Source organism: Prionailurus bengalensis, chromosome X, assembly GCF_016509475.1.
Source record: "Prionailurus bengalensis isolate Pbe53 chromosome X, Fcat_Pben_1.1_paternal_pri, whole genome shotgun sequence".
In the NCBI taxonomy this organism is placed as follows: Eukaryota; Metazoa; Chordata; class Mammalia; order Carnivora; family Felidae; genus Prionailurus; species Prionailurus bengalensis.
In genome coordinates this window covers 23,061,506-23,133,594 of record NC_057361.1, presented here as the reverse complement: position 1 = coordinate 23,133,594, position 72,089 = coordinate 23,061,506, and the positions used below count along the sequence as shown (strand labels likewise).

The 72,089-nt window shown below is 36.1% G+C and overlaps 1 non-coding gene and 1 pseudogene across 1 annotated transcript; one reads left to right on the top strand and one right to left on the bottom strand.

Annotated features, from left to right (window-relative positions):
• Positions 1–37,811: 37,811 nt before the first annotated feature.
• LOC122477031 lies at positions 37,812–38,298 on the bottom strand (annotated as a pseudogene).
• Positions 38,299–52,479: 14,181 nt separating this feature from the next.
• On the top strand, positions 52,480–52,552 carry TRNAQ-CUG. Its single transcript has one exon. It is a non-coding gene; the product is annotated as a tRNA-Gln (tRNA).
• The last annotated feature ends 19,537 nt before the right edge of the window (positions 52,553–72,089 follow it).

The window sequence follows — 72,089 nt, the reverse complement described above, 5'->3', positions numbered from 1 at the left end:
ATATAAGAAAAGGTTGCAGGGCAAATACAATTGAGTAGCAGTTAACAGATCTGCTGTGGAAAAAATATAAAGAAGAAAATATACAATATTGTGCATACTTACATACATTTATTCAGTGATAAGCCCCTTGCCTTATATTTGCTGCTTATTTAATGTTCACCACAGTCTATGCATTATGTAATATGAGCCAGGACAGTGCTAATGAGCTGTAAAGCTGGGTTTTCTTTGTAGTGCTCTCTTATTACATGAGTTGCTCAAGAAGTTCTGAAGGTTGAGAAGAAGACAAAGTGATTACTAAATACAGAGATAGTTGTGCTAGCAAGGGTGGATAATGTAAGTACAAAATATAGAAAAAGGTGAAGAGACAGATGACACAGAAACAATAACCAATTGATCAATGTTATAATTGATGAAAAGCTTCTTGAACAACAGAAGCAACAAAAAAAATCGGTCTGAGAATGAAGATCAAAAGACAGGAAACACTTGCAAAATCAATGTAAGGAAAACTACATCTAAACACTTTGTCAAATCGATACATTACAAAAGAGGAGTGCAAAAGTCTGTAAAAATCCAGAATGAGAGAAATAAAAGGTGACCTAGAAAAGAATGAAAACAAGAATACCTTTAGACTTTTTTTTTTTAATATGAAGTAGCCAAAGACAATGAATTCATACTTGTACATTTCCTAGGGGGTAAATGTGGTGACCTTAGAATTATATAGTTCATTCATGGAGACCAAAGATTTAATCCTTGAAGAGTTAAGAATTTTAGATAACATACATTCATGTAATCCTTCTTCAAAATACCGCTTTTAGACTTTTCCAAAAATTAATTAATACTAAATTCCGGAGTGGTTGAATTATGGCATAAATTGACTTTCTTAACAGGCTGAATGCCCTGAATGCAATTTACCTCTGGGTGATTTATTGCCTGATGGACTGTGCAGCTCAAGTGAATGTTTCTCAGTGCTTGCTGAAGTTATCTTCGATCATTACAGGATGGGTCTAGTACTAGAAGGTTTTGTTTCTTGTTTCTTTTGTTTTTCTTTGTTTTATTTTGCTTAATTGGTTCATTTTGTCATGTATCTCCCATCTCACACTTTATGGGAAAATCTTGTCAATTTTGAGGATGTCCTAAACTAATTACTCTTGCTGTCCTAAAAAAAGTAATTGATAATAATGCCTAATCTGCTTTGGAGACTTTCCTGGATGAAATTGCATGTAGAATGAGTTTTCTCTCTATCCACAAAAGCATACTTGAATAGAAGAGTGTTACTGCCTCACTCTTACTAGAGACATGTAATGATTTTCTACAACTTTAAATATTATATTGGATGAGTTGAAACCATTTTCATTGTTTTATTTTTGTCCCTGCCATTTAAAAATCTTGCGTATTCCAAGGTTGACCTTTTTCAAAGTCCAGTAGATTCTGATTGATGTAAACTATGTAAACATATGCAATAATAAGGATAATAAAGAAATGCACTAAAATGATGAATTACTGTATTTCAGTGATGGGATTTTGTGTGATGATTTTCCAACAATTATAACTTTCCCAATCAATTATAACTTCCCATATTTGTCATAATTTTAGAAATAACTTTTATAATAGAAATAAGAATTATATATGCAATTTATCACAAATGGTATTCATTAAAATTACAGGGAAAAATATAGCAAGTTACAAATAGTTTGTCACTGGTAAAATTACTGATATTTTTTCTTTCATCCGATTTTCTGTATTTTCTATTCACACCTGAAGAATCAGCTCTATCCTTCCTGTACCAGACATAGTGAATGAGTGCCTTTCTCTATCATATATGGGGAAAAAATCTCAAATTGTCTCCCAGGCAATGTGGTTTTATTCCCTCGCACACCCCAATAATTCCCTACTATGAGGTACTTTTTCCTGCTGTAAAAGTCAGTGAGAGACTAAGCATGAGGAATGCCATGGCTGTGTTTACTGGTCTTTCTGCATCTCTAACACACAAAGCTGTCCTCCTTCCTTCTGATGATTAAGATAATTGCTCCTGTCACTGTGATGACTCTTTTCCCAGCCTGCCAGAAGTGACCAGGCATCAGCCATAGCTTAGTGTTAAATGGGTTTCTTAGGAAAGGGATTCCAAAATAATGGCGGGGGGGGGGGGGGGTGTCTCTTTTCACAAGAGCTCTTCTACCCCCTGCTTCCTCCCCTGTCTTGGTGGTGAACAAGAAAACTATATTCTCTGGTAAAGAGTAGATATAATAATCATCATCATCACCATGATAATGATACCCTTAGGGACATTTAAATCGTCATTGACTAAAAAGTAATATATAGGAACAACTAACATCCAACCACTCCTTGCTTTCAGCTTATTTTGGTCCTCCTTTAAAAGTTACTGAGGAGGATTAGTGAAGTTGAGATCATGGAAAACTCTAGACTGAGCTTATTTGCATACTATAAGTTTTAGTTTAGTCTAGTCTTCTTTCCTTTGATTAAACTAGTTTGCTTAGGCTAGCTTATGCGTGTTTCTTGGGAATTATTCTTCAATGCTACTGTTTTGTATGTGTCAGAGATTTCCACTTGTATGTGTGTTCAATCTGTATCAATACTTTTCTTCTGATTTCTTTATTTTTTTGTTGGTGTTCATTTTCTGCCATTTTTAAATGAAGACATTAATTTGTTTTGTAGGTTTTTTTATTATCATTGGAAGGGTTTAGTGGTTTAACTTTCTTCTCTACATAAAACAATATCCTGTCAGATATTAATATGAATGTCCATATTCTTCAATGGAAGTTATGACATTGTGGTTAATTTCTTCTTTTATGCTTGTTGAGCTTTTTATTTCGTTGTGGTCGCAAAGGTTTATTTGCATCAGATTTACATTTTTTAATTCATTGCAGCTGTCTTTGCGCATATCATACTGTAATGGAACCCAGGTTCATCTACCTGATGCAGAGCAAAGCCAGTCACTGAAACATCAGTGTTGCATCAAGGAAAGGGTTTATTCCAGGAGAGGCAGCCAAATGAGGAGACAAGAGGACAAGCCTCAAATCTGCCTTCATGAAGGGGAGAGAACGAGTTTTTTTATAATCACAGGAGTTGACATTACATAAATATTGAAAAGGGCAGGGAAACGTATGACTCTTTATGAGGAAAAAATGGAGCATATGCCTTGAACAAACATGTATGTAGCATATATCCCATGTTCACTTTGAGGTTGAGACTTAACATCAGAATGAGGCAAAATTGAGTCCCTGATGTCAGGAGGTTATTTTAGGACAAGGAGAAGGGGCTATGGTCATGCTCTAAGAGCTAGCATAAACTGGATGGGATCTTGGGCTTATTAATTTGGGTAAGGAATGCACAGCCTTGCTTATTCCTAGACTGGAACCATATCAATTGACCTTGAGTCCAGGCTTCTGCAGGGACACTTAGTGGATTTGTTAGTGAAGTCTGAAAAGACACAATAGCTGATTAGGGGGAAACATTTTTCTGAAAATCAAGCTTTAAATTTTCTGCTAGTTTTATCCTCATTAACCCTATGGGGCATGATTTAAATATGGACCTTTGTTTCTGTATATTTCTCATTGGTGCCTGAAAAGTAATTTATTCTTATTTTGCGGAGCATTGATTTTAAATCTTTTGCATAAAGTTATTTTTAGTATTACTAAGATCTCTGCATTGTTGTTTTATTTAGCTTATGATCTATCAAGAATTGAGATATTGGTGTAAAAATCATGTAATTTAATTTTTGTCAATTTCTTCTTTATAGGTTCTTTATTTTATAAATGTAATGGTAAATGCATATGATACTCTGTATCATCATAAAATAAGTGCATTGTCCTCTTTAATAAATTCCACCTTGAAATTATTGTTGATGTTAATAGTGTGAATATATCTTTTTGTTTCATTAGCATGGTGTGTCTTTATTGTTTTCATTTATATTCAGTTCTTTCAAGGCAATTAGTGAGACAGTGTAGGTTTGGCTTTTTAGTTTTTTGCTTTGTTTTTGTTGACATTGAGAATCATATTAATTATAGATATATAAGTTATATTCCCTTTGTGTTTATTGTCAAAACTGGTATGACTGGCCTTGCTTTTGAAAAGCTCATTTATTTTGTGATTTTAAGTGTTCTTTATTCTATTTTCTATTGTGCTGTAAATTATGTGAATTTTGATTTTTGTATTTTTATGGCACACTTTTTAAAAAAAATTAGGACATACACATCCTATTTGGTATCCCTACTTCCCAGATATTAAGCATGCAGCTTTTAAATTAAGCCAGGTGTTCCTTCTTATCAACACAATTGTTATTCATTTGTTTTAGTTCTGGCTGTTTAAAAATTAGCTCTTTGTAGTGCGTACGTGATAGATTGCTTGAATCCTTGCAATTCAGGTTTATTTTTCTATTTCTTTAATTTGTGATGGACTTGTCCGAATAGAATTTCCTGTTAAAAACTTCTTTCTTTTGACTCTGCTATTGAAATTACTTTATTGGCATATAGCAGTCGCAGTTGTAGAAGAGAGAATTGTAGTTAATATAGTTAATATAACCTTTTTTCTACCCCTCCCTTGGTTAACATGATCTCTCTGTGTGATTGTAGTATTTGCTTTTTAGTATTGGAGCTGCATAACTTCATAATATAGGTTGGGGGTATAGTTAATATTTATTAAATAGCCTTTCTAAGTGTTGAGACTTTCCATTGATGTTTTCCTTCATTTTAATAAAGTTTTCCCATTATATCTGTGTAACTAAGACCTTTTTTCATTTGTCCTAGTCTCTTCTTTTAACATACATCTTTTTAACATACTTCTTCTTTTAACATACTAATTTTCCTGTCTTCTTCTCTCTAGTATTCACATTTTTGTCCTTCTCTACTGAATTCCATGTAGTTTTGTCTAGTATACCTTAAATATCACTTACTTCTCAATTTGTAATAAAATATTTGATACTACTGATTTATACTTTTAATTTACTCTTCAATTTTGTAATGTTATTATCTTCCTAAAATTGACTTTTGTAATTTACCAGTTGCTTTTTAAGGGGAGCAGAATCTGCCATGCAAAAGATGCCTTTTTTGCATAAGAGTTATTTTGAGCTGGTTATTTAAAAAAAAACAAAAAGCAAAAAAGGAGGACCTAGGAGAAGCTCTAAAAACCAAACACAGGTTACCCTTTTGAGACCCATTTACATGTATAAAGGAAATCTGCATTCATAAGGGTATCCCTTTCTCTGTACCTAGAAGAGAAGGAGAACTAAATTTCTAGAAACTCTTATTATTGGAGAAGGCAAGGGCTTAGATTTGCATAACAACCATAGCCTTATTTACTATGGTTTTCCTTGTAACCTCCCTTAACTGGCCTACCCACCCCAACATCTTTTGTCTTCAGCTGGAGGTGTTATTTAGGGTGGTGGTATGGGCTGTTTAAAGGAGTTGCTCAGGAGTTTTTCTGAATATCTCCCATGTATGCAGGAGATACACATGTTATTAAACTTCAGTCTGGTGTTTTTAACTGTTAATCTATCTTTTCTTAGGGCGAGGGATGGGGTTTCAGCCAAGAACCTGGAAAGGTAGAGGGGAATTATTTTTTTTCACCCTTAAACATTCTAATCTAATTATTAACTCATCACTGTCTATTTTATGAAGTCTAGAAACATATAAACAAAAGTCTCTCTCTGTTTTTTAAGTGGCATTTGCTTTTCCTTACCTTGGTTTATTCAACTTTAAGTGTGTGAATGGGGCAGTCATTTTAAGTTTACCTTACCCAAGTGGATTCTGCACAAATGTGGGTGGTATTGGAGTGGAAAATTTTTCCTTTACCCTTCTAGGTTCTTTGCCTGGTAAATTGATAGAAGACAGAGTAATAGGGAAAAAATTCGTTATGTACATACAAGAGCCCCATAAGAATCTGAGACCCCCTAGGCAGTCAGGCACTTGAGGCTTATATGCTATCCTGAGCTTAGGAGAAGTGGGTAGGGTCTGAGACTTCAAAGGGAAAGAAAACAATTCACTAGAAAATGGGAAAAGCAATTGTTTGTTAAAGAAATGTTTGCTATCACATACAAAGACAGTGGAACATAGAGAGGAATTTGACCTCCAGGCAGGGCCTAGAGCTCCCCAAGAGCTTACCACACCTAGGCCATATTCTTTGTGGTTATCTCTGGGGATAATTCTGTTCCTGAACTAGACCCCCTATCTAAATTCTTTTAAGCAGTTGAGGGGGAAATAAAAGCTCTTGCTGGGTCTTTTGAGCCTCATTTGACTTTAGCTCAAAGTAATCCGCATGCCAAATTGGCACACTTTGTGGAGTCTAATTCTGTACCCCTTCAGCAGTATTTGCTTGACTCCTCTTCCAGGCGTTGCACACATTTTTAGGATCAAAACCTTTAAATTTGAGCTCAAAGATTAGAAGCTGATTATTTATTTTCTGTATTTAGCTATTAAGCTTTTCAAGGTCATTGAGAAGATTGGCTGCCTGGTAACTTCCTACTGGTATCACTGTCTTCTGTCTGAATATTTTGCAAATTATGTTATATAAATATTTTTAAAGTTTTTTTTAATGTTTATTTATTTGTGAGGTGGGGAGAGAGAGAGAGACAGTGCAAGCGAGTGAGGGGCAGAGAAAGAGGGAGACACAGAATTCAAAGCAGGCTCCAGGCTCTGAGCAGTCAGCACCTGATGTGGGTCTCCAACTCAGGAATCATGAGCTCATGACCTGAGCCGAAGTCAGCTTAACCGACTGAGCCACCCAGGCACTCACTTAACTACTACCTATAATTCAAAATAATTAATATGCCAAAGTGGCACATTTTGGGGCTACCTCCCTGAAGCCCATCAGTCTGAACTCTTTTATATAAGGCCTCTTTCACTCAGTATAATAATTTTGAGATCCATCCACATTGTTGAGTATATCACTAAATTGTTACCTTTTACTGCTAAGCTGTGTTCTCTTACATGCATATACCATAGTTTGTCCATTCTCCAACTGATGAACACCTGGGGTGTTTATAGTTTTGGTTATTATGAATAAATCTACTGTGAACAATTTTTGCATCTCATTGTGAACATATGTTTACATTTCTTTTGGCTAAATATCTGAGAGAAGTACTGTGTCATATGACAGATGTATGGTTAGTTCATAACATATTTCCAGGCTTTTTCCTGAAATGATTATACTATTTCACACCCCCACCAAAAATATATGAGTTATAGGTGCTCACAACCCCATTGATATCTGGTTTTGTCTTTCTTTTCATTTTAGCTATTCTCCTGGATATGTAATAGTATCTCATTTGTTAGTAGACATCTATTTTTCAGAGAAAATTCCTCTCTGGTATATAGGTGCAAAGTAGTTTTGTTTTCAGACTTCAGAAACTAGTACTGATCATCCTTGCATTTTTAATGCAGTTTTCATTGTTGATATGTGGTTGGGAAAGATGTCCTACAGGCCAAGGTGCCCCGGACCCTTCAGGAGTGAAGATGTCCAATGGGATCCTTCAGAGCAAATTCTGCTAGATTTTTTCAACACCGAGTTTTGTGTCAACTCCCAAAATCCTTTCATTCTTTAAGTGAATTATAATTAAAATACAGTGTTATATTAGTTTCAGGTGTACAACATAGTGACTCAGCAATTCCATACGTTCCTCAGTGTTCACCACAATAAATGTAGTCACCATTTGTCACCATACAATACTGTTACAGTATTATTTGCTGTATTCTCTATGTTGTAGTTTTCATCTCCATGACTTAATTATTTTATAACTGGAAGTTTATACTTCTCAATCCACTTTATCTGTTCTACCCACCTCCCACCCATCTTTCCTATGGCAACCTACAATTTGTTCTCTGGTCCCCAAATCATATTTCATTCAACTGGGACCAAAGTACATTGTATTTGGTGTAATTGCTTCCAATATGGTGATTGAGCCCTTTCATGTTTTAGTAACAAATGCTGTTTTATCTCTATTGTTCATTATTGTCACTAATTTTTAAGGGAAGTCAGAGTTGTACATGGGCATTTACTTAATCATTTCCACATCTTCTCCCAAGGAAATGTTTAAAAGGAAAAAAATCAGCAGGTTATATATAGTATTTGAATTATGAAACAACATTGCAAAAAGGCCCATTAATTTCTAAATCCATTTCTGTCATTATATTCTAGTAGAGTGGAACTGTCTGCAATCCATTTTTCATCACTATATTAATGAGTTTGGGATGATTTGTTTTATTTTAATCTCTAATTGAAATTTCACCCCAAGCAGGGTTTTTTTATTGAAATTTATAATAAGGAGATTTTCCATGTTGTTGGTAGATTGGTTTTGAGGCTTTATAATTTTATTTTTTTCAAACAGGAGCCATCAGTTTCTAAGCTGTGACATAGCAAAAGCTCCTACCAATTCTAATATACTAAAAATACCATTGAAGTAACTTACTGGCCTGGGGGGAAAAAGAAACCTAAATAAATGTGTATTATGATATTAACTTTTCATTTTTCAGGGCAGAGATTAGGGTTTATGTCTAAAAGTTAATGTTCTGTTACTAAAAATTCTGATATCTAGTCAGTTTTCTAATTTAAAAGGCCAACTGGTTGTCACTGCTTGTAGTGAAAAAACACTATCCTTCAGCACACTTTTTCCTTTCCTCCCTCCCTCCCTTTCTTCCTCCTATCCTTCTCTGTCTCTCTCTCACACATTCTTTCTTTACCACCACACCCCTGCCCCTGTCCCCTGACTCTCTCTTTCTCTCTTTCTCTCTCTCTCTCTCTCTCTCTCTCTCTTTATGGCTCACTTTCACGTGTAGGCCCTAGAGGAACTCTAATGGATATTCGAAAGTAACATTCTGATGAAAATTTTAAAAAATCTAGTGGTAGATGTGCTGCCATATGGCAGGTGAAGTCACCCTGCATATGACTTCTGGGATCAGGTTCACATGTGTTGGTCCTTGTCAACCCTGTGCTAGAGCAGCTGTGTCACCCATTCAAACTGGAAATAAATGAATATCAACCAAACAAGAGCACTTAAAGGCTGTTTATTAGCAGCTTGCTACAGCAACAGAGTGAGCCACCATCCCTTGAGTTTTGGCAGACTCAAAAGCAGGCAGAGGAGTGGGAAAGCTTTGTAGAGGAAAAAAGGGAAGGCCCTCCGGGGTTGAATAGAGATAGTAGTCTGAATTCCTTCAAGTCTGACTCTCGGATAATAGCTGGCTTCCTGGGCTGGTTAGTATAGATTGGAAATTGTTCTCCTGGGCCCCTCTCTGCAGGTTGTGGGTGAGGGCTCTGTCCCTCCAGCAGAACTGCCCTTCTCAGTCACACTTGCCTCAGTCCCTGGGTGTTGGTGGTAAGGTTTTGGGGTGCTGGTGGGGATCATGGGGTTCGGAGCTGACAGCCAAGAAAGAATTGTTGAAGATGTCTTTGGTACAAAAAGGTGAGATTTAAATTAAAAATAGACCTACCCTATGACCCAGCAATAGCACTGCTAGGAATTTATCCAAGGGATACAGGAGCACTGATGCATAGGGCCACTTGTACCCCAATGTTCATAGCAGCACTCTCAACAATAGCCAAATTATGGAAAGAGCCTAAATGTCCATCAACTGATGAATGGATAAAGAAATTGTGGTTTATATACACAATGGAGTACTACAGGGCAATGAGAAAGAATGAAATCTGGCCCTTTGTAGCAACGTGGATGGAACTGGAGAGTGTGATGCTAAGTGAAATAAGCCATACAGAGAAAGACAGATACCATATGGTTTCACTCTTATGTGGATCCTGAGAAACTTAACAGGAACCCATGGGGGAGGGGAAGGAAAAAAAATAAAGAGGTTAGAATGGGAGAGAGCCAAAGCATAAGAGACTGTTAAAAACTGAGAACAAACTGAGGGTTGATGGGGGGTGGGAGGGAGGAGAGGGTGGGTGATGGGTATTGAGGAGGGCACCTTTTGGGATGAGCACTGGGTGTTGTATGGAAACCAATTTGTCAATAAATTTCATTAAAAAAATAAAAAAAATAAAAAAAATAAAAAAAAAGGTGAGATTTTATCAAATCACTGGGACAGGACCTGTGGGCAGGAATAGCTGCGCTTAGGTGGTGAGGAATGACTAGTTATATACTATGGACTTGGGGGAGGTAAAGTCAGAGGGGAAGTTTCCAAAGAGACTTTCATATGCTGAAGACTCACCAATTACTGCAGGCCTAGCTATTGTCAAACTAAGATTGGTTTTATCTCTAGCAAAGCATTAACTTTAAGACTGTAGGAAGTTTCTGGAGAAAAGTTTTACTCTACCTGCCTCAACTGTCAAAACACCTCAAGCTAATTCTAGGCCTTCTGAAATTAACCCTTAAAATACAATAATCAAAAGCCCTTTTTCTGTTTTTAATCAATTCCCCCTTGGTGTCTATTAATACTAAGCTACTCACACTACTACTACTCAGTCCTCCCTTCTAGTGGGTTTTTATGGCAGCCTCCTATGCACTCACCATCTCCTATGATAGTTGTGATACTGTTACCAGTCAAGGGTCCATTGACAATATGCAACAAACCAAATACTGACAAAAGTTTAGTGGCAGAGAAAAATGGTTTTCTTGCAGGACACCAAGCAAAGAGGCAGGAGAAAGTTTCTCAAATCCACTTTCACCAAGGATTGGGGTTGGGTATATTTAAGAAGAGGTCAAGATGTCACAGGTATGTAGGTTGAGTGGAATATGCTGATTGGATGTAGGGAAAAAGGGAAATGTCTTCCTTTCTGAGCATGCACATTTAGGTATCATGTCTCTTCATGGGGCACATGTTCATTAAAAGGTGGCGTACACATGATAAATGGGGGACATCTTTGGGTCTGTCATCTCTGAGGTTCCTTTTGTTCACTCTCAGTGCCTTCTGTGCAATTGCAGGAATTCTTCTGAGTTTGCTCCCGTTTCAGCCAGTCTTACCAGTATTCTGTCAACTTCTGCAGAACAAGGTCTTAAATCAATCAGCTTAACCCGTTTCCTTAGGGTACAGTGGTCAAGCATTGGTTTACTGAACGTGTTTGGTTTCAATATTGTGATTTATAAGAAATATGTATTTGGCCTTAGAACCAGATCCTAACACTGAACTCCTAAAAACTTTGGAATTTCCTATGATAAGAGCAATAACAGCCTCTTGTTATGTTAATGAGGTGGCTTTCAGAAAGATTTTTTTAAAAAATATAATTTATTGTCAAATTGGCTTACATACATCACCCCGTGCTCATCCCAACAGGTGCCCTCCTCAATGCCCATCACCCATTTTCCCCTCTCCCCGCCCCCATCAACCCACAGTTTGTTTTCAGTGTTTAAGAGTCTCTTATGGTTTGCCTCCCTCCCTCTCTGTAACTTTTTTTACCTCCTTCCCCTCCCCCATGGTCTTCTGTTAAGTTTCTCAAGATCCACATATGAGTGAAAACATATAATATCTATCTTTCTCTGACTGGCTTATTTCACTTAGCATAATACCCTCCAGTTCCATCCACACTGCTGCAAGTGGCATGATTTCATTCTTTTTCATTGTCGGAAAGATTTTTTATAACCTAAGAATGGGGACTGGTTGCCTGAGGAACCCATCATGTTTTTAGAGGGTTGGAACCTCCAGTGCCCACACCCCACCCCCAACCTCCAGGGAGGGAAGAGGGGCTGGAAGTTGAATCAGTCACCGTGGCCAATGAATTAACCAATCATGGCTATGTAATGAAGCTTCCATTAACACCCAAAAGGACAGGTTTCAGAGATCTTCAGGGTAGGTGAATATCTGGAGGTGCTAGGATAGTGGTGCACAGGAGACGTTATGAAAGCTCTGCCCTCTTTCCCCATAGGTTGCCCTTTGTGTGTTTTTCCATCTGGCTGTTCCTGAGTTGTATCCTTTTGTAATAAACTAGTGATATAGCAAATAGAATGTTTCTCTGAGTTCTGTGAGCTGCTCCAGCAAATTAGTCAAGCCTGAAGAGAGGGTTTTAGAAACTTCTGATTCTCTACAGGTAGATAGTATCAGAATTTAGTTGAATTGTAGGACACCCAACTGTTGTCTGGAGATTTACTTGGTATTGTGTTAGAAATATGCCCTTCCACAAATTGGAAATGGAGTCTCAGAACTATTTAAATAATATTATCGTATTATTGTTTCATTTGCTTATTTTTCAAACATGGCTAATCCTTCCTAAGTAGTACACGGGCTTAGTATACTATTTTTCCATATTATTCTTATATAAGTAAGCATACCAAGATAAGTTCTTAGTCTCTCTTGAATTATTATTATCATCATCATCATCATCATTATCATCATCGTCATCATCATCATCATCATTATCATCCTTGGTTGGGCTTTCTGTTTAGTGGGTTCTTTCTTACTTTGTTTACCTACATAGTTTTTTGAAAAAGAAAGCATGAGAGAAAAGTATTATGGGTTACTGTATGTCTAAAATATCTTTGTTCTCTTCATCTTTGATGGATGGTTTGGCTGAAAGTAGTTTCAAATAACTGTCCCTCAGACTTCTTTCATTTTCTTTTCATTTCCTCTATTGCTGTTGAGAAGTTCATTGCTGTTCTATAGCAAAATTTTCCTTTCTTTTCACTCAAAAGCACTTCAAATATTTTCTATAAGCCATATTCATTTCTCTTATCCAATTATTTTTATTGTTACCTCCAAAGCAATGTTAATTAATAGTACTGACAATGGACACCTTTTTTCTTCTACATAATTCTTGGTGGAATGATTTTAGGTGTCCTCATTAATCACATTAATTATAAAATCACCTTTGTTCTCACACAAAATATTTCCTCTTTCACTATTGGTGCATTAGAATTGGTGGTCCTCTTTAAGGTGGCTAGTTTCTACATCCATGCTTTGACGTTTGTCTGCTGTCGTTTCTCTGTAAGATTGCTCTCTTGATTCACTCTGCTCAGCATTTAGGTCCTTACCCTTTTCCTCTACAAACCAGTAAGGTTTTGAAACATTTGAGTTTCTCATACTTACTTAAAAAAATAAAAGTTATTTGTTCTCATGATCAATTCTTCATATCTCTTTTGAACAATGTAGGTAAACTTCTAGTCCCTGCTTTCAAAATCCACTTATTTTCAGGGTGCCTCGGTGGCTCAGTCGGTTAGGTGTCTGACTTTGGCTCAGGTCATGATGTCATGGTTTGTGAATTTGAGCCCCACATCAGGCTCTCTGCTGTCAGCACAGAGCCCGCTTCAGATCCTCTGTCCTCCTTCCTCTCTGCCCCTTACCCACTCATGCTTGCTCACCCTCAAAAATAAACATTAAAAAAAAATCCATTTGTTTTCAATCAACTGCATTCTAGTTTCTATTTACACTACTGCCTCTACTCTTATCAAGGATATCAACAGCCATAAATCCACTTGTTGATAAAACCAGTGGATTTTCCAGACTTTATTTTATTTGATAAAACACAAGTATTCATAAATGTTGATCACATACTTTACCTTTAAAAAACACTTTCTTCAGTTTTTATCACAACATATTTTCTTTTCTTTTTACAGTTCTGGTGGTTCTTTTTTGGTTTTTGTTTTTTTGTTTTTCCCCTCTTGTTGATAAATCTTTTCTACCCATGAATGTTGGAATCTTTAGGTTTTAGTCTGAGGCTATCTCCTTTGCTGGGTGAACAACCCTTTCTCTGGACAGTTCTACTACTTCCAGGACTTGAGTGGCTATCTGGCTTATAGCTAATGTATAAACTAACATTTCCAAATGTTTACCTCCAACCTAGGGCATTTCCTTCATCTTCAGGTGCAAGAAGCCAACAGCTTTATAGACATTTCCATTTGGATTTTATATTAGGAACCCCACACCAGTCATATCCAGGTGATAGGCTTATCTTTACCACCAGAACTATTCCTCCTGAAGTATCTCTACCTTAGTGAATAAGGCAGTTACCCTAACAATGAAATTATTATACCTTTTTCTTAGCTATTTTTTCTACCTTATGCCCAGTCTCTAATAAATCACCTAGTCTTTTGACTATACATTTTAAATGTGTTTATAAATCTGTCCTAAGAAACTAAGATTCTTCACATTGGCTGACTTGTCATGACCAAGTTCAGACTGAGATTTTAGTCTCTTGAAAACTTTACTCACTTCTTTCTTAAGTTGGTCTCCTATTTTCTTAAGCACCATAGACATATGTACATAATTATAGTGTATTGCATTGTATGTCAAATATTGAGTTACTCTTTGTACTTTCCACTAGATTATAAACTTTGTGAATGAGTTGTTCTTGCTAGTCATTGAAAAACTAGCAACTAACAAAATGGCAGGTTTAGTGTGCTCAATAAATATAGCTCAAATTAATTAATTAAAGAAAACATTTGAGATGTTTTATTATGTGTTGTCATTGCCAGTGATTGTCTCATAGTTCAGAAGAGACAAAATATATTAATTATATTTCTGTAAGAAAAACTTTACCTGACAAAATCCTAGACATGGAGAGGGTAAAGTTTTAATATTACTGGGAAACCTATTGGCCAATATATCTTTAAAAGTTATTTTTGTGTAATCATGACTCCATTCAAAATTTTCATTATTTTACAGTTAAGACAAATATTTTAGAATTTTTTTTTAATATTTATTTTTGTCTGAGAGAGAGAGCACGTGCAAGAGCAGGGGTAGGGGTAGAGTGAGAAGGAGACAGAATCCCAAGTAGGCTCCAGGCTCCAAGCTGTCAGCACAGAGCCCAATGTGAGGCTAGAGCTCATGAACTGTGAGAACACGACCTGAGCCAAAGTCGGACATTTAACTGACTGAGCCACCCATGCACCCCAGTTAAAACAAATTTAATAATAGCATAGTCTTCTTGACCAGAACTTTTACTGAAAGTTAAAGAAGAGCATACTCACGCTCATTTTTGTCAAAATGAGATATTGAGTTTCATTATACACAAAATTCGATGTAAACAAATCAAAATCATTCCAAAGTTGCCATCTTTAGAAAGAGACAGTTACAGATTGCCTTTATTGAAGTTTGTGTTCTCCTTATATTTATTTGTTTAGTTATTCATGTTTTAGGACATGCAAATATGTGGTAGATTATACTGATGTCCTGATCCTTCACTTGTTCCTGTATCCATGAACTGTGCCATATTATCTGTAGCCTCCCCCTTCTTATCTTGGTTTGGCCCCTGTGGTGTTAGCATATGTGATGTAAACAGAGACTGGAAATAGGCTTGCACGTTAGGTTATGCATTCTCTTGTGCCTCTGTCCTTACCACGAAAACATTCCTGACCTAGTCTAATGGAGAATGAAAGACATTTGGGCACAGCCAAGTCACCCAGGTCACCCCAGACAAAGCCATCCTAGATCATTTGGCCCTCAGGTCACCTCAGCACATGTGAGTGAGCCCAGTTAAGATAGACAAAAACACTGAGCTGACTTCCAGCAGAGCATATGAGTAATAAATGCTTACTGCTGTATGCCACTGAAATTTCATAGTTGTTATTCAGTAAAAGATAACTGGTATGTTGCGTTCCTTTCTGTATATGGAGTTCATTGAAGGTAGTTTCTGAAGAAACATTGAAAAGTTACAGTCATGTAGGTGGCAAACTTGAAATCATTTTCTTTAAATAATTGAACAAAGTATTAAAAATATTCTGACTTTGTCAATAATACATAAAGAAACAGAAATTCAAGGAATATTTTATAGTACAAAACTTCTGTTTGAGTGTATTGAACATCCCTCCTTCACTACTTCAGCCCTAAGGGATGAGTCACATGGTAGAGACAATGTTACTTGTAAAACATTTCCTCTTCTCACATCCAGATGAGTTCATTCATCTGTTTCCCTTGCAATTTGGCTAGAATTGTGTACTTGAGTTTTTACTAATAATGACATGAGAGAAATGATGTATTGTTTATGCTTCAAGGCAATAGGGATGGGTATGGGTTCTTCGTGTTCATTGGCTCTCCCTCACGTACAGCTAGAAGTGAATAAATTTTAGTAGTAAGATTTTGCCAAAAAGAAATCCAGATCCACAGTGTACTTTTGAGGGAAAGTCTCTGAGCAGAAACACTAGAATTGAATTCCACTGTGGCATGAGCAAGAAATAAACTTTGATGTATTTGTGTACTATAGCAGCTAACAATAGTTATCCTAAATAATACAAGGTTACGGTCTCAAAATCCTTTAAATACTGTGCAGATGAATGTTCTAGGTATAATATTGTATTTGTTATCTATTGCTGCATAGCATATTTACCCCAAAACTTAGTAACTGCAAGAAACAGTATCAGTTGTTTAACAGTTTCTGTGGATCAAGAATTCAAGAGTGGCATAAGTAGGTCATTTTGGCTTAGGATCTCTTCTGAGGTTGCATTCATGAGGTTGGTTATGGCTGCAGTCATTTGAAGCTAGAAGATCTACTTCCATAGTCACTCATGTGATTGTTGGCAAACTTCATTTCCTTGCCATGTGTGTGTCTCTATAGGCTTCTATGAGTATCTTCACGCCAAAGCAACTAGCTTCCCCTATAGCAAATGATTCAGGAGAGAGAATGCCACAGTCTTTTATAATCTAATATCTAAAGTGATAAACCATGACTTCTGCTGTATTCTGTTGATTACATGAGGCGACTATGACACAATGTGGACATGAATACCAAGAGAAGGAAGGGATCACTGGGGAACATCTGAGAATCAGGCTGCCACAAATAGAGAATGAAGAAGCCTGAAATAAACTGGAGAGTGGATTCCCTGCTAGACTGTTTCTAGGTATGCTTTTTATTGTTTTTAATTTTTTAATTTTTATTTTAAAAAATTTATTTATTTATTTTGAGAGAGAATGTGCACGAGTGAGCATACACGAGTTGGGGGAGGGGCAGAGAAAGAGGAGACCCCTTGCTGTCAGCACAGAGCCTAATGTAGGGCTTTAACTCACGAACCATGAGATCATGACCTGAGCCAAAATCAAGAGGTACACACTCAAAAACACTCTATGCTGGTCTAATCACAACTGGAAAGAAGTAGTCAGTCATTCACAAACACTGTATGGATCAGGGGAAAAGATGGGTAACAAGATGTTTAGGTGAAAGAGAAAATGATATGCTGTTGGAATACTTGTTATTTTCAGGTTGTATCTAGAGAAAAAAGAGAGAATGTCCTTTTGTGTATCTAATTTGAAATGGTAAGGTCTTCTTTTATTTCAGTTAGTGTTGAGGGGCAGGTGGTATAATTGTCTGTTTCAAGCTAGAGTACTTAGTAGCTATCATTATATGTACATTAAGATGATGTAAAAATGTAATTTGCATAAAATGTGATCATAATAATCTTTAAGTCATTTTGCCCACTATAAAGAGGACCCCAAAGAAAGCCATCTGGCTAAAATTTTAATTCTCAGTACTTGTTGTTCGAAAAAAAAAAAACTCATAAAAATTGTGGTCATACTTTGATTCTCATGAATAGATGTCTCCTTTTTTAATGTGCTTTTTCCCCAATACATTCAATATTTGCAAAAAAATGCAGGAGTTGGAGGAACATAACTATAAAAATAACTCCCATGTAGGTGGCTTATAAATTGAGGGAAAAAAGAGGTGTGTTGAATACTAAGGAATATAAAAGGAAAACTCTGTATGGAATACAGTTTCTGGAACTTGGGAAAAATAGACGTATACTTCTAACATAGATTAAGCTAACGGTATCAAGTAATGGCATATGTAATTGATAGGGGCAGAAGGAAGAATTCAGAATCTAAGAAGGGCAAGAAAATTGGATAATAGATTTTGTTCCATTTGAAATGTCACAATTTTTTCAGTTTACAGATAGATTCCCCCATCCTTGTTACTACAGATGTATGTGTGTTTATGTTTATGATATGTAATCACACATTTAACACAAAAGCATATATATGCTTATCTTTCTGTTGTGACAGGTAATTGTCATGTTTTATAGAGCAATTACCAAACCTCTGTATTGGAAAAATTTAGATGGCAGATGAAGAAAATGAATTATAGCATATGTGTGTGTATATATATTTTATATATGTATATATATATATAATATATATATTATTTATCCATTATATATATTGTGTATTTAATATATATATATATATTACGTTTTGAGAGAGAGAGTGTGCACGTGTGCATGAGGAACAGAGAGAGAGAGAGAGAGAGAGAGAGAGAGAGGATCCCAAGCAGGCTCTGTGCTTCCAGTGCAGAGCCTGATGTGGGACTCAAACTCACTAACTGCAAGATCACTACCTGAACTGAAATCAAGAGTCAGACACTTAAATGACTGAACCACCCAGGTTCCCCTATAGCCTGTATTGATATTTCCCTAAGGGAGTTCTGTTAAAATGGAAATACTGTTGGAGAGGTCCATATTAAGAAAAAAATCTAAATCACAAGTGTGGCAGAATCATGGTGTTCATTTGTTATTATGAATAACTACTTGAAATTTCTGTAATGGTACCTTGTCTATCAATAATGACAGAAGAGCTATTCAGTAAAAGAGAAATCTTAAGATATTTGATATATTCCTGTTTATGTGCAAATCTAAGTAGTTCATTTTAGAAATCAGTATGTGGTATTGATTTCCTGCTCTATAACCATAGAATATTGATTCCACTTTCAGTTTTTCATAGCAACTTGTGGGTCATCAGTAGGATGGTAATCGGGCACAGCACTGATCTTGGATTTGACCTAGACCTGCTGCTCCTATTCTTATTTGTGCAATATCTGGTGATCTGATGTTTCAATCATGAATTGTGAAATGATGATAATAATGCCAGCTTCAAAGGACATTTATGAGAATTAAATCAACAACGAATTTGCAAGTAATTCGGAATCTGAAAGACACTACACAAATATTGGTTAACTCTCATCTCCATCCTATACTAGAATTCAGTTTCTCCTTTTTTTATACATTATTCTCCTTTTCTACCATATCGTACCATTGTCACTGCTCCTGCTCTCATAGTGCTGGTTTTTAAACACTTCCTGCACTTGCAGCCTACTTAGAGCCTGCTATTTTTGATATGCTGGGCACTAAAAATCAAAATAGAACAAACAAAAAAAAACTACCTGAGCACGTTATTGAAATTTTTGCATTAAGTAAATAAAACTGTAATTTCAAGGCTCTGGTGTAAAATAGCAGGCAGTAATTATGCAGTAAAGGGGTAGCCTTCTTTGGAATGATCTGGAACATCTGCTGGTTATTTACTTCCTGGTTCCTAGCTGAGTTCCAGAAAGATGAAATCTAAGAAGTGTGAAACTAGAATAAATGAAATGTAATAGTGTTGTGTGTATTTGTACATAATGTATGAATATGTAAATATATTTATAGATGTATAAAGTAACACAGCTCTTCCCTAGATAATAATATGTCCGTGTGGAGTTTGTTTACTATTTCTCGAATCTATTCCCTTATCTTGAGTCATTCTCCTATCTGAATGATTTTGAGAAAAATAAAACACAATTTTATTTCTAAAATACTTTCCATGCACTGCCACACTGAAGTCACAGCGTAGTGTTAGTGCCATTAATCATAAGCCAAAATACATGTTTAATATTCAACCAGGTAAATAGTGTAATATAGGTGTTTTTAAAAATTTCTTCCATTGTTTCCTTTAACTATTGTGCATACCAGTATTGGACAATGTAACACACAGTTTTCATCAATGAAACTGATTTTCATCGGTGTTTCCCGCACTAGTCTATAAATGCCTCTAGAGCACAGATCATATCCTTGTTCTCCTTGTATTACAAATAAACAGCATAAGACTGATATTTAGTAGTTCTCAATAAATCTTCTTTGAATGGATGGAAAAAATATGAGAGCAAAGAGGAGGGATGACTAATACAGCCAAAGGTAGTCGGAGAAAATTCATTCGCATGATGATATTTAATCTCTCTCTCTCTCTCTCTCTCTCTCTCTCTCTCTCTCTCTCTCTTTCCTTCTCCCACCCTCCCCCCTTTCCTCCCTCTCTCTCTCTCTCTTTTTCTCTCTCTCTCTCTCCCACCCTACCCCTCTTTCTCATTTTGATTTTCTGTTTTTTGGATTTGCTTTTATTTTTCTTCAAATTCATTTAGGTATAATTCACACATCAGTAATGCCACCTATTGTAAGTGTTCAATGAGTTTCAGTAATTCTGTGCACTTGTTAATCTCTTGCTGCAATCCAGAACACATCACCAAAAGCTTTCCATATTTCCATTTGGAGTCAGTCCCCACTCTCACTCCCAGCTCCAGGCGACTGCTCATCCACTTTCTGTATCTGTAGTTGGGTTTTTCTAAAACTTTCATACAAATTGAAAATACAAAATACGGTCCTTAGGTACTGGCTTCTATCACTTAGCATAGTGTCTCAAGCTTCATCCATGCTGTAGCATGTATTGGGACTTTATTCTTTTTTTGCTCAAATGTATTCCATTTCATGCGTATACTATGTTTTGTTCATCCACTCATATTGGTTTTGCAGACCTACTTTTTGGGGGAGTTTAATCTTTCTTTGCGCTGTGCCAGCTTTCGCCTAATTGCTGGACCTGGCTGCCCTCCAGCCACAGGGGACAGAACCTTTTTATAAACTTCCCAGGAGGCTCTCTAGTTTTTACTCTTGGCTGTTAATTGTCAGTTAATCACTTTAAGCCTTTAACAAGACAAAGAAATTAAAAAAAAAAAAAAACAACTTTTCTCCAAGTGTCAATTATATTTAGCAGTATCTTTTTCCACTGTCTTTATTGAAACTTTATTTCATTTTTCTCAAATGCCTAGTATATGGTATATCATCACACTTACTAGTTCATTTCCTTTTACTAGAATACCACCCCAGTTAACCACAGTAAAATTTTTACTATTGGGGTACCTGGGTGGCTCAGTTGAGCATCTGACTTCAGCTCAGGTCATGATCTCCCGGTTTGTGAGTTCGAGCCCTGTGTGGGGCTCTGTGGCGACAGCTCAGAGCCTGGAGCCTGTTTTGGATTCTGTGTCTCCTTCTTTCTCTGCCCCTCCCCACTCGAACTCTGTCTCACTCTGTCTCTCAAAAATAAATAAATGTAAAAAAAAATTTTTTTTTTAATTTTTACTGTTACCTGTGCCAGGGAATATGTGTGCTCTAACTACCATTAGTGATGGCATCCTCATTGCTCACTGAACAGTTGAAAATCCTTAATAGCTGCTTCTCTGACCACTTCTGGCCCAACTATCAAAAGCGGGGTTCCCTAAGAAGATAAAGATGAGTGTGCACAGATTTTATTAGGAAGAGCTCTTGGTATCAACATCAGAAGGAAAGGGAGGAGGCAAGATTTGGCAGAAAGGGGAGCTCAGGCTGTGTCAGTGTCAGTGAAAGCTTCACACAACTGAATGGAGAGCTCTGAGGCCGAGATGTCCCTACACAGTTGTCCAGCGTTGGCGCGAGGGAGGCATGCCTGTATACCTTAGCACCACCGCATGGATAAGTAACAGTGGCTTTGAGCAAGCTAACTCCTTCAGCGGAGCCACTTTTTGAGGAGAGCTGATAGATTACAGCTGTCTTTCAGCACCAGTCAGCACCTGGGGGGAGTAAACCCTACTGTCATGAAGGGGAGTCCAAGTGGCATAACGCAGCATCCACTATATAGAGCCAAAAGGAGGTTGTAACTAATGATAGGAGGGCTGTGAGGTAAATTGAGGCATCAAGGATGAATCCAGGGTTTTGGGCCTGAGCAACTAGAAGGATGGAGTTGTTGTTAACTGAGATGGCAGAGGCTGTAAGTGAAGATCTTGGAGGGAGATGTCAGGAATTTCGTTTGGGCTGTGTTGTGTGTGAGACGTTGATTAAACGTCCAAGTAGATACGTGAAGTTGACAGTTGGATATATAAGTCTGTCAAAGACTCAGGTGATTTTATTAATAACTGCCAGTATTTTTCAACTGCACTTTCCAATTCTTATGTTGTTATTTTGTTTTTGTTTTCTTGTGACCTTTGAAAATATTTTCAGTCAACTTTCTTAGCTGAAGTACTTGGTTGTTTATTCTATTTACTGAAACCTTAGAGATCTAAGAGTAACTTTTTTTTTATATATTTCCACTCTTGAATGGCAATGTGAGTATATTTTAATTCCTGTGGAATGCTTAACTCTTCTTACACATTACTATCTTTTTTCTTGCATACATATTTGTGGCTGTTCCTGGACTTTTTCTCTTTACTTCAGTTGTAGTTTATTCTAATAAAATCCATGCTTTAATTATTGTTCATTGACTCATCCTTGACCATAATCAACTGCAAAAAGCTATCTACACCCAGTGTTTGAAGATGCTCAAGATACATTGATTGGCTCTGGCTCTTTCTCAATCACTGAGGCCAATTAATTAATATAGGGCATAAGCTGATACTTAATAAGCTTAACAGGATTCTTGGTTAATATTGTTGCCCAAATTATGCACGTTTCCTTGGGATAGTTAATATCAAATCTGCTGCTAACATATTTTATCTTAATTATCCCTGTTATTATAAGAGGTCATATAAAACACTTCCGGTTTTAGAATATATTCTCTTTTTATTATTAGTTTCAAACACTCCTTTTGTGAGGCAGTTAGGAATAAGACCAGCAAAGGTTTCAGTCACTCAGATGTCTTAATATCAGCCTAGAATTTTTGATTTGTGTATTAAAGATGAACAGAAGTTTATGACATGAATAGGGGTAAGGAATCCAAGTAACAAAGAAGAGTAAGTCCAAAATAATAATATCAGCCAAGGTTATGTTCAAGGAAATGTGGTAGTCACAGTGAGTATATGGGCGGAGACAGTAGCCGCTTTTTGTACTTAATTCCATATTTATCAAATATTGGGATATATTTGGCTTTAGATTCACAGAAGTTCTTTATTTTTATCTTGTGACACTAGCAAGGTAATAAGGATTCTTATATGCTGACCACGCTTTCACGCATATTTCTACTGTTGAGTCTAGCAACAATAACAAAATCACAAGTTGGTAGACACATCTTGGACTTTGAAAGATTACAGGCAATAATTATGGTGAATCTCTTCCTACAGGTTAAGTCCTGTGGTCCTCTCTTAGAAATGTGCATTCAGTGACCCTTCAGTAACAAGACCATGAATTAAATTAGGAAGAGAAACTAAGTCTCTAAAATGGTGTTACTTTTTCAAAGTCAACCATAGTGACTAAATTGGATTAGAACCCTAGTGCCTTGAGCACCAGTCCAGAGCTATTTCCAATCTACCTCATGATCACAAAATTCAAGGTTTCAATTTGACGTTTATTTTCTATTGTGGATATTGATTTCCTAGGGAAAAAATGAAATGTGCAGTTGTGGTCCTGTGTGCTTTATTGACCATGTAAACTCTAATTGACTAAGAAGGCTTATGTACTATCCTTTAGTTTGTATATTACTGCAGATTTATTTCAATAAGGCTTCTTCAGTGATGGCTGATTGCAACTACATATATTAATAAACAATACTACTAACGTACTAACAGTTATTACAGATTTACTGTTTTATAGGCCTGCCTTAGCTCAAATAAAACCGTCAGTGTATTTTATAGTACTTCGTGAGGAGTTTTATAATTAAGCTCATGTGTAAATGGAGAGAGGCATGACAATGGAATGTAGTCCTCAAATCCTTCTTTTCCAGACTGCAGTAATAAGCACAGAAGCCAAAGAATGCTACTAGAAATATTTATGACCAAGTTACAAATGATACCTTTTGTTTAATATTTTTCTAAAAATGTAATATTTTGGTTAAGTTAATGATGGAAGCCGAGCTGTCCCAGCCTAAGTGGCAGGGCCCGGGCTGTGGACGGATTGGTGACTGCAGGGCGGCCCACCGACAGCGAAGCTTCTTGTCCTCCCACTTATAGGTAATTCGGCCTTAAAACTACCTGGGGTAGTGTCTGCTGGGGAATGGCCCTCGGCAGGCCCCCTGGGAAAAGAACCAGTAGGAAGAAAGTAAGGTTCTGCAAGAAATTGAGGGGCCTTACGTCTAGCCCTTGCCATGCCCTATGGAGACTCCTCTACTTACAGGAAGGATAGCCTCACACCTCTGCCAGCAAAGAGGGCCTGTAAAGGAGAGACATATGGATTTGAAAGCGCCACTCCGGCAACTAAGGAGTGTATCTCTGGGCACGGGTGACTTCAACCCCTAGGCCCACCTGGCCCCCCGGAGGCATTCCAGATGATGACTGAACCTAGTCGGTTAAGCTACAGAATGGTTCATTGGTTCCTAGGTGCATGGTCTCTCTGAGAATGTATGGGGCATGGGTTTCTAAGGCCCTCTTGGCCCCCTTCCTGGCACCTTGGACCCAGGTGAACACTTTTGTTCTTCAAAACCACGAATGGTTCCGGGAAACAACTAAGAGGTCATGTTCCTGTAACTGTTCCACTTAAGGTGTTGAGAGATAAATGACCTTTCACGAAAACAGCAAAGCAAATACTTTATAGATTATAGATCAACATAGATACATAATAAAAACAATGAAAGAAATTAATCAATAAGCAAAGGGCAGGAGGGAACGTTATGAGAAAACAATCATGTTATTCCTTATTGGGTGATTATACAAAGGAACAATTTTTAGAATTGGGTAATGCCAGAAAACATAGACGACATATGCTACCAGGAAATCACTAGCAAATATAATGCCACATTTGCTACAATAAATCGGCCAGTTCAACACACTGCTGTTGACTGTGTCCATTTTTATTTTTGTTTTTTATTTTAGTTTTTTATTTTAGTTTTGTTTTAGTTTCACTTTTTCGCCCACGCCGTTCATCCTTCGGGAACTTCTGGACCTGCTGGAGCTGGACTCCGGCAAGTTATAAAATTTTTTCATCCTACCTAAGTTACTAAAGACTCAAAAGGTATTACATATCTCTTCAATATTTCTTATCTTCGTATTCATTTAATACTAGCTTAGTTAATTTTTCCTGTGTACTGATTATTCTGAGCAACATGGGTATGATTTAGTTTGCTGTGATATGCTAAATTAACCATTCCTGGCTACAAACAAAATTAATTTCGTGTAAACACATTTTTGAGAGGGAGCTAATACTAGCCACTAAATGGAGACAAAGATGAATCCCCTTATGATTTTCCTAGTCTCTGCTGACAATATCCCCTGCAGTAATACACAAACCTCATGGAAAAATGATTTTGTTACTCTGTGGAATCTTCATTGTTGCCCCTTGCTTTATGTCCCCAAAAGCTGTATTAAATGCATAAGTAGGAATAGGATATAAAAGCAATGAAATAATGTATATATTGGCTTTAGATATTTTAAGCTACAACCTGAATATGACAATCATGGTAAATTCCCTTCCTGCTATAAACTATGTATCAGACTTTGAATTATAAAACAAAATAGGGCATACAAAAGAAACCTTTTTTTTTAAGTTTTTTTTTTTTTTTTTTTTTTTTTTTAAATAAACCTTAACTCAATCAGTCTACATTGCCGGGATTCCTACTGAATTGTATGCTTCAGGTTTGTCTATTTCATTGAACAATATCATTAAATGACACAGTATAATTGACATTTTTAGGGCACTCCAGTCAACAGTAGAATACACATTTTTTTTCCCTAATTCCACAAGGAGCATATATCAAGACAGGCCATATCCTGGGCCATAAAACTAACCTCAAAAAATGTAAATGGATTAAAACCATATAAAGTATGCTCCTTATTTGAAAAAAAATAAAAATAAAAGTATGCTCTTTGACCATAATGGAGAGAAACTCGAAATCAATGATAGAAAGAAACAGAAAAATCTCAAACACTTACAAATAAGATGACATACTTTAAAAAAAATTTTTTAATGTTTTTATTTTATTTTTGAGAGAGACAGAGAGACAGATCATGATCAGGGAAAGGGCAGAGAGAGAGGGAGACATAGAATCAGAAGCAGGCTCCAGACTCTGAGCTGTTGGAACAGAGCCCGACATGGGGCTCAAACTCACAGACGGTGAGATCGTGACCTGAGCCAAAGTCGGACGCTTAATTGACTGAACCATGCAGGCACCCTAAGATGACATACTTTTAAATATTTTATGGGTCAAGGAAGAAGTCTCCAGAGAAGTTAAGAAAGTACATCAAACTAAATGAAAATGAAAATGCAAGATATCAAAATTTCTGGTATATAGCTAAAGTAATGCTGAGCATAAAACCCATAGCACTAAATATTTGCGTTACAAAAGAGGAAAAGTCTTAAATCAATAATCCACCCACCCACTTCAAGTAACTAGAAAAGAACAAAATAAATCTAAAACAAGCAGAAGGAAAGTGATAAGAGTAGAAATCAATTAAATGGAAAAAAAAACAGTAGAGAAAAGCAATGAAACCAATTGCTGGTTTAATGAGAAAATCAATAAATTTTTTAACCATAAAATGGAGAGGACAAGATTTATGAACATTAGGAATGAGACAGTAGATACATCATTACAGATGGGTAGGGGGATACTGTGTACAGCTAACAAATTCTGGGCAGGATCGGTATGCAGGGAACTTCTAAACTCTGATTAAATATATTACAGAAGATCTAAGGAAATGAAAAGATATGCCATGTTCATAGATTGGAAGACTGACCATTATTAAGATGTCAGTTTTCCCTAAATTGGTATATAGATTTAACACAATTAAATTAGAGTTACTTAAACACATACACCCTTAAGTACTAACAGACACTAAGTTATCAGTGTTTTCCTTACTGCCATTTCTAATGGATCTTTTCTCACTTTCTTTTTTTTTAATTAACTTCTCCATGATGATTATTAAATTATCTTCTCTAGCCATGGCAAGCAAAGGTGGTTTCTCAAATGCACTGTTTTGTTTTCTCAGAGTTTTTAAATTTTCATGCACCAAAATTTAGCTCATGCTAATATCCCTCTGGCAGGATTTCATACAGTGAGAAAATGGGCAGAAGACATGAATAGACACTTCAGTTCTCATTTAAACACTTCTCATAGGTGCTCCCATAGCATGTTTGACTTAACTGCTGTTAGATTTATCACATTATATTGACTTGACTGTTGTGGTACAAAACTCTTTGGCTATTTTTTGTGATTCTTGATTCAGGTTTCATTCATTCCTTCATCCAGTAACTGTCTCCTCTTTGCCCACATATGTGCTGTGCAATACCAAGATTTACAATACCCTTCTTAAGTTCCTCATTCTGCTGTGATTTACATGTTGGTTTGATCATAATAGGAAGTTCATTTGTATTTTGGTCTTATTTGCTTAAAAATACAGCAAATTCTTCTACTAATTTTTTCATATAATTAAGGCCAATGGAATATGAATGTAATTGGCAAATATATATAACTTAATCCTTTGTTCAACAAATATGCATTGAATAAGCCACTATGTACCATATTTTTTTAAACGCATTGAAGAACATTTATCTGGTTTGTGTTTTCATGGAGCTTAATAAATGATATTGACCAGGTTTATAGAATTTTTTCTGTCTTTGATATACACAATCAACATTATAAGAAAAATGCTTTAATGATATTCATACATTGGACAAGCACAGTTTTAATAGTACAGCTGCCCTTAAAAGATATGTTGTGCCTCAAATGACCATTTGAGCAAGAAATTTTAATAAAAAATATGCTTAACTTATTTTGTACAGTTTTCACCCTTGTGAATATTAAAAAATAGGGATTCACGTTTATCAATGAATATAATTTTGAGCCTCATATCTTTTGCAGTTCTAGAATGTGTTAATTGCTAAAGTTTTGATATTTTAAGGTTCATGATAGCATTTTAAACAAGTGATAGCAGAAAAGATTGACAAAATCATAAAATGGTTTTATCTGTAGCTAAAATTATTCTGATTGGAAGACTTATCAAAATATACTGATCTCTTAGTATTACTTACCATTTCAACTACACGAGGCTATTTGCATTGAACATGGGGGAGCAGAATCAGCTTCAAGTCAACCTCTTAAATTTACTGAATAGAAATACTTTTAGGAGTATTACCCTAATACTATCTAACAAGTATTTTTTTTTTGTTTTTAGGATATTAGAAATGTATTTCTTTTTTTTTTCTCCTGGTTTATTCCATAGTATACATCTTTGCTATAATTATGTTGATTTTGTTTTACATTTTATGTATCTGTTATTTACTGAGAACTGTATGTTCTAGGGGATAGCCAGAACCACTATTTATATACCAGCTGGGATGTACTTTTAAATTCCCCTTGAAGGTCTTACTCAGTTCTGCATCTCTATAGCTTTATTCACGAGTGGCCAATATCTCTTTTGGGTGTTTGGTCCAAGAATAGATTCTCAAGTTATTGCTTTTAGCTGTAGTTAGATAAAACTACTCAGCAATATTTTAAAGGAAGACAGTGACCATAATATATAAGTGAATTAAATTATATACATTTTTGTTAAATAAGCAAGGTGTGATTTATTTATTATATTGTACATTATTTCTAATATTTGGATTTCTAATGCCTTAATAAGAATAGAGAATGAAAATATAAATCCAAAACCTCAGTTAGGTCTAAAGTTTCCCTACTGTATTTCTGCAAATGCACAACCAAATCTCTGAATCTTTTGTACTAACATTAGGGCTCATTTCTATCTATCACTGAGGATTTTTATTTCTCAAAATTAATCTGGATAATTTTGTCCAAAAAGCTATAATACATTTATGATGGGTTTGCTAAAAAAAAAAAAAAGGTAGCCTGCGTATTTGTCTACTTTGCCAAAACATCTGAAAAGGCCACACTGGGCTACATAGGTTTAGAAGACTTTGCTGCACACTTAACAACCTCTGAACTGTCAGATTATGAAGTTTAAAATAACTGAGTGTTTAATATAACTAACTGGGTATTATATGGAGGTGTTGAATCACTATATTGTACATCTGAAGCTAATATTACACTGTATGTCAACTAACTTGAATTAAAATAAAATCCTTTAAAAAATCAAATAAGTGACTCTTGTTACAGATAACTGATTTTCTATCATTATCAAAACACATACATAGTTTCCACCCCCTTCGAAAAGTTACCAAATAAAATTGTGATTTTCTAGACTTGAATAATCTGAGATTGCTTGTGTTGTAGCAACATAATTACATGTATATGGTAGACCCTGAGGATGGTGTGTTATATTTATTTTATTTCCAATACCAAGGAATATAAATATTTTAAGTGGAATGTACAGTTAATCTTTTTATAATAATCTGTCATAGGAAACTCTTTTCCAATCTCTAAATATATATACTTATGTAGATGGATATAACACACATACTAACAGAAACATATGTTATATCCATAGGATAAAAAGCATATGAAATTATAAACATTAAGGTTTTCCACTGTGCTTCACTATAAGGATCCTTATCTCCTTTCCTAAAAGGTATTACCATTTTCTGTAGATACCTGTAACGGAGGACACTCTATAGCAGCATGTGGAATTCTCCCTAAATCTTTTTTTTTTTTTTTTAGGTTTTATTCTGTTTCATTAAATGGATGCACATAAGCTTTTAATCATTCTTCAGGTGTTGGACATGCAGGTTGATTTTCGCTGTTGAAATCGATATAAAAATTTAAATGATATTATAATTAGTTCTTGTCATCATTTTTCAGTAAGAGGATGGGGTAATTCCCCAGCAAAAACTTGCAGGGTCAAGGAGGTTCTGGAGTTTAAATTTTCTTGAACATTAAAAATTGGCCTCCAAAAAGGTTAAAGTTATTAAGGTACTCAACAAGTAGTTTTAAAATAGTTGGTTTTTCCACACCATGTGCCAAATCATTTTACTTTTTATAATCTTATAGTTGAAAAAAATGTTGCTTGCATTTCTTTAAGTTAAATGTCTTTTATATTTTTAGTCATTTGTATTTTTCTTTTCTTAACTGCCTGATTATAAATTTTCCACTTTTTTCTTACTTGATATCTTGTGGTTTTTTTATACATACATGCACATATTCACAAACATGGTGCTTACATTTGAAAGTACTTGGAATTTTATGACAAGTTTAAATATTCAGGGCTCTTTAGTTTCTCTAAATTTTCATGAAATTATTCTAGTGTTTTTTCTCATTAGGCATGATGCTTTCCTTGATTTTCAATATAGATACAGACAATTATTTTTGAAAATGAAGACTTGGACATATTTATCTACCTGTTCCAAGTTTTATCCTTAAACAGCATAACTAAGTCCTGGAGATCTAATGCCCAGCATAGTGATTATAGACAACAATACTATATTACAAACTTCAAAGTTGTTAAGAGACTAGATCTTAATTGTTCCCACTACAAAAGAGAAATGGTAATTATGTGACATGATAGAGGTATTAGCTAACTCTACAGTGTTAATCACATTGCAATACATAAATGTCTCAAATCAACACATTGTATATCTTAAAGTTATACAATGTTATATGCCAATCATATTTTAATAAAAAAAAAGTCAGGACTGAATATTATTCTGTGTATATTTTTAATGCAACATGCTAATCATACATTTTTTCCCTCTGATCTAATTAAATTATATATATATATATATATAATATAGGATGTGATATATATTGTAATGTATATTACTTTATATATATATATTTACTAGAATTGCCTATTTTGAACCACCCTTGTATTTCTGTCATTATTCATTCATACCGTCAATATTTATTATGTGCCTAAAGTGTGGCAGGTATTTTCCGGGATGCTAGAGACTCATAAATAAACAAAACATGTAAAATCTTGCCCTAAAGTTATATAGTTATTTTAAAATACCAGTGTGTTCTCTTTTTTAACACCGGATTTCTTACCTGAGTATTGATTTTAATAAATCATATTCATTTGAATTTTGTTATCAGCATTATTCTGACATCAAAAAATATTTTTAAGCTTCACCTGAATTACTGCTCTGGAAAATTTTAAATTGCATTGGAATTAGATTCTTGGTTTGAAATTACTTACTATGAGACCATCTGGGCCTCTCAGTTTTTAGTGAGGTTTTTTTCTCAAATAGTTTAGAATTAATCTGCTTGAAATTATTGGCTTGTTTAGATTTTCCATTTCTTCTGGGACTAATTTTGGTAATTTATGTTATGTCTGTAATACAATACATTTAATCCTGGTTTTCAGAGGGTTTTACACAAATTATTCTAAAGAATTTTGATACATATGTTTTAAGTTCCTTTCTGGTTTTTTTCTTTCCTCATTTTTAATTTTGCTAGCATAGCAAAATTTTTCATGTATTAATCTAGTATCATTTTATCACTTAAAATGTATAAACTAACTAGTTTTGAAGTTTTAATAATACTACTGATTTAAGCCTTTAAATTTTTACTTTGTTATTTCCATCTCCATATGTGGGGATGTTTTTCCCAAAATTTTTAACATTGAAAATGCAACAATTAAAAAAAAATTCTTATTTGGGAATATATGAGTTTAAGACTCTGGAATTTTTTTTTTTTTTTTTTTTTTTTTACTAAGGTTAGGTTTAGCATTATCTGTTTTTAAAACATATGTCCTCTGGGGTGCCTGGGTGGCTCGGTCGGTTAAGCATCCAACTTCGGCTCAGGTCACGATGTCATGGTCCGTGAGTTCGAGCCCCACGTCGGGCTCTGTGCTGACAGCTCAGAGTCTGGAGCCTGTTTCAGATTCTGTGTCTCCCTCTCTCTCTGCTCCTCCCCTGTTCATGCTCTGTCTCTTTCTATCTCAAAAATAAATGTTAAAAAATTTAAAAAAAAATATATAAAACATATGTCCTTTATCATTATTATGTCTATATTGTGTTGTTTTGCTTTGTAGTTCACCTTTAAGAGTTGTACAATAGTGTTTTACCTGTAATTTTTAAGTATTTTGAGATAATTTTAGATTTTCTTTCCTCAATTTTAAATATTACTCCATTGTAGGGGCACCTGGGTGACTGAGTAGGTTAAGTGTCCGACTTCGGCTCAGGTCATGATCTCACAGTCCGTAAGTTCGAGCCCCATGTCGGGCTCTGTGCTGACAGCTCAGAGCCCGGAGCCTGCTTCCGATTCTGTGTCTCCCTCTCTGCCCTTCCCTCACTCACGTTTTCTCTCTCTCTCTCTCTCTCTCTCTCTCTCTCTCTCTCTCTTTCTCTCTCCTCTCTCAAAGAATAAATAAACCTTAAGAAAAATTTATTACACCACTGTGGTTGGAAAATATAGCCTTTTTTACTTCCCTAAATATATTGTAATTTCCTTTGTGATCTAACATATGCTCCATTTTAGCAGTTGCCTTATCCTGTGGTGCCCGGTTCGTATCCCTCAGACTCTACTGTTTTCATTGTGCACCTTTGATCTTCCAGCTGCAAGTGTCCATATCTCCTGACACAGAGTTTTTCTGAAATCGTAGAAGCCTATCTTGTTCCCGTGAGTAGTCCAGAAGCTCTGAATTTACACATACCCCACAACTATCAACCGAGGACTGCTGGGGTATGGCATATAAATAAATACCCTAGCTGCCTCCCTCCCTGGGGTGGATAAATTTCGTCATATTTTATACCATTTCTCAGAGTTTTTCCCGTATGATTAATCTGTGACAGGTAGTTTAATTATGCACCCTTTATGGGATGCTTTCCTTTCACTGTATAACTTTTCCTTACTTGTGTTTCTTATTTCCTCTAATAAACACATTTTACTGGAATTCTTGTCTTAAGACTTACATCTGGGAGAATTCAAAATAAGACAGAACTAATTGTATTACTACATTTTTTTTCCTGTTAGATTATATGGTAAACTACTCAAGAAGATTATATGAGTTATTCATTACCTATTCATGGTAGTTTAAAGTCTGTTTCTCCTTCATGGTTTCCCTTAATTTTGTTCTTGCACTCTGCATTTCATATTTTAAACATTTTGTTATTGAGTAACTAAATATTAATCCCAAAATTTTATCAGTGTCAGCAGTGCTCTTTATAACATGCCCTTTCTTTTCTTCCTTAAGAATTCTAGCATTAATACCATGACACAGGTTGGTTCATACTTTTGCCTTTGAATCATTTTATTTATTTTTTATCTATTAAAAATTTTTTAACGTTTTTATTTATTTTTGAGAGACAGAGAGAGACAGAACGTGAGCGGGGAGAGGTAGGGAGAGAGGGAGACACAGAATCCGAAGCAGGCTCCGGGCTCCGAGCCATCAGCACAGAGCCCGATGCAGGGCTCAAACTCACGAACTGTAAGATCATGACCTGAGCCGAAGTTGGGCGCTTAACCAACTGAGCCACCCAGGCACCCCTACCTTTAAATCATTTTAGATATACCCATTAGATACAGCATATATTTGCTAGTGTTGTTTTTATCCGTTCAACCTGTTCCTTTCAGTATGTGAACTTTTATTGCATTTCTGCTTACAGATATACAAATATTTGATCTTAGTTCTCTTTTTTTTTTTTTATTAAACGTTTCCTTTGTTTTCTCTCTTCTGCTGTGTGAATTGTGTGTGGGTTTCTTTCTTCTAGTGTTTAGCTTTATAACCTTACATGACATGTGATGAATTTTGAAGGATGGAAAAACCTGTCCTCTACACGTTGACAGGGGTGAAAGTCCTTCCATAAAGAGAGATTAATGTGTGCACTTGCACAGGAGGCGAAAGTTGTTCTAGGGAGAATGAGAGTACGTACCACCTTAATGAAACACTAGTCCTTTCTCTGCTACTGTCTTTTAGGGGAGAGAAGAATTACTTAAAGGAAAACACTGTAATGGGGCGCTTGTATTTTTGGCATTTAAATTCTTCATGCTTGAAATACCTTAAAATATCAAATTCTCCACTTTTCAACCCTTTAAAATAGTGCATTAAATTAGTTCAAATTCAAGTGCTTCTAGTTTTGAAAAATTGGTTTTTTGATGATTCTTGTTTTCACTTTGGGTTGAGAGGCTGTGGGTATTAATAATCATTGGCATGATGTCTGTCAAGTTACTTGTCAGTGCTTTTCCAGATAATTCCAGTATTTTCCAGATAATTATAATTAAAAAAAATGATACTAGTGATATCTAATACATACTATTTACTATTAAACACTGGTCCCTGTTATTTGTATGTAGTAACTCACTTAACCCTTAAGAGTTAAATGAGGATAATACTACATGCAACTATGAGTTGCATATTAATACCACTGTAAATTTATATCTGAAAAAATTGAGTAGCAGAGGCTGTGTATCCTGCCCAGAGTTTCACATCCCTTAAATAGCAGACCCAGGAGTTGATTTCATAATTCATTGTACTTGGCTACTGAACTTTTAACCACTTTTTAAGCATGACACTACATACACTCAGATAAGAGTCATCTTTTAATACTACATATCTGGGAGTATAAAATATTTTATTGTACTCTTTCTGTTTCTTATACCCAAAACCTGGATAAGATAAATGAAACAAATGGCAGAAGACTATGAAAGGTGGAGAAGAGACTGTCTCAGCTAGGGCTCTTGGTATTCTAGAAGAGAGTCAGAGCTGAGTCCTCTGGAGATTTTTTAACCTTCTGTGTATCCCACCTTGAGTGTCAGAGAAGTTCTCAACTCAGAAATGCCAGCAGGCACTGAAAAAAAAAGCAAAGAACAATGAAAAAGTGGAGTAAGTCTGTTTTTTCTGGGGCGAAGACTGGAGCACAGTGGTTCTCAACTGGGAGTGATTTGGTTCCCAAGGGAACGTTTGGCAACATCTCTAGACATTTGGGGTGATGACTTTTGGGGTGGGAGAGCTCTACCAGCATCTTGTGTGTAGAGGCCAGGAATGTTGTTCAGGATTCTACAATGCACAGGGCAGCTCCCCAAGGCAAAGAATTACCCAGCCCAAGTATCAAAAGTGTCAAGGTAGAGATATCCTGCTCTGAGCGGTCCAAGCAGGCACCAGCAAACTATGGCCCTGTTCACCAAACCCAGCTCACCACCTGTTTTTGTAAATAATGATTCACTGAAACTTTGCTTGTGTATAATACATATGATGTGTGTGTATGTGTGTGTTTGTGAGAGTGACAGAGGGAGAGAGGGACTTATTATGGACAGTTTTAATAGGGATCGTTTTTGTTCAAAATAAGTAAAAGGATTAGCATTTAAGCAGAATCTTCTTGCAGTGTACAGAAGACTGAAAAGGGGGCCAAGCCTTTACTCTGTTTTTTTTGATGAACTGATTTCACTAAGATCTGGTGGCAATGTTGTTTTCCTGATCAGCATACTCTGGGGGAAAGAGACTCTGCTGTAGGCCTTGTGCTATTCCGTTACACTTCTCTGCTCAGCTGTTTCTCTTTGCTTTTGCAGATGTACTAATAAAGTATGTAAGAAATAGCAATAGACAATCTCTATAAATGAATATTACTAAGGAAAATATTTGGCAGGAAAAATGAAATTATATTTTGAAGTTAGTATTTTCAGTAGAATTTATTACTTCATTATGCTTTCACTGTAATTTCTACATAGAGTACTACTTTAGTGATACTTAACATATGTATGAACTGATGACACATTGCAAATTCCTCATGAAGATTTTCTCATAGCATTATAATTATTCTGTCTTCAAGATATATATTAATTACACAGGTGAAAATAGTAACTTGATGGTAGAGAAACCTGACAGATACCTCTTTAACCAAGTGATCAAGGTTAATATCATCAGTAATAAGATATATCAACATCATGAACCCCTCGATGTGATGTAATGAGAAGAACTCACTTTTGCTTCTGTAGCATTCTGGCAAAAAAATGTCTTAACTGGAATTCATCCTGAAGAAACATCACACAAATCCGAAGTGAGGGACATTCAACAAAGTAATTGGCGAGTTCTCTTCAAAAGTGTCAAGGCCATGACACTTCTCATTTTGGAAGACATGACAACTAAATGCAAAGTGCCATTCTAGATTGGATCCTGGAGTCGTGAAAGGACATTAATGTGACAATTGGTGATACTTGATGAAATTTTGTAGATTAGTTAGTAGTATTTTACCAGTGATAATTCCCAGGTTCCGGCAATAGCATTATGGTTTTATAAGATGATAATATTTGGAGAAGCTGTAAAAAGATAAAGGAGCTCTGTGTATTATATTTACAACTTCTTTTGGTGATGTATGTTTTGCGTTTTATTCCATCAAGTCTAACACAAATTAGCGGCTCCATAAAATCTTGAATTAATAAATATACATCCATTAGTTTAATCTTAAATTTTATTTATCTGTACTTTCTTTTAACCATTTGTTTCCTGATACTGGATCATGCTTTCACCTACATGGAAGCCAATTATTGTTTTCTTACACAGAAACCTGCAAAATCCCAATACCCAATTGTGTCTACATGTTTTTTCAAAGACCCTATTGATACTCCACATTTTTCGCTAGAAGACATGGCACAGATAACACCAGAACTATCAGGGCCTGATTTGAAATGCTAGCCTATAATTTTTAGTTATTCATTGAACTCATGAACCTGCACTAGTAATTGGAATATACATTTATATACTTTTAAAATATTCAAACCTTAGCTCTTTAATTTGTTTTATCTTTGTTTTCTTTCATTTGTATTGAAGCGTTTTGACTACAGCACTCAGATAAGTCATGAATTTATTTTTAAAGGTGTCATAGTGTTTGAACTTTCCATATATCCCCTCATTTAAAAGGTACTAACAGTAGATACATACGATACAAGTAATTTCACATGCCTCATGTGAAAATCTCTGCTTCTGTGCATTCCAAATTTTGATAGTTAAGAGAAATAAAAATTATTTTTCTTTTATAATCTGGATAAATATCATGGCTGTTCCAAAAATATTTGGTGATATCATTGTTTGAAGCCTCTGGGTGAAGCAAATTAATTGTAAGGTGGTTATCCTTTGCATTAAAAATATCCCGACCTAAAAATCTTGTTATTTGGAAGCAGCCAAATCTATTGTTATGTGGGTGTTGATATCAGGAGCTCCATATTTAAGTAGAAATTAACTTGAAATTAAATTAAAGCATTTTGCTATCAAGATCAGAACAAAACTCAGCACTACCTCCCTGGAATCAATAATTTTCACATAGCTACATTTATCATATTAAAAAAGATGTTAATAAAGCTAATATTATAAATGAACGAGCTCCCATTCTAGAATTTTCCTAAAATGAAAGGTGCCTTAGTAAAGTTAATTATATTAGAGTTGTAGTGAAGAGTAAGCTTGAACATGTTATTATTGTGGTGAAAATGATGGCTCTAGTATGCTGACATAAAAAATTCTTAAATGAAATAAGTTAACTTTCACCAAGAGAAATTGCCTCATAGCCCAGTAGGATGACCGGCAGTAGGTATGCATACATGAGCCAACCCACTTTAAAGATTGTCATCCAGGAGGTGATTTCTGTTGTGGAAACTGATTTCAATTTTATGTTCTTAAAGTATCCATCTATGAGAATTTTATTTTATGTTTTTTAAGTTTATTTATTTAATTTGAGAGAGAGCACGTGTGAGTGGGAGAGGGGCAGAGGGAGAACCCTGAGCAGGCTCCACACTGCTGGCCCAGACCCCAGTGCAGGGCTCAATCCCATGAACCGTGAGATCATGATCTGAGCCAAGACCAAGAGTGGGACACTTGACCGACTGAACCAGCCAGTCACCTCTATGAGAATTTTATCTTATTTGGTAAGAAAATTTTCATCGTTTTGTTGTATCATGAAGCATTGAAACATCCAAACAAATCAGTATGTGGGTGGTGAGGCAGCTGCTTTCTCCTTCACTTCTTTGGGTTCCTAGAACAACTTGTCAGTAGATTCTTTTTTTAAAAAAGATGACCTTTTGTGTTATTCAACTCTTTAGGCATGTGCTGGTACAACACAAACTTCTGTCAGATGCAACGAGCTAGCATCCAGGTATCATGCACAACAGCTCAGTAATAGCACACTGCATCTGCTCCCACTGCAGTGGGGCTCATTTGTTAACATTTGGAGCATCTGGAGGAGTAAGTATGGTATGGGAAAGAGAGCAAAGGGGGAAAAAGCATGAGTATGTGGCTGGGAGAGAAGGTCGGCAGAAGTTGTGCAGCCTGAATATGTCATTGGTGCAAACTCAAGCATCCTTGACGTTCTTTAATAGGAACATCTGGTGGAATCCCATCATGAGGTCTTTATCAGCCTTGAGCTGGCCCACAACCATGGTGATGATGCAGGTATGTGGCACAGGCGGATGATGCTGTGTCGTGATGCTGTGTCGTGATGCTGTGCTAGGTTTTCTGAAACAGAAGGGTAGACGATTTCTCCACAATGGTAGCTTTCTCTTGGGATTTCTGTCCTTCCCACCTAAGGCATGGTGCGTCAATATAAATTGCACCTAGTTACATTCTGTCATTATCAAGTAACCGGTAGTAATGTTGAATGAAGCTCGATCCAGTCTGTTCCCAGATTGGCTTATTTCCCATTCTGGAGCATCAGCTGGCCTCATTGAGATCCCAGGAGATGGCGTGATGTCTGCAGTGACAATGGCAACCCAGCCTGATCTGCAAGGGGAATCTTAAATACTGATGTCGGTGTAATTAAAATAACTTCTAACATAAAATTGAAAAGAAATTTATTTAGATCAAGCAAGCTTATATGTAATTAGATGGATTTGTATAAATCCCAGTTGCTATTGAACTGTGACACAGTTTTTGATTAAGACATTTGTCTTATGGACCTTAAAATGACTTCCCAAATTCAAGGCTTTTCCTTACTTTTTATTATGGTATACCAAAGTTTACAAGTTTAATGTTACAGTTCTGTCAAGTTTTTCTCCCTAGGATTATATAGTGCACATGTGTTTTGTTCTTGTTCTTGTTTCCGTTTTACTGTTGTATCCCAAAGAACAAACAGAAAAAATGATAACATGGAAGATTCAAATCCATATATACCATATATTAAATATAAACAGGCTAAATACTCCATTTTAAAAGTCAAAGGTAGTCAGAAAACATCAAAATAATCTTAAAAGTGAACTGCATGGCCTATGGAAAAGAATGGGGAAAAATGTACAATGTGACAGTTAAGCAAAGAGAAGTTGATTTGTTATTCTTATATTGGACACGGTAGATTTAGGTGAAAAAATAGGCTTATTTCAATATAATAAGAGGCTAAATCCAAGAGAAAGATAGAAACACCCTAACCTTATATTTAGATAACAATATAGCCTCATTTTACAAAGCAGAAAGTGACAGAACTGAAAGGAAATACAGGCAAATAATGACAGTATGAGAATTTAATTCACCTATCTCTGAAAGTAAGAGAAAAACAAGGGGGAAAAAAAACAAAAATAGCCCTTCTTATCATCTGGGCAATTCTTTCTGAGATCTTGTCCCTTCAAATTCTGTGTTCAAATGTCTGATAATTTTTCCAGTTTTTCTAGATTTCCTCAGCAGGAAGGTTATGCTGTAAAAGGCCATTCTGTCACTGCTGGAAGCAGACATCTTCATAAACACAGTGTATTTTTTTTGTGGCATGCTATAGTTTTTAGCTTTTTATCCATAAAGCCAATTAATTAAAAATTAGGAAAATAAACCATTTATTTTAGAGTACATGATCTTCACTAGCAGCAGATATTTTTTGTCATAGTTTACTTAGATTCTTCCAATTAATTTTATTTGATTGAGCTAATAAATGTTTCTTCATTCAGTATTCATGTAGTAGGTATAGTCCATTTGCTGGAGTTTCATTCTAGATCGATTACCTACTGGAAAAAGCATCAAGTAAATAAGGTCTGTTTACAGATATTTGTATGTATAGGTTCCAGTATCTGCACATATTAATGAAACAAAATCATATGCTAGGGTTTAATAAAAATCTGAAAGAATTCAAGGAAATTGTATGAAAGAAATCATAATCTCTGATGAAGCTGTCAGCAGCATATGCAGATCTAAAGTTTGAACATGCATTCAATTCTATGTTGGAGCTCATCTGATCAAGGTAGACTGGATAAATCAGATCATCTCTCTCCTGAGAAACTAGAAAGAGAAGAAAGATTGGAAAACTAAGAAAGGCAAATAAATATTACACAGTAAAAATCCACAGAAGTGAATATAGCATTTTAAGTGGCTTTCATCTTGAGGGTCTGCAGATGTAGAGAGCTTACTTAGAGACTGGAAATTAAACAACACTAACTTCCAATAAGTTCACCAAGATACAGGGAGAACCAAGTTCAGGCATCACTGATCATTGTCTTTGTGTGGTGGGAGATGAGATAGATACAAATTCTGTGGGGTTTGGGTGGGACTCTGAAGGTTATGGTTTGGAAGCTATAGTGAACCTGAAATCAACCAATTCTAACCAGGGACAAAATCCTGACTTTGAATCATTGGAATCTCTGATTAGATTAAGAATGTCTGAAAATGATAGTGCTGTGCTGTTAGTTGCTCAGCCAGAGTAAAATTAAATTTGGATTATCTCTGTAATTTTCATATATTATTTCTGGCACACAAGTAAAAATGACCAGGAAAAGTATGAGAAAAAATGTGACTAAAACTCAACTGAGGGGTACTTAGCTGGCTTAGTGGAGTGTGCCACTCTTGATCTCACGTTTGTGAGTTTGAGCCCCACGCTGGGGGTAGGGATTACTTTAAAGTCTTAAAAAAAAATAAGGGGAGGTGGGTGGGAGATGGGCTAGATGGGTGATGCGTATTAAGGAGGACTCTTAGTGTGATGAGCATCAGGTTTTGTATTTAAGTGATGAATCACTGAATTCTACTCCTGAAACCAATATTGCACTGTATGTTAAACTAAAAGTTAAATTAAAAAATTTTTATAAATAAATAAAAAATAAAATAAGAAACATTTTAAATACTTAACTTGTTTCAAAAGAATAATAAACCCATTAAATATAAACATAAATAGCATTTCTATTAAAATAACTATTTACCCAAACAAAACAAAATAAATAAAATTTAAAAATTAAAAAATTAAATAGAAATTATATAACAGACAGAAATAGATACACCAGATAAATAGAAAATAGAGCCATCAGATGTGCAATTTAAAAGGCCTCATATATCCAAAACATAAGAAGCATAATTAAGAACTGGAAATAAAAACAGTAGGTTTTGTTTTATGTATTTGAATTTTGTTTATAGGGTACCCAAATATTTAGGTTTGTAATATGCCTGTTAAATGAATCCTTTAATCACAATAAAACATCCCTTATTTCCAGTTATATTCCTTTATTAAAGTTTATTTTGTCTAGCATCAGCGTGCCCAATCCAGCTTTCTTATGCTTGTGTTAATGTTTGTTATATCTTTTTTTATACTATTATTTCATACTGAACCATATCTTTAAATACAAGTTGTGTGTCATATAAACAGCATATAATGGACTTAGTTTTTGTTATTTTTTTCTTATCTAGTCTGACAGTCTACACTTTTAATTCGAATGTTTAGGTCTTTTTACACTTAGTTACTATTAATATTGTTTGCTTTAAATTTGACCATCCTGCCCTTCATTTTTCATGTCCTCTTTTTGTTTCTGTTCTTACTTTTGTATGTACTTCTATGTTTATTGAACATGTTTTACTACTTATATTAAGTTCCTCTGTTGGGTTTTTATCTGAGGTCGTTTAAAACATGTCCACACATGCTTTGACATGTTTTTGTTTCAATAGATGAATTTTATGGCTCTTCCCAGAATTCTGGGTCAACCTCATGACTATTTATTTTTTTCTTTAGAAAAATAAAAGTGGTACATTTTATTTATTTATTTATTTGTTTATTTATTCATTTATTTATTCTTAACCTCATGACTCTATAATCAATAGAGTGCAACAGTTGTGTTGCTATATAAAGTTCCAGGCTAAAATTCCAATCAGCTGCGGTTACCAACTGCCACAAATGGAGGGCGCCATCTTGGGCGTCCTCTCAGTGTTCTTTCCACGTATTTCATTGGTTCTCAGTCGCCATCACACATGTCACTTCCCTTTAGCCAGAAGAACTTCCTGTAGCAACGTGAATTGGCTTCTCAAGAGACAAATTGACTCAGACTTGTTTATGTGCATGTATCTTATTTCATTATCAATTTGGAAGGATAATCTTGCTTAATATAAAATTCGACATTGATGGTTATATTTTTTCTTTGGCTCTGGTTGTAATTCTACGTTGATGCTATTGAGAAGGCAGCTATCTTCTCAAAGCCCACAATGACGTCTCGCAGAACGCCGCTTGGCTTCCAAAGGGAGGTTAGTTTCCTTTTAAATCATTGTTTACATGTTCGTAATATGTCCTTTCTTTGGCACGGTTGGTGTATATGTCAAATATATAGTATGCTAATACTTTTCAAAAATTTATAGCTGTTTTGCAATCAAAAGTACTTAATTTGTTTAAAGTGATTAATTTATATAAATGCAATAATCTAACAATGGTAATACATAAAGAAAAGGGGGGGGAGCTAGCATAAAAGTAACAAATGCAAAAAAAAGCAAATTTTCTTGATTTCTTATTAAAATGTATGTTTGAATAAATTATGTATAAATTAAAATAATTTAAGCATATTTGCATGCAAAATCTCAAAATATTAAAAGATTTTTCCTTTTAATTATTGATCTGCTTCTAATGTTGACTTGGATGAGAAATTTTATGAATAGCCAAAACTTCCACTAAGGAAAATGAAGTGACACTTGTATTATCGGTAGCCAAAATTTTTATTTCTGTAATAATTATATAACATTTAGCACGCACGAAACATTTTATATACAGTAATTTGTATAAAATAACTCAAATAAGAATCAATGTAGTAACACAATTTATAAAACATAATTGAAAGTAAAATGGAAATATTCATATATGCATGTACTTAATATGTAATAATTTTGGTACTTCAAATAATTAAATGACAGCCTACTTAAAAAATAATATTTGTAGAAAAGATGAAAGCATAAATACAAAAAATTATAAAATAACAAAAGAATATTAAGTATGCTTAATCTTTAATGTAGATTAAGTAATAAGATAGTTTTTATATTTTTATCTTAGTATCAGATTATGAAGGAACTTAAAATGTTATAGTGTTTTGGAAAGAAATTGGACACTGTTCTACAAATTTTATATTTCCATGCCCTTTCCATAGTTATTCCATTTCTAGATCTGGGTCTGACACAGCTACTTAAATTAATGTACTGGGAGGGGGGCTCTTGATAATAGAAGTTCTGGGGTCCCAGCTCCCTGTCTGCCCAAACTGTGGCTTTCCCAGGCTCCCCTCCTGCTTTAGGAATTGACTACAGAAAGGCCGTAGGAGCAGGGAGGCTCCCAGACCCCAGAAGTGGAGGTGACCTGTCCCAAAAAGAAAGCCTAGTCAGCTGAGGCACCAGGACCCCCCCTCAGGTCCAGACTGGACCAGGAGAGCTTTAAGCTGTTTCTGATTATACTGTGTTCCTTTATTCAACTGCAAAGAGAAAAAAACTTAAAAAGATAAATTGTAGACCTTCAAATAAGCACACAAATGTATAAATATATTATTTATGTAACTGTATACATATATTTGCATTTGCTCCTACATACCTTTGATTGCTCATCATGGTTTCTTTCTACAAAGGGAAATATATTTGCAATTTTTGCTAGTTTTGTGGTCAGTACATGTGGTATTAGTAACTAATGTGTAAGTCAAAGAAATAGTCACATGATGGCATAATACTAAAGGTTATTTTGAAATATCTACAATCCTGCTTTTTGTCTCTTCAGAATTGCCTTTTGGGGTAATTTTATGTTAATTAATTGATACAATATGTGGTATAATTTGTCTTGCTTCCTTCATTTGGCATAGGCTTTTAGAGGTTCACCCATGTTCTGGCATGTATCAGAAATCAGTTCCTTCTCATTGCTGTTTTAAAATTCCATTGTATGGTTAATAACCATTTATTGTTTGCCTATTTATGAGTGATGGAGATTACAGTTCTTCCCAGATTTTGGATATTATGAATAAAGTGGCTATGAACACTTTTTTTTTAGAAGTTTTGTTGTATAGACATAAGCTTTCATTTCTCTTGGGTAAATACCTAGAAGTAGAGGGGTTGGGATCATACCATGGAATATGTTGAACTTTTTAAGAAGTTGCCTACATGTTTTCCAAGTTGTACCATTTTGCATTCCCGAAATCATTCTGTGAAGTTCCAGTTAGTTGTCTCACATCCATGTCAACTTTTGCTTTTGTGACACTTTTAAAATTTAACTATTAGAGAAGGTTAGAATTGGTATTTGTGCATCTTATTTTTATTTCCCTGAAGACTTAAAGGCATTGGAAATTTGTTTATGTGCATATTGAATATTCTCTAGTGAAGTATTTACTAAAAATAATTGCCTGTGTATTTAAAGTTGTTTTGGGGGGCGCCTGGGTGGCTCAGTCATTTAATCATCTGACTCTTGATTTCAGCTCAGGTAATGATCTCGGGTTGGTGGGTTCAAGCCCCACATCGGGCTCTGTGCTGACAAAGTGGAACCTGCTTGGAATTGTCTGTCTCCCTCTATCTCTGCCCCTCACCTGCTCATGCTCTCTCTCTCCCACTCTTTCAAAAATAAACAAACATTTAAGAAAATAAAGTTTTCTAATTATTGATTGGAATAATTCTTTATGTATTCTGGATACAAGTCCCTTTTTCAGATATGTCTATTGTAAATATTTTCTTCAGGTCTATGTGACTTGTATTCATTTCTTAACTTTAAGAAAGAGGAGAAATTTCTATATTTGATGAACTACATTTTATTTTTTTTATCCTAACAAATATTTTCCTATAGCAAGGATTGAAAGATTTTTTCCTATGTGTTTTATAGTTTGTACTTTTGTATTGAGGTCTAAGAGCTATTTCAGGTTCATTTGTGTAGTGTGAAATTCACATCCAAATGCATTTTTATATGAATATTCAATTTGTTCAATAAATATTGTAATAAATATTGCTACAATATTTATTGCAACAACTCTTCTTTCTTTCATTAGTGTCGCACCCTTGTCAAAAATTAATTGGCCATATTTGTAGACTTTTTATTCTGTTCCATCATCTCCTTATGCTAGTACTACATACAATCTTGAATATTGGAGCTTTATATAAAGTTCTGAAATCAGGTAGTAAAGATCCTTCAACTTGTTTTAATATTTTGGGTTATGAAAGATCTATTACACTTACATGTTACTCTAAGAATAGTTTTGTTGGGGCGCCTGGGTGGCGCAGTCAGTTAAGCGTCCGACTTCAGCCAGGTCACGATCTCGCGGTCCGGGAGTTCGAGCCCCGCGTCAGGCTCTGGGCTGATGACTCAGAGCCTGGAGCCTGTTTCCGATTCTGTGTCTCCCTCTCTCTCTGCCCCTCCCCCATTCATGCTCTGTCTCTCTCTGTCCCAAAAATAAATAAACGTTGAAAAAAAAAATTAAAAAAAAAAAAAAAAAAGAATAGTTTTGTAAATTTTTGCATAAAAAGCTTGTCGACATTTTTATTGAGGGTAAGTCTGTAGATAAATTTGTAAAGGATTGATGTGTTAACACTGTAGAGTTTTCCTTTCCAAGAAAATGGTGTATCACAACATTTCTTTAAATTTCTTGGTTTTTTTCAGCAATATTTGTAGTTTTCATTTGCAAGTTTTACATATTATTGTGCTACTGTTTTTCTGAGTAGTTCATGTCTCTTGATACTATTGTGCATGATAAAGTTTCATTTTCACTTTTAATAGTTATTTGCTGGCATTTAGAAGAGCAATTGATTTTTTGTGTAGTGATCTTATATCCTACAAACTTGATAAATTCACTTATTCTGTTTACTTTTTTGTATATTCCTTCAGATTTTGTATATATATGATAATAGCATCTCTGAAAAAAGAGATAGTTATAAGTCATCCTTTCCAATCTGTATATTTTCTTTTCTTGCCTTATTAAACTCACTAGGACCTCCATTTAATTTTGACTGGAAATGATAAGAACCGATACCCTTGCCTTGTTCCCAAACTTGTGGGAAGTCATTCAGTCTTTTTCTTTAAAATATTATGCTAACTTTGGGGCACCTGGGTAGCTCAGTCAGTTAAACGTCTGGCTTTTCTTTTTTTTTTTTAAACTTTTTTTAATGTTTATTTTTGAGACAGTGAGAGAGAGAGCACGTGCAAGTGGGGAGGGTCAGAGATAGAGGGAGACACAGAATCCAAAGCAGGTTCCAGGCTCCTCACTGCCAGCGCAGAGCCCAACATGGGGCTCGAACTCATAAACTGTAAGATCATGACCTGAGCCGAAGTCAGATGTTTAAACAACTGAGCCAGCCAGGCACCCTAAGCATTGACTCTTGATCTTGGCTCAAGTCATGATCTCATGGTTGGTGACATGGAGCTTGGCATCAGGTTCTGCGCTGACAGCACAGAGCCTGCTTGGAATTCTCTCCCCGTCTCTCTCTGCCTCTCTGCCTCTTGCACGCACTCTCTCTCTCTGAAAATAAATATTTAAAAAATAAATAAAATAAAATAAAAATAAAATATTATGCTAACTGTAGATTTTTCATTGATTCACTTAAGATGAAGAATTTCTTTTCTATTTCTGGTTTGTCAAATTTCATCAACTCATGCACTTACAATGGATGAGTTTAGGTATGTGTAATCCTTCCTCAACAGCAGATTTAAAACAGAGAGATCACCTTAAATATTTATTGGAACTATTTCCTTTTCAAGTAGTTAAATACCACAGAATATTGACCATTTTCTCCTACTCATTTATGCCCATTGTTATTTGTACATATGAAAAATATCATTTTCATCTTATGCCCATTGTTATTTGTACACATATGTAAAATAGGAAAACACAAGTCTGAATTCTAGGTTATTTTTACAATTAAATGGTATGTGTAGGAAATTATTTTATAAACTATGAGTAATTATAGAATCATCAAATTATTCTTTTTATTCAGGAAAAAAATATATATATATACATTATATTTCTGAGTATATTTAAGGTTTTAATTTCATTGTATTTCTCCATATTTATGCAAGATGATAGCAATTTGGGAATAAGCAAAACTTCCTTTAGTTGTCAAAAAAATGAGTTGTACACTGTTACTGAAACATTATCAGTAGAAATAAACAGGGCTTGGAATAGGAACAGATCAAGAAAAAAAAAAAATGCCTCTGTATAGTATCCAGCAGCGATAGCTAAGCTCAGAAAAAAGGCATTATTTCTTTCAGAAGCTTCAATGATGATGTATTTTATCCTCTCTGAATTTTACCTGTCTCTAATAGTTAGCAATTATTTCCCTGGTATTCATCCTAGATTGTTGCTAAGCAATGACTATAAGCTTGTACCTTCTCAGTTTACCATTTGCTATACAGAATTTCTTGCATAATTCTTTGCCAAAATATTTCTTTTTTTTATTCTAAAAATTATTAAAATATGCCTATCTGATGTAGAATTTAATAAAAAATTTTTTCCTCTGTGATACAGTCTTTAGGGAGGCAAAATTAAATTTGTTGGGTCATTGACTCTTACCGAATTTGGTTAATTTGTAATTACTTTTTTTAGTACACACACATACAGACACACAACTTAACAGGATCTACATAAAATAAAAGCAAACCATATCATCACTATGACATATGGTTCATCTGATTTGACTCAGCTCATTTCCCTGGAAGAGATGCCTGCTGGGAACTCAATCTTTTCTACTGGTTTTGAATGCACTAAAAGACCAATTAGAAACACTGGTACCACATTTTATAATTTTATTTGTATTTTTATATTCTGTTTTAGAAACTTGTTTTACTTTATTTTTCTTTGGATCAACTAAACCATCCAGACTTGTTAGAGTAGTGGTAATGATACTTACCTGCAGTCATGGTACAAGTGTCCAAACCTTAGAATGAGGCTTAATAAGTTCTTAAGCAAATAATTACGTTTCTACAAACCTCAACTAACTTTCCTGGCAAAATGAAGATAATTATTTTCTCATAAACCTGAGAAACTGTACAAATATATGCAATCCTCCAAAATAAAATTTGTTGTCATATCACTGGCCAACATATTATGATCAAGGCCTCTCTCTTAGAACAGGGAAACATCTTTTCACTTTTTCTCCCCTCTTTGAAGTTTCTAATAATATTTTTTCTATGCTTATACTGATTTACATAGTTCTACCTATTTCAATGATTGGAAAATATTTCACTTCTCTGTATTTATTTAGATTTCTTTATCAAGTCGAACCTAAAAGGTTGTCCCTCTTTAGATGCTACCATGTTTCCTGTGCATCACAGATCAAATCAGTCTGTCTTTCTCTTTGTAATTTGCACAGTGAAATTCTCTGAAACCCAAAGTAAATTTGGAATTTTGGAGGTACAAGATTAATTTTGATATCAGACATATTTATGTTTTAATTAGATTTACGTCTTTAAGTCACTCAAAAATATATATATTGGTATCTTATGTTAACAATGGATAGAATTTTTTGTCTAATAGTTAACTGTTTGTCCTAACACTGTTTAATAAATAATATGTTTTGGGACACCTGGGTGGCTCAGTCGGTTGGGCATCCAGCTTCAGCTCAGGTCATCATCTCACTGTTTGTGGGTTTGAACCCCGCATTGGGCTCTAGCTGCCAGCTCAGAGCCTGGAGCCTGCTTCGGATTCTGTGTCTCCCTCTCTCTCTGCCCCTCTCCTACTCATGCTCTGTCTTTCTCTCTCTCTCTGAAAAATAAATACACATTAAAAAATTAAAAAATATATTGTTTTAACCCACTAAACTAGGGGTTTTGTTTGTATATCTTAAAATTTTATATATACTAGAGTTTATTTCTGGACTAACTCATTTAACCTATTTATGTACCATTACGATAGTTTTATTTGGTATTGGATAATAATTTTAATATCTGTTAGCCAAAGTTTCTTGCAATCTCAATTTCCAAAATTCTGTTACAGTTTCTTTGCTCTTTATTCCTCCTTATTCATTCGAATTCATTTTGGTTAATAAGAAGAATCTTAATGGGACCAAATATCTCAAAAGAGATACTTGTATTGCAAACTGAGCCAGTAAGAGTAGAAAAGGAGACTGAATTATCACTTTTTGGAAAAGTATTCTGTTCCTTGTTTGTGTACTGGGCCTTCTTCAATTGGAAAAAAAGTGTACAACTTAAACAATAGAGGTTTTCTCGTGACTGAAATATTGCACTTGCCAGGTTGTATAATAATCTAAGTATAATACTACCATTACTTAGACCATTATAATTGTATCCTTTTAAATGTTTAAGAGTAAGGACAAAGAATTAAACTATGGTATTGTTTTGGTGATTAAATTGTAACTTATAATGGTTTAACTATTCTGAGAGTGATGCATAAAGATTTCTGGATAGGTAAGAGTTACATAGTTATATTCAGCAAAGAAATGCTGACACTTATTAAAATGAAGAGAAATCAGGGAGTGATATTTCCCTTTGAGTGTTCACAGAAGTGTTACCTTTTGCTTTTTAGTAAGACAATTATTCAGTTAATAGTAAGGCACTATTAAAGGAAAAAAAGAACAATGATAAATCAAGAGAGGGCTCTGGTTATAGAACACTTTACCCTAAATTCTAAGTTAGCATAAATACTTCTACTGTATACTAGAATGTGGTGAATGCCAAAAGGAAAGTCACTGGGGATGATGGAACTTTAGAGGAGGGAGACATTACTATCATAACAGCTCTTTGGTATGACTTCTTGGTTGACTTGGCATCTGAGCTACACCTTGACAGATGGTTTGGATCTGGGGTTGATGAGATGGAACCCCTGAAAAGTTGAGACAAAGCCACTGAGGTGCAGAGACTTAGTATATATTCAGGAGAAACTAGGTAATTTATTTTGGCTAGAATATGAGAGTGTGTGAGGAAAAAAACAGTGGGAGATAATTTTGGAAAGACACTTAGTGGCCAGATGGCAAAATGTCTTGAATACTAGCTATTAAATTTTGGATTTTATTTTGTTGGTAATTTGGGGCCTTTTTTTTTTTTTAAGGCATGGGTGTGAATGTTGCTGTGCTTTAGAAAGATTACAAAACAGATTATCTTCCTAAATAAGCAGTTAGGCTGGGCATTCACAGTACTAGTGAGATTCTGAGATTCTAAAATCTTAAATCATCAGGTTCAGAAAGGTTTAAATAATGTTATCTTACCAGTAGTCAGAAAAATTCATCCACTAAGCTGTTTCTACTTTTGTACTATAATGTTTGATGTCAAATTAATATTTTTTCTTGTCTTTCCCTTTATTTAAAGAAAGATGTTAATATGCTTTTAAAGAAGTTAACTGAAGTATATAATCGTTGCCTTTGAAATTATTAGAATAACAAATGTGATATGAAATATTAAAGATTTCTAGTGCATTACAATAATTTTAAAAGATCATGTCATTTGAACATAAATTTGCATCAAATTTGCTTCATATATTACATTTTTTTCTCAATATAGTTATAAATCCGTGCACCTTCAAGATATCTCTGTTATTCCCAGATTATAAAATTGGGATCTTACTACAGGTTAATTTAGTGTTTTGTGTGAGATTATTAGTTTTATTTAATTTTTAAATAAAACCCATACTAACCAAAAACCCTTATTTTATATATCATGTGCATTATTTATTGAATTATGGATACATGCAGTTGGTATTCATTTTGATAAACACTAAAAATGTAAATGAAGTCAACTCAGTAATTAACTTTGAGTGTTCATGTATTAAAAGAAATGACTAAAGAAGTCACAAAATCTAGTTGTAACTGCTGGTAGTCCATTAGTGGAAACCAAATTAGTTCTTAGTGATATATAATCTCATTTATTGCAATACCTAATGGATCATTTTTATGAAAAGTCAAATGTCTATAACATCGTTATTATGCATTTTGTTCAGGAACAAACATTAATGCCATATAAACGACTGTAGTGTAGGCATTTTAAAAACTCATAGTGATCAGGCTTCGTAATTGTTAGGAAGTGAGGAGATTTTCAAATTTGACATTAATTAGTTTTGCATGTGTGAAGTTGCAATTGCTATGGTATACTTGATCGCTGCTGTCTTTTCAGTTGAGGTGCTAGCAGTCGAGATAGAAATATGTGGAAGTTACACGGGCTTACAGTGGATTGGATATAATAGAAAAAGAAATGTTACGATTGGCCCCTGGGTTTTGGCTTGCATAATGTGCCATACACGAGGCTGCTTATATAAAACAGAAACTTATTTCTCACAGTTCTGGAGCCTGAAGGTCTGAGATCAGAGTGCAAGCACGAACAGGTTGTGATGAGGGCCCTCATCCAGTTGGTAGTCAGCTATCTTCTTGCATCCTCCCATGGCAAAAAGAGGGCTAGAGAGCTCTCTTGGTTTCCCCCTTATTAGGGCACTAATACCATTTGTGAGAGCTACATCCTCATGATCCAATTACCTCCCAAAGGCCCCACCTCCTAATACTGCGGTTGAGGTAGGATTTCAATTTGAGAGTTTTAGGAGGACACAGGCATTCAGACCAGAACAGCTAACATGCACAGATAGTGGTGAGTATAAGAAAAACAGAACTGGGAGATAAAAATCTCAATTTAGCCTTTTACATATGATTGTAAAATTCCTCTTATCGAATTGGGTAGAGATGGCAAGAATGCCTTTGAATGTTGAGATATGGAATTCAGCAATGATATCTGTGACAGGGAGATGTTTTTTGGGAGCTATTAGGGTATAAATTGGTAAATGAAAGTATAAAAGTAAACTAGACTGCTCAAAAGTACTGAAAAAAAGAAATTCGTGTCCTGCGATTGAGGCCTGGTGTGTTTAATCATTGACTGTGTTAGTAAAGGAGATTGATCTTGAAAACAAGCCCAAGGAAAGGCAACCAAAAAGTATAAAGCCATACACAAGAGGGAATTCCACAGCAACTAAGGGAGCAAAATAATTAAAAGTGCTACTGAGACTAGGATGATGAATAATTAATGATAATAATAATCTTTAACAGTTATTGAACGCTTACTGTTTACTTAGTACTAAGTGCTTTATCTGAATTGTTTCACTAGTCTTCAGTAACATCATAAGGTGAATACTATTATCTTTGTTTATGAGGGTCAAAGATAGGTTTAGAGAAAGTAAGAAACATATACAAATTAAAACAGGTATTAATTGGTGCATGTGGGATTGGAACCCAGGCAATAGGAGTCCAGAGATTATACACTTAGCCTGTATGCTCCATTCCATCCACATAGTCTGAAAAACTGCTCTTTGAATTTTTCCCTATATATGAAGGATAAACAGGAATTCATCAATGGAGAAAGGACTGAAGGTTGTCAAAGTTGTGCCTTCTTCACACATGTGTTCTCTTGAATCATAGAGTGAAGTGATATTGACTTCTCTTGAGCCTCCAAACTTGAGGAGTCATGTAAGGATCATAGAGTGACAAGAGAGTGATATTACACCTGGGATTTTGGTTAGTTCTGACATTATCTTGAAGAATTACATTCCAGTTTTTCTTTAAGGAATTATCCACCCTGAGACCTCAATTTAGGGGGTTTAAATAAAGATAACCCCATCCCTAATTCCACTAGGGTTGCATAAACCAAGCCTATCAAGAGTATCATGTTCAGCTGCCCAAAGGATTATTTGTTACTGGCTTCCTTGATCGATAAAACTTTGTTTTTGGCGTGCCTGGCTGGCTCAGTTGGTAGAGCATGTGACTCTGAATTTTAGGGTTCTGAGTTCAAGCCTCACGTTGGGTGTAGACCCTACTAGAAAACCAAAACAAAAAGCTCTGTTTTTAAAATGTTGGAATTCTAACTTTATTAAAATAGTATAAAAATCTCTTCTAAATTTTCTGCCTTAATTTCTTCTAGAAGGTTAATCCCTTGCTACTTTCCTAACCTGTGGAAATTACAATGCTAATCTAGAATGCTATGACGTGTTGAAGTAGGAGCGTGGGCTTACAAATACAACAGATTTAGTTGTGTATTCAGGGGGACTTTCTGGAGAGTTTAAGTGAGGACTACTCCACACACAATTAGTAATTAATGTGTTCACATTTTATTCCTTTATTTATTTATTCCTTTGTGTACTGGAGATCTCTAACACCACCCTCTATCATGTATCATCTATCTTGATGATTTCTTAAAAGAATTCACAGAAACCAGGAAAGCTATTAAACTCACAAGTATAGTGTATTATAAAATCAGCAAAGGGAAAAGACACATAAGGAGGGATCCAGGAGACACCAGGCACAAGCCTCCAGTTATTCTTTTCTTATGGAATTCTACAGATAGTGCTAATTTTTTCCAGCACTAATGTGCTACAGTACATGCAAAATGTTGACACCCTTGTAAGCATGGAGCATCTCTGTCACTAACCTTAGTTCCTCAGTTGCCAGCCCTCACGCAGGTCTAATTGAGACAGGATGCCTCAATGCCTCAAAGCCCCAGGCATATACAAAGAGAAATCTACCATAAATCACACTGCTAGCATAAACTATACAAACACATTCTTATCAGGCAAGTATTCTAAGGGCTCGTATCAAAAGCTGGACAAGGACTAGCCCTGAAGAACTTAGGCAAATATAGGCTTTGGGCAGTCCAGGCCTCAGAGTTAACCTTTGAGTGCACAGTATATACATTTTTGGAACTTCTGTGTATTTTGTCCTATACAATGTCTTAGTGATATTTATATATGAAAATGATTTATACCTTTATGTTTTTATTTTCCATTTTATAAAATACTTTTAATTCTAATTCTTTTACTTCTAATTCTAATGACTATTAGTTGTCCAGCATTGCCTACAAATATATGCAATCATAACTATTTACACACCTACAAGATAGTTATCTTTGAGTACTTTCTGACATTGCTAGGCCTTTTTGTTTTTGTCTAATTAAATAGACTTGAACTTCTGGGAGAATGTTTAGATGATTGAGGTGATAATTTTCTCATTGCCAAATTAAATGAGAGAATAGACAGCCTTTCAGCGTGTGCAATAAGTTTGACATGAGAGAAAACAGAGTAAACATTTTTAGGAATTAAAGAGTTATTGTGACCAGATATACACACAAGAGTTATTAAAGAGTTATTGTATATCCAGATATACACACACATACATACATATATATGTATGTGTATGTATATACATATGTGTGTATAAGAGATTGAAAAATGAGACAGGTGCTTATGCAGTTGTATTTCAGAAATGCAGAAAACCCAAAACAGTAATATTTTTTTCTAGGAAAAAATTTAAAAAGTGTTTTATGATTGAGAAGAAACATGAATGTGACCATGATAAGCCCTGAAATAATAAACTAGCAAACAAAAACAGACCTGCAAGGAAACATTAAGAAAGACTTGGCAATAAAAGTTAAATCATTAAGTGGACATCTGTTTCTTGCTCTTTCCACTCTCCAGTTCCCAATTTTCTGGTATGTCTTCAAGAAACAACCCCAAATTTCATTCCAAGTGCGAGTAGAGCTGACACTTCCTTACACTTCAGGGGAAAAAATAGGACTCCATGAATCAACCCTCCATCCCCCTGGCCAAAGTGCTTGGTCTAGGGGTGAGCCCATAATCCTTGTTAGGTCAATGTGAGGTCTTTTCCTGACATTGATGGAAACACAAGGCTTTTTCCTGCTGTATTTGGTAAATTTGGACAGGAGAGCAGTGGCTATCAAACTAACTGCAAATAAATTCCAAGTAGATTTGTTAAAACCTGTTACCCAGCTCACAACCTACCTCAACTAAATCAAAATTTCTGGTTTATAAAATCTGTGCTTCAGTTGAGTTTACAGAGAATAGTGATTCTCAAACTTTGGGATGCATTTGAAGTGCTGGAAGCCGAGCTACCCAGCCTGAGTGGCAGGGCCCGGGCTGTGGACAGATTGGTGACTGCAAGGCGGCCCACCGACAGCGAAGCTTCTTGTCCTCCCGCTTACAGGTAATTCGGCCTTAAAACTACCTGGGGTAGTGTCTGCTGGGGAATGGCCCTCGGCAGGCCCCCTGGGAAAAGAACCAGTAGGAAGAAAGGTTCTGCAAGAAATTGTGCGGCCTTACGTTTAGCCTTTGCCATCCCCTATGAAGACTCCTCTACTTACAGGAAGGATAGCCTCATACCTTTGCCAGCAAAGAGGGCCTGTAAAGGAGAGACATACGGATTTGAAAGCCCCACTCCGGCAACTAAGGGGTGTATCTCTGGGCACAGGTGACTTCAACCCCTAGGCCCACCTGGCCCCCAGGAGGCATTCCAGATGATGACTGAACCTAGTCGGTTAAGCTACAGAATGGTTCATTGGTTCCTAGGTGCATGGTCTCTCTGAGAATGCATGGGGCATAGGTTTCTAAGGCTTTTTCGGCCCCTTCCTGGCACCTCGGACCGAGGCGAACACATTGTTCTTCTGGCCTCATGTGGTCAGGAGGTCACGTCCCTGTAACTGTTCCACTTGGGGTGTTGAGAAATGGAGGGCCTTTCACAAGAACGGCAAAGCAAACGCTTTGTAGATTATAGATAAACGCAGATGCATAATGGAATAATGTAAGAAATTAATCAATAATCAAAGGGTATGCAGGAAAATTAGGGGAAAACCGCCGTGTTATTTCTTAAAGGTCTATTACACATAGGAACATTTTCAAAATTAGATAATGTTAGAAAAACATAGATGACGTATGCTACAAGGAAATCACTAGCATATATAATGCCACGTTTGCTGCAATAAATCGGCCAGTTAAACACACTGCGGTTGTCTGCGTCCATTTTTATTTTTTTTATTCTAGTTTTGTTTTACTTTCACTTTTTTGCCGATGCCGTTCGTCCTTCGGGAATGGCTCCAGCAGGTTCCTGGACCTGCTGGAGCTGGACTCCGGCACTGAAGCAAGGGTGGGCTCAAAAAATCTACATTGGTTAGCCCAACTACACCATTTGTTTTTCACTCTGTGAAGGTGTGTATATTGAGAGTAGAAAGGATGCTTTGCTTTTGAAGACAGGAAAACATTAAAAGTTAAAAAACAAAATATACAAATTTCAAGTAACCGTAGTGTTATAGGTAGACCTCAGTAACTGGTCTAATGAGAGCTTGCATTTAGAAGACTCCAGTTTATGTCACTGATGCTGTTCAGTGATCACATTTTGAGGTTCTGGCAGTTGGTCAGTTTGACTAGCGAGGATTTCTCCTGTGTTGTGTGCTTATGCTAAAGCTACAATAGATCTTAATATTTTCATCTCATTTCCCCGTCACTACCCAGGTAAGGTATTCAAATGTGTCTAATCTAGCAGTCAGGAAACTAAGGATGAGAATTAAATATTTTGCCTGAGGCCACAGAACAAATAAGCGGCAGAACTCAGAGTGGAAACCAGAGAAACCTATTCCCACACGTGTGCTACTGAACAGGGTGAGGAGGTGAAGCAGGTCTTGTGCCAGATGGAGGTAACTGCCCCATATGCTTCTGAGTGGGGAAACCTCTGGTATAAGGTCAATCTGAGCACACAACAGTATGTAGCCACTGCCAAAATGTAGCTTGAGGTCTGTCTCCGCACCTCTTCAGGAGGATTTAAAAATGTACCGGGAGGTGCCTGGCTGGCTCAGTCGGTTGAGCATCTGACTTTGGCTCAGGTCGTGATCTCACTGTTCGTGAGTTTGAGCCCTGCATCCGGCTCACTGCTGTTAGTGCGGAGCCCACTGTGGATCCTTTGTCTCCCCTCTCTCTGCCCCTCCCCTGCTCATGCTCTTTCTCTCTCTCCAAAATAAACATTTTATAAAAAGGTACCGAGTGTGCCAATAATTAAAGTGCTCTGAGTGAAGGTACTGTGAACATCTGTATTCTTTTGGATATTAAAAGCAATAGTTCCTGTTAAATGAGAGGGTGGCCCAAGACTTCAAAGACCAAAACACTAAATGCCAAATAACCTATTCCAAAATGACGTGATTTGTGATCTTGCAAAGGACCTCACCGGAACTGCTTCTGTAGCCGTGAGCCTAACACTCAATCAAGATGTGCAAGAGAGTTAGTGGTAGAAGAGAGAATTTTTTTTTCATTCTTCTGTTTATTTATCTACATTTTCTAAATTGAAGCGTAATTCACACATGATGTTACATTAGTTTCAGGTGTACAACATAGTGATTCGACAAGTCTATACGTTATGCTGTGCTCACAAGTGTAGCTGCCATCTGTCCCCATACAACGCTATTACAATACTATTGACTATATTCCCTGTGCTGTGCCTTTTATTCCAATGACTTACTCATCCCATAATTGGAAGCCTGTATCTCCCACTTTCCTTCACCCATTTTGCCCATCCCCACCCTTGCAACCATCAGTTTGTTTTCTGTATTTTGGCATCTATTTCTGCTTTTGGTTTATTTATTCATTTGCTTTGTTGTTTAGATTCCACATATAAGTGAAATCATGTGGTATTTGCCTTTCTCTGACTTATTTCACTTAGCACAATACTCTCTAGGTCCATCCATGTTGCTGGAAATGGCAAGATCTCATTCTTTTCATGGCTGAGTAATAATAATCCATTTTGTATATGTACCACATCTTCCTTATCCATTCATCTGTCAGTGTGTACTTGAGTAGCTTCCATATCTTGGCCATTGTAAATAACATTGCAATGAACATAGGGGTTCAAATATCTTTTCAAGTTAATGTTTTTGTTTTCTTTGGAATTACTACATCATATGATATTTCTATTTTTAATTTTTCGAAAAACCTATATACTGATTTTCACAGTGGCTGCACCAATTTACGTTCTCACCAACAATGCGCAAAGGTTCCTTTTTTCTCCACATCCTCACCAGCACTTACTTTTTGTCTTTTTCATTCTAGCCATTCTGAAAAGTCTCTGAGGTAATATATGGTGGTTTTGATTTGCATTTCCCTAATGATTAATGATGTTGAGCATCTTTTCATGTGTCTGTTGCCATCTGTTGGTCTTTGAAAAAATTTTTATTCAGGTCCTCTGCCCATTTTTAATTGGATTATTTGTTTTGTTTTGTTTTGTTTTCTTTTTGGTTTTTTTTTTTTTTTTGATGTTGAGTTCTACAAGTTATATATTTTAGCTGCTGACCCTTAGATATGTCATTTGTGAACATTTTCTCTCATTCAGTAGGTTGCCTTTTCATTCTGTTGATGGTCATCTTCACTGTATAAAAGCTTTTTATTTTAATACAGTCCCAATAGTTGATTTTTGCTTTTGTTTTCCTTGCTGCAGGAGACATCAAGAAAAATGTTGCTATGGCCAGTGTCAAAGTAATCATTGCCTGTGTTTTCTTCTGGGGGTTTTATGGTTTCAGATATTACATTAGGTATTTAATCCATGTTCAGTTTATTTCTATGTGTGGTGTAAAAGAGTGAACCAATTACATTGTTTTGCATGTAGCTGTCCAGTTGTCCCAGTACCATTTATTGAAGAGACTGTTTTTCCCCCCATTGTGTATTCTTAGCTCCTTTGTCATATTTTAATTAACCATATAAGTGTGGGATTATTGCTGGGCTCTCTGTTCTGTTCATCTGTGTGTCATTTTTGTGCCAGTACCATAGTGTTTTGCCCTCTACTGCTTTATAGTATATCTTGAAATCTGGGATTGTGATACCTCCAGCATTGTTCTTCTTAACATTACTTTCGCTATTTTGGGTCTTTTTTTGGTTCCATACAAATTTTAGGATTATTTGTTCTAGTTCTGTGAAAAATGCCATCGATATTTTAATAGGGATTGCATGAAATGTGTAGATTGCTTTGGATAGTGTGGACATTTTAACAATATTAATTCTTTCAGTCAATAAAGTTGGAATATTTTTCCATTTGTTTTTGATGTCTTTAATTTCTTTCATCAATATTTTACTGTTTTCAGAGTATAGATCTTTCACCTCCTTGGTTAAATTTATTCCTAGATATTTTATTCTTTTTAGTGCAATTGTAAATGGAATTGTTTCCTTATTGACTCTTTCTGCAACTTCATTATTAGTGTATAGAAACACATCTGATTTATGTGTATTAATTTTGTATCCTGCAACTTTATGGAATTCATTTATTCTAATAATTTTTGGTGGAGTCTTTAGGGTTTTCTGTGTATAGTATCATGTCATCTGCAAATAGTGCCTCTTTAACTTTTTCTTTACCAATTTGGATGCCTTTTATTTCTTTTGCTCTTCTGATTGGTGTGGCTAGGACTTTGAGTACTATGTTGAATAAAAAGGGTGAGAGTGGACATCCTTGTCTTGTTTCTAACCTTAAAGGAAGAGCTCTCAGCTTTTCACCACTGGGTATTATGTTAACTGTGGATTTGTCATATATGGTCTTTATTATGTGGAGGTATGTTTCCCCTAAAACCACCTTGAAAGTTTTTAATCATAAATGGATGTTGAATTTTGTCAACTGCTCTTTCTGCATCTGTTGTGATGATTATATAATTTTTAATCCTTTGTGTTGTTGATGTGTATCACGTTATTTAATTTGCAAATATTGAACCATCCTTGTATACCCAGAATAAATTCCACTTGATTATGATAAATAATTCTTTTAATGTATTCTTGAATGTGGTTTGCTCATATTTTCTTGAGGATATTTTCATTTATGTTCATCAGGGATATTATTGGCCTATCGTTTTCATCTTTTTTAGTGTCTTTGTCTGGTTTCATTATCAGGGTAATGCTGGCTTTGTAGCATGTATTTGGTAGCTTTCCTTCCTGTTCTCTTTTTTGGAATTGTTTGAGAGAATAGGTATTAACTCTGTTAAATGTTTGATAGAATTCAGCTATGAATCCATCTGGTCCTAGACTTTTGTTCATTGGCAATTTATTGATTACTGATTCATTTTTGTTATTATTCATTGATCTGTTTAGATTTTTTGTTTCTTCCTGACTTAGTATTGGAAGTTTGTATGTTCCTAGGAGTTTATCCATTTCTTCTGGGATGTCCAATTTTTTGGCATATAATTTTTCGTAGTCTTCTGATAATAATTTTTATTTCTGTTGTATTGGTTGTTATTTATCTTTTTTTCTGATTTTATTTACATTGCCTCTTTTTTCTTGATGAGACTGGCTAAAGGTTTAGCAGTTTTGTTTATCTTTTTAAAGATCCAACTATTGGTTTCACTGATGTTTTCTGTTATCTTTTTAGTCTCTATTTCATTCACTTCAGCTCTGATCTTTACTATTCCCTTCCTTCTATTAACCATGGGCTTTGTTTCTTCTTTTTCTAGTTACTTTAGGTATAAGTTTAGATTGTTTATTTGAGATTTTTCTTATTTCTTGAAGCATGCTTTTATCACTATAAATTTATCCCTTAGAACTCTTTTGGCTGCATCCCAAAGATTTTGGACCCTTGTATTTTCATTTTTGTTTGCCTCTGTGTATTTTTTTATTTCCTCTTTGATTTCTTCATTGACTCATTGGCTGTTGAATAACATGTTGTTTAGCCTCCATGTGTTTGTGTTTTTTCCAGGTTTGTGGTATGTGATTGATTTCTAGTTTTATACTGTTCTTTCTGAAAAAAGATGCATGATACAATTTCCATCTTCTTAAATGTATTGAGACTTTTATGTATCCGTTTTGTCTGTTAATATTTGCTTTATGTATTTGGGTGTTCCAATGTTGGATGTGTACATATATATAGTTGTAGTATCCTCTTGTTGGATTAACTTCTTTATCATTAGGCAATAAACTTCTTTGTCTCTTGTTATAGTCTTTGTTTTAAAGACCACTTTGTCTGATATTAAGTATTGCTACCCCAGCTTCTTTTTTGCTTCCATTTGCATGAAATATCTTTTTCCATCTTTTTCCTTTCAGTCTTTATGAGTCTTTAGATCTAAAGGGGGTCTCTTGTTGGCAGCATAAAGATGGATCTTGTTTTATTATCCATTCTGCCACTGTATGTCATTTGATTGGAGTGTGTATACCATTTGCTTTTAAGGTAATTATTGATAGATATGTATTTATTGCCATTTTGTTGTTTTCTTGTTGTTTTTGTAGTTCTCTATTCCTTTCTTCTTTTATCCCTCTATTCCTTCCTTGTGGTGGGTGACTTTCTATAATGTCATGTTTAGCTTTCTCTTTTCGTGTGTGTGTGTGTACCTATTACAAGTTTTGGATTTGTGGTTGCCATGAGGTTCATATATCACATCCTAAGTATACAGCAATATATATTAAGTTGATGGTCACTTTAGATTGAGCACATTGTAAAAGAACTTTTTACTTTTTACTTTCCCTGTCCACGTTTTATGTATATCTTGTCTTATTTTACAACTTTGTATTCATAATTTTCTTACTTCTATCTTTGGTTTTCCACTTAAAGAAGTCCCTTTACCATTTCTTGTAAGGATGGTTTAGTGGTTATGAACTCCTTGCAGCACTTTAAATATATCATGCCACTCCTTTCTGGCCTGCAAAATTTCTGCTGGAAAATCAGCTGATAGCCTTATAGGGTTTCTCTTGTATGTAACTGTTTTGTTTCCTCTGCCTACTTTAAAAATTCTCTCTTTGTCACTACTTTTTGCCATTTTAATTACTTTGTGTCTTGGTATGGACCTCCTTGGGTTGATTTTATTGGAGATTCTCTGTGCCTCCTGGATCTCCAGGTCTGTTTTCTTCCCCATATTAGGGAAGTTTTCAGATATTATTTCTTCAAATAGATTTCCTGCCCTGTTTCTCTTAATTCTCCTTCTGGGATCCCTATAAAGCAAATGTTACTACGCTTGACAATGTTGCTAAGTGCCTTCAACCTATTCTCATTTGTTACTACTCTTTTTTCTTTTTGCTCTTCAGCTTGGTCGCTTTCCATAACTGGGTCTTATAGTTCACCAATCTGTTCCTCTGTTTCCTCTAGTCTACTATTGATTCCCTCTAGTGTATTTTTAATTTCAATTATCAAGTTCTTCATCTCTGATTGATGCTCTTTTAAATCTTTATGTCTTTTTTGAAAGTCTCACTGAGAACCTCCAATCTTTTCTCAGGTCCAGTGAGTATCTTTATGACCATCACGTTGAATTCTTTATCAGGCATATTGCTTATCTCTCTTTCATTTAGCTCTTTTGCTGTGAAATTTTCCTTAAAACAGCTATTTATTGATAAATTGTGCTATGTGTATGCTATGAATTCTATGTAGTTTTACAACCAATTAGATGTAGATGTTACATATTAGGTTGATGTTACAAAAGACATCTTCAAGGTATATTGCTAATAATGAAGAAATCAGATGGTAAATTACATGCAAATATGTGTACAGTTATGTGAATATATTCATGTTAATATGTGTATATGTTTACATCTGTTTACACACTTTTCAGCTAATTACAGTTACTTCTGAAAAGAGTTACGTATCATCATTTTTTGAAAATCTTACACTGTACATATACCATACATACTGACTGAATGTTTGTGTCCCCCCAGTATTCATTTGATGAAACCTAACCCCCTCCCACCCGTGGTGATGGTATTAGAAGGTGGGGCCTTTGGGAGGTGATTAAGTCATGAGGATGGAGCCCTCATGAATTGGACTTGTGCAGAGGCCCCAGGGAGCTCCCTCACCTTCTCAACCATGTGATGTTACAGGGAAAAATGACCATCTATGAATCAGGAAAGTGGGCTCTCACCAGACACTGAACCTGATGGCATCTTGATCTTGGAATTCCCAGCCTTCAGAACTTTGAGAAATAAATTTCTATTGTTTATAAGCTACCTGGTCTATGGTTAGTTATGGCAGCCTGAAAGGACTGAGGCAATGTACATAATTAAAGATATAAGTAAAAAAACCCACTTTATGATGACATATTAGTAATAATTTTTAAAGGATCTACACTTCACTTTTTTATGTTTATGTAGTATGGAATGAGATATAAGATATTAGGAAGAAGTTAGATTTAAAAATGAAAAAGGGAAAATCATAAAAATAGAAATAAGATATGAGGGAAGATAATTTGTGAAGTTGAACTCTTCATAACATCATTAAATAAGGATCGTTAGGAAATTGGTCACAAAGAATTATCTTTTTATTGTTCTATAGAATTACATGTCAAGTGTATAGTAAAGTTTATTTTACATTTTCCGGTCTCTATTACCATAATAAAAGAAAAAAATGACAACAATAAGGGTTAAAACCTTCTCAAGTTTTATGTGATCAGTATATGCAAAAAAGCCATAAAAGTATATCCCTGTAGTATAGGGTTTTGTGCCATTTCTTATGATGTATATAAAAAGGTTAGTAACATTTTTTGTTCTCAGAATATGTGTTAATACTTAACTGTATGGAATACAACAATCTTGCTAATTTACTGTTTAATTTCAATGCATGGTCTCAGAGGGAGATTTTCAGTATTTTATGACTACGTATGGTATTTGCTGAAGTTTTTGAGCTTTTTTTTAAAATCATGACTTAATGGTAAATATGGTCATATTGTTTCACTCTATTGTGTAATATGATTTTTCCCTTTCTTGGTGATAGTTGATACTGATATCTTTCTGTCACTAGAATTGATTCTTGGTTTAAACCCAGTATGTGCATGGGGTATTATAGTTGAAGTACCTTTGTGTTTTGTTTGTCAAATTATAAGCACTGCTTGAGGGGGAAGAAGGGAATTCACCAATTTGATAAAGGATATATAACTTGATTTTCCTAACTTTTATTTTTTTTATCATTTTGGTGTAAAGCTTCTTGGGATCTCACAAAGCATTTGGTAAACATTATTATATTTCTATTATTTGGACAGGCTTGTGCAAGGTTGCTGTTACTTCTTTTTCCATTATATGGGAAAGTTTGTGCCTTCGGGCACCAGTATGTGGGAATCATTTATAAGAAGGTATTTCACTATTTTTTTTTAAATGTTTATTTATTTTTGAGACAGAGAGAACAGAGCATGAACGGGGGAGGGGCAGAGAGAGAGGGAGACACAGAATCGGAAGCAGGCTCCAGGCTCTGAGCCATCAGCCCAGAGCCCGACGCAGGGCTCGAACTCACGGACCGCGAGATCGTGACCTGAACTGAAGTCGGACGCTTAACCGACTGAGCCACCCAGGCGCCCCGGTATTTCACTATAGACACAGTTGATTTACACAATGTAGATATAAGCAGTTGAGATTGGTACATAGATATAGATATTGACGAGATTTTGTAAGTTTTATTGTTCATTAGGGCATATTTTCCCTGGTGTTTTCTCTTTTCATGTATCAAACTTTTTAGGGTAAAGTTGTTTATATAATTATGTATATGTCACTGGGATATGGCATGAAAATTTCTTTTTTGCATTGCTGATATTGAATATATGCTTATGCTTCCTCATCTTTTTTTTCCTTAATCATTCTAGCCAGATGTTTATGGAGCTTTTTGAAAAGTCTAACATGTATCTTAGCCTTCTCTCTGAATGTCTTTTATTATCACCCACAACCCCCAAATTTATTGTTTCATTTCTATTACTGGCTTGGTATTGAATTACAAATTTTTCCTCAGTATTTTGAGATTTTTGCATTTATTGCTATAAATATTCCTTTAGCCACACATATTGTTGTGTCACACGGCTTGTAACAGCCTCATAGAAATACAATTTAGTTTAAATAAACTTTGCAAATTTAAATTAAACAATATAAGTTTTACATTTGTATATACATTTGCTAAAGTATCACCAGGATCAAAATGCTATACATATTCATCCCTTCACTCAAGTTTCCTTGTACAACTTTGCATTTTCCCTTCCTGTTTCTGCTTCTACCTCCTTTCTTTCCCATGGTGTGTACATTATCGTACAAGTCTTTGTGTACATGTGTGTTTTCATTTTTCTTGGTTGAATGTGAAGACATGGTATGGCTAGATCACATGATAGGTATACTTTAAGGTGTTTGGAATATGTTAGAGTTTGCAGTCTGATAGTCCATTGTCCATCCTGCCAGCAGTGTATGAGCGTCTCCTTTGCACTGCATCCTTACCAGCATTTCTTAGGGTCATGTTTTTGTGTTGTATCCCTTCTAGTAAAGGTGTGGTGGTATCTCAGTGTCTAGCTAAATTGCATGGCTGTAACCAAGTCCTACTTCTTTCTTTCTCAGCCATGCCCATGCCTACTAAATGGAAAAATTAGGTCACCAAGGGGATGGACAGATTGGAGTGAGTCTTTATACCCTGGTAATTAATGGTGAATATCTAAGTTCTCCACAGGGCCTCAGTTGTGGTGGGAGTTTGGAGTTTTGCACAGAAATTTTATTGTGTACAAAATTCCTGTCTTATTTGTCTGCTTCTTTCCCAGTCCTTTGTCCGAAGAGAGCAAGCTTTTTTCTTTTTTTTTTCTTTTTTTTTTTTTTTTTTTTTTGTCTGCACCCTTTGGCATTTTCAGATTGCCTGGTTTTTCTAGTTCAGGTCTGGGATATATGAGGTAAAAAGAAAATACAACATACAAAAGAAAACATGGAAACCACCACAGTGCTGTTCCTTGGCTTCTGAGGTTCCTGTCAAATCAGCTGATAGCCTAGTGGTATTTCCTATGTATGTATGTAATTTCTTACATCTCTCTTGCTACTTTTAATTTTTTCTCTTTATTTTTAATCTTTGACATTTTAATGATTATGGGTCTTGGTGTGAGCCTCCTTGAGTTCATCTTATTTGGAACTCTCTGTGCTTCCTGAACCTGTATGTCTCTTTCCTTCCTGACATTAGGGAAGTTATCTTCTGTTATTTCTTCAAATAAGTCTTCTTTCCTTTTCTCTCTCTCTTCTCCTTATGGGATTTTTGTAATGTCAATGTCTTTTGTCTTGTTGTTTATCAGGAGGTCCCTTAAATCCATCTTCATTTTCTAAAATTATTTCTTCTTGCTTTTCTGCTTGGGTGCTTTCCATTACCTTGTCTTCCCGATCACCGATGTTTTCTTCTGCATCTGCTAATGTACTGTTGATTCCCGCTAGTGTATTTTTAATTTCAATTATTATATTCAACTGTGATTGGTTCTTTTTAATATTTTCTGTCTCTTTGTTGAAACTCTCACCAAGTTCTTCCACCCTTGTCTCCTGTCCGGTGAGCATCTTCATGATCATTACTTTAAACTCTTCATCCGTCATATGGTTTATCTATGTTTCATTTAGTCTTTTTTCTGAGGTTTTTCTTGTTCTTTCATCTGGAGCATATTCTCTCTACCCATTTTGCTTGATTTTCTCTGTTTTTATGAACTAGGTGAAACAGTTATTTCTCCTAACCTTAAAGGAATGGTCTCACATACAGTCTTCCCCTATGTAGACTCTGTGTGCCTGGTTAACTTTGCCTGCCTGACCGGAGCTTTGGCTGGCATGGGCTAGGGTTTCCGGGGTTCTTCCCACAAAGGATGTTCTGGCAAGACAAGTGAAAGTGAAGTGTGTGCAAGCTAGAGTGTCCTGGGGCTGTCCATGCAGAAGATGCCTTGGTGGAGTGGCTCAAGCTGAGATGGGTGTGAGCTGTGGGATGGCTCAGCAGGGTAGCCTGCGCCAAGGTGGGGTGCACGCTGGGGAGTCCTGGGCCCATTGAGCAGGTGGTGCCCTGGTAGGACAGCTATAGCTAAAGTGGGTGAGGGCAGGGGCGGTCCTGTGATTCTCTGTGTTGAAGGTGCCCTGGGAGGACCTAAAACTGAAGTGGGTGCAAACCAGGGCGTCCCAGGGCTCTCCGTGCAGACAGTGTCCTGGCAGGACAGCTGAAGCCAAGTGAGTGCAAGCCCTGGTATCCTGGGGTCCTCAGCACAGGTGGGACTTAGCAAGGCAAATGCTGCCAAGGCCGGCATGGACTGGGATATCCTGGGGCACTCTGTGCAGGGGATGCATTGGCACAGTGTCTGGAGCCAAGGCGGTGCGTGGACCACAGGTCTTGAGGTGACTAAGCACGGAAGGGACTCTAGCAGGGGTGGTGGAACTAAAACAGATGTGAGCCAGGATGTTCCAGAGCACCCTGTGTCAGGGGCACCCTAGTGAGCAGCTTCAAGCCCAACAGCTATAGACGTGGAATGCTCCACAGTGTTTTGTGCCTCTTTTACCTTGGCATGATGACAGGATCACTACAGTGACTCCTGATCAGCAGTGTCCCAGTGTGGCATTGAGGTGACCCACAGTTTCTCTATATCCTAGTTGCTGTTTAAGACTCGGCTCTTTTCCTGTTCCCCAAGGTGTTTGGGCTAGTGTAGGCTAGGAGCCCAGGGCTCACTGAGGCGCAGGCCAGCTTGGCACCCAGGCCCTGCTCCCATCTGTGCTATGAAAGAGGAGGGGTAGGGTAACAGTGGTGCTCACCATATCACCTGATAAAGACTGATTTTAAACACCTCCTTCACCATAGGACACAATTCTAGGGGTGCTTCTTTAATATTTTAGTTGCCCTGTTAAACCATAGTTGTTATTCCATGCCCGAGGGCAGGTAAGTCTGCTTAAGGTCAGTACTATCCCTCCACACTGCAGTTCAAAGTATTTGGGGGTGGGAGTTCCCTTGGTGACAATGCTCCCTCTCTCTTAAGTATATGGTTTCTGTGTATGGTCGCTCTTTTATGCGCAGAAGCTGTACAATCAGCCCTCATACCTTCTTGAGGAGGAATTGTTCCATAAATAGGTGTAAATTTGGTGTGTCCGTACAGCAGGTGAATTCAAGGTCTTTCCACATTGTCGTCCTGGACCAGAACTCCTTCACAAAATATTTTTTGAAAGAGTTGTAAAGGGGGGTGTTTTCTCCAAACTCATGAGCCAGAGAAAGTTGGTTTCCTAATTGTCCCAAGCCCAGTGGAAGGGGCTTTAGAATATTTGCCACTTACCAAGTTCAGCCCAGCAGCAAAGTCATTGCAGACACAGTAAGTGTTCAAAACTGAGAGAAAAGAAGCTCTCTGAGAAAGTCTATAGTCCAAAAATGGCTTTTTGGGGTACTGGAGTGGCTCAGTTGGTTAAACCTCTGACTTTTGATTTCGGCTTAGGTCATGATCCCTGGGTTGTGGGAATGAGCCCCACGTTGGGGTCCACACTGAGCATGGAGCCTGCTTAAGATTCTTGCCCTCTCTCCTTCTCTTTCTCTCTCCTTCCGCCCCTCCCCAGCTTGTGTTCATTCTCTCTCTCTTACTCAAAACAAAAATTAAAAATTAAAAAAAAAATGGCTGTTTGCCTGACTGGCCCAAGGGAGCACTGGAGATAATCCATTATTAACACATTCTCTAAGAATGACGAGGAGCTCACAACACCTGAGAGATCTGCACAGACTCACGTCTGTGATGGTTTTTTCCGATATGTCGTGGGCTGCCGTGATGATGTGGTGAAGTGATGTTATTGGCTACTCTGAAAGCTCAGAAACTTCAGTGGCCAATAGAGGATCCTCCTCATTGGTCCAGCGGCCCAGTAAGTGCTTCCTCCTGCACCATCAGGTGGATCTGAAATGGCAGCATTCTCTAAAATTATCTAGGAAGCTTGTTGAAAATCACATTGCTGGGCCCCTTCTTGATGCACAAAGGCTCTGATCCCATACATGTGGCATAGGGTATGAAGGTTTTACATTTCTAATGAGTGCCAAGGTGATGTTGATGCTGCTGCATTAGGCCACCCTGCTTTGACAGGGCTAGTGTTGGAAGGGAGATTATTTAAGAATTAAAACAACACAGGTAAATCGGGAATCTGGACATACTAAAAGACATACTGTCCCAATGCGCTGAGTGGAAGGAAAGCTCGAAATAGCAGGCATCTCACCCATCTCACCCATTCTTTCCCTCTAATTTAAATAGAATGAAACCATTGCATTTCAAGAGGAAGCTTACAAAGGGAAAAGGATTTTAAGTGGAACTAGTCCACAGGTATATGTTCTCTAAGCTCTATTAAATGTGTCATGTAGTTCATAAATTACTCATTTGACCCACAAACCAGCCCCACGATAAGTAATGTGTTGCAACTATGTGATCACATTTGGCATGCTGAAATTTCGTTTTTTGAAAAATGTGTTGGCGATGCATTAATTTTACAGCAGTGTGCAATGAGTTTCAGGGGTTTGTAGAAGACAAGTGAATCCGCCCATTCCAAATGATTCTTGCTGAAATCATAAAATTAGTTACTCAAAGCCAATATTTATTAGCGACGCATACACAAATTTGCAAGACGTCTCTTGCTATTTGTTGCTTTCCTTTCTTCCAGAAGGTGGATTGCTTCCTGCTGGCCTGATCTGTGGACATTGCTGTGCTTCCCGTGGAGTCACATGGAGTCATGCAGCGTTTAGTTCTCCCACCAGTGATGTGTGAAAAACATGTGCATGTTTCTTGCAGAAGATCCCATCCCCATCTCCACTGTGGTCAATTACACCAAACAGTTCAGAGAGAGTGCCTGCTCTCCTTGCCTTTGGTGACCCGAAATCCTTTGTTTTACCTTTTTGGAATCCTAATTCCATTAATGTAGTTGAAATATTTTTCCTGACCTGCTGTTTGCTGTTTTTCAGCAGGCTGATTACCTCCTCCAGCGTAAACTGTCAACTTCCCAGGTTTCCCCATCAGTGATATGTGAATACTTGTGCACTTTTCAGTACAGGTCCTCTACTCCCAGCATCATGGGCCACTTAAACCAAAAATGTTCACAAAACATGCCTCTTCTCCTTGGCTTTGCTAATCCATATTCTTTGCTTTACTTATATGGAATCGTAATTCCATTAATGTAGTGGAAATATCTCTCCTGAATCTGCTTTTGTTCTCCTTAGTAGTCGAATTCATCGCTCCTGGCCTGATTGGTGTTCTTTCCAGGGCTTCCAGGGGAACCCCATATATTATGCTTAATAGTTTCCCCACCAGTGATATGAGAATACTTGTGCACTTTTCTGTGCAAGTCGTCTAATCCCCAGCTTCACTGTGGCCACCACAACCAGAGTTTTCAGAAAGAGCACTCATGAATGTTAGCTTTGCTGACCCACACATTTTCTGTTTAAATATTTGGAATCCCGTAGTTGAAATATCTCATGTGAAACTCCTGATTTGTCTTCTTCCAGCAGGCTGATACATGCTCCAATCAGATCTGTGGACTTAAAAGTGCATCCAGGGGAGTCGCATAGATGGTGCTTAATAGATTTCCAACCAGTTATGTGTGATTATGTGTGTACATTTTGGTTAATGTCATTTCATCCCGAGCGATGCTGAGGTTGCTTACACGAAAGTATTCAGAAAGCATGTCTTCTTTCATTAGTTTTGGTAATCGATGATCTCTTGTTTCATTTTTTAAAAACTAACTCAATGAATATTGTTGAAATATCTCTCCTGAAAATGCTGTATTGTCCTCATCAGCAGGATGATGGTTTGCTGCTAGCCTGATCTGTGAAGATTCCAGGGCTTCTAGGGGAGTCCTGTGCTCTGCATATTGTTTTTAAAGTGATGAATTGTGAATACTCGTGTACTCTTTGGTACATGTCACCTCCTGGAAATTTGGCTGTTGCTGCATAAAGCAATGTCTTTAGACAAGGCGTCTGCTACAGTTGGTATAGGCGATCGGTGGTCCATTGTTTCATGTCTTTGAATCCTAATTCCATTGTTATTGTTGATATATCTCCACGGAAACTGCCGGCTTGGCCTTTTCTGCATGTTGACTACTTGCTACTGGCTTGATATGTGGACTTTCCAGTGCTTCTCAGGGAGGCCCATGTGTCTACCTGTTGTTTTAGCACTGGTAAAATGTGAGTACTCATAAACTCTCGGGGCAGCTCGCCCCATGGTAATCCATGCTATTGCTGCATAAACCAGTGTCTCCAGACAAGATGTCTGTTGCCATTGACATAGGCCATGTATGGTCCTGAGTTTCATATCTTTGAAATCCTCATTCCGTTGATATTGTTGATATATCTCTCCTGAACCTGCTGTCCCTGCCTCTTCTGCAGGCTAATTGCTTGCTACTGGATTGATATGTGGACTCTCCAGTGCTTCTGAGGCAGGCCTGTGTATCTACCTATGGTTTGAGCGCTGGTGAAATGTGAGTACTTGCGTATTCTCAGCACATGTCGCCCCGTGTCAGTCTACGCTGTTGCTGCATTAACCAGTGTCTTCAGACAAGGTGTCTGCTATGATTGGCACGTGCAATCTATGCTCTTTTGTTTCATGTCTTTGGAATCCTCGTTCCATTGATATTGTTGATATATCTCCACTAAACCTGCTGTCTTGGCCAATCCTTCAGGCTGATTGCTTGCTGCTGGCCTTGTCTGTGGACTTCCCACTGCTTGTGATGGAGGCCCATGGGCCCCTTATAGTTTTTGCAGAATGAATTGTGAATACTAGTATACTCCTCTTCACATGTTCCCCAATGGAAATTTTGCTGTTGCTGCAAAAGGCAATGTGATTAGACAAGATGTCTTCAATGAGTCATATAAGCAATATATGGTTCGTTGTTTCATGTCTTTGGAATCCTCATTCCATTGGTATTGTTAATATCTCTACATTGAAACTGCTGACATGGCCTCTTCTACAGGCTGATTGCTTGCTGCTGGCTTGATCTGTGGACTCTCCAGTGCTTCTGAGTGAGGCCCATGTGTATACCTATTGTTTTAGCACTGGTGAAATGTGAGTACTCGTGTATTCTCCATGCATGTCACCCCATGGTAATCTATGCTAGTGCAGCGTAAACCAATTTCTTCACACAAGATGTTTGCTACCATTGGTGATATATGGTCCATTGTTTCATGTCTTTAGAATCCTCATTCCATTCATATTGTTGCTATATCTCCACTGAACCTGATGTCATGGCCTATATTCAGGCTGATTGCTCACTGCTGGCCTTATCTGTGGACTTTGCACTGCTTTTGGTGGGGGCCTGTGGGACTCCTCATTGTTTTCATAGAATGAATTGTGAATACTCGTGTACTCCTCGGTACATGTCACCCCGTGGAAATTTGGCTGTTGCTGTGAAAAGCAATGTCATTGGACAAGATATCTGCTATGATTGGTAAAGGCAATCTATGGTTCATTGTTTCATGTCTTGGAATCCGAATTCCATTGGTATTGTTGATACATCTCCACTGAATATGATGACTTGGTTTCTTCTGCAGGTTGATTGCTTGCTCCTGGCTTAATATGTGGACTTTCCAATGCTTCTCAGGGAGGCATGTGTGTCTACCTATTGTTTTAGCACTGGTAAATTGTGAGTACTCGTGTACTCTTGGGGCAGGTCGCCCCATGGTAATCCATGCTGTTGCTGTGTAAACCAATGTCTCCAGACAAGATGTCTGCTATCATTGGTATAGGAGATCTGTGGTCCTTAGTTTCATATCTTTGGATCCTCGTTCCATTGATATTATTGATATATCTCTCCTGTACCTGATGTCCCTGCCTCTTCTGCAGGCTGATTGCTGGCTGCAGCCTTGGTCTTTGGAAT